General features: G+C 37.2%; 2 protein-coding genes and 1 non-coding gene across 3 annotated transcripts; all 3 read right to left on the bottom strand.

Moving 5' to 3' along the window:
* Positions 1 to 18,986: 18,986 nt before the first annotated feature.
* LOC140016170 (putative wall-associated receptor kinase-like 16) lies at positions 18,987 to 19,381 on the bottom strand. The gene is made up of 2 exons (XM_072069605.1): positions 19,262 to 19,381; positions 18,987 to 19,196 (listed from the first exon to the last, which is right to left on the bottom strand). The coding sequence occupies exons 1-2, from the start codon at positions 19,379 to 19,381 to the stop codon at positions 18,987 to 18,989; spliced, it is 330 nt and encodes a 109-aa protein (XP_071925706.1).
* An 11,902-nt stretch (positions 19,382 to 31,283) lies between these two features.
* On the bottom strand, positions 31,284 to 31,390 carry LOC140016350 (small nucleolar RNA R71). The gene has a single exon (XR_011822744.1). It is a non-coding gene; the product is annotated as a small nucleolar RNA R71 (small nucleolar RNA).
* Positions 31,391 to 56,135: 24,745 nt separating this feature from the next.
* LOC140016169 (protein FAR1-RELATED SEQUENCE 5-like) lies at positions 56,136 to 59,351 on the bottom strand. Its single transcript, XM_072069603.1, has 6 exons — positions 57,234 to 59,351; positions 57,030 to 57,110; positions 56,791 to 56,862; positions 56,518 to 56,625; positions 56,336 to 56,404; positions 56,136 to 56,207 (listed from the first exon to the last, which is right to left on the bottom strand). Exons 1-6 carry the CDS (start codon positions 59,349 to 59,351, stop codon positions 56,136 to 56,138), a joined length of 2,520 nt encoding a protein of 839 aa, XP_071925704.1.
* Positions 59,352 to 72,089: the final 12,738 nt, after the last annotated feature.

Here is a 72,089-nt window from a genome sequence, read left to right as displayed (position 1 = left end):
ACAGGTTTTGATTAATTTCAGGTACATATAAAACATCATAAATTATTTTTTTACCTGAACCATAATCAATAACCACATTACCTTTGCCTTTCACCCCAATACAATCTCCATTTCCAATTTTAACTTTGGAAATATATGATTTATCCAATTCCTTGAATATGGACTCATCATATGCCATGTGATGAGTACAGCCACTATCAATTAGCCAAGCTTCACTGGAGGTCTTGCTTGCAAAGCAAGTGGCCACAAATAATTGCCCCTCCTCTTGTTGGTCAGCTATTTGAGCATATTAGTCTCTTCTGTTATTTTTGCATACCTTTTCAACGTGTCCCTTTTGATTGCATGACCTACATTGGATGTCAGGTCTCCACCAGCAATATTGTTACAGATGTGAAGTCTTTTTGCAATGTGGACATTGAGGAAATTTTCCTCTTCTTCCTTCATCTCTGCTAGACTCACCTTCTTTCTTGCTCTTCTTGTTCCACTGCTGTTTCTTTTCTTTGCCACCTTGTTGATTTTGAATTTGTCTCTCACCTGAAAAGCACCTTCTACTACTTCCTCCTTTCGGATAGCTCTTCTCTGCTCTTGTGCTTGTAATGCATTGATTAGTTCTGGCAAAGTGATTTGAGACAAATCCCTTGAATCTTCAAGGGAGCAAATCTTGGCCTCAAACCTTTCAGGTAAGCTCACCAAGACTTTCTCTATAACTCTGCTATCTGGTAATTGTTCTCCAATCGATTTGATTTTATTCACAACATCTAAGAGTTTGTCAGAGTACTCTTTGATGTTTTCTGTGTCTTTCATCCTAAGGAGCTCAAACTCTCTCATAAGGTTCAAAACCTGCATTTGTCTTGTTCTGTCATTGCCTTGAAAAGCCACTTTGAGAGTATCCCAAGCTTTCTTTGCAGTTTCACAAGTCATAATTTTTGTGAATACTGCATCAGAAACTGCTAAATGAATGCACGTCATAGCTTTTGATCTCCCTTTGGTTGCATCTCTATGGGCTCTCATTTCTGCAATAGTTGGATCTTCCGATAATTCAGGAACAGGATCTGTCTCTACCACATCCCAAAGATCATTAGCATCCAAATAGGACTTCATTTTGACAGCCCAGATTTGGTAGTTTTCACCAGCAAAATTTGGAGGATTGGACAAGAAGTTATTTCCTGGCATTTTGATGTTGAAGGCTTAAGTGTATAATTTTATAGTGAAAAGGGTTTCTCACCAAGTTCACTCACTCTCAAAGAAACAGGCCCTTAAGATTTAGGCTCTTGATACCACTTTGTTGGTTATTTGAAGCATAAACAAAGATATCAAGACTATATTGAGGGCTGAAAAAGGAGCTTTATTTCTTCATTCATCAACACCCTATTTATAGTGCTTACAAAGAAACAAACTAAAATAATTTCAGCTAACAATTCTCTAGAAAATCTCAACAAAAACTACTTGATAACATGATCTTCTACCTAACAAATCTTAGCAAAAATATTTGATCCTAACAATAAGACTTATTCTTCTACCAATTGAATGATTCTGATATCAAACTTAATCTGATAAAATCTGTAGGAAAAGTTGGTATATCTCAACAAAAACAATAACACAATCAAAAACTCCCTTTTCAAGGCTTCTTGTGTCCCTATGGCCTCCCTTTTAAACATCCCAACTACATAGTATAGTTAATATAGTGCTATCCAAACACTCCCATAGTAAATATTCAGATATTCAAATTCTCTCTCTCTCTCTCTCTCTCTCTCTTCCCCTTGTTACTATCAACCGATTCTGCCTTCTGAACTAAGCGTTTGAAATTTGGAATTCATTCTTAAAGACCCAAATTTCAGGAACAAAATCCTATTTTTCATCCATTGAATTTTTAAAGAGAGAAAGGAGACGAAAGGGTGTTTTTGTGGTTTGGGGGGGGCGCATTTGGGTAGAAAGCCTTGTGAGAAGAAGAGAGGAAGAAAATTCATCACTCCTACCTTTCCTCTGATTTCTGGATCTACAAGAAAGATTTCGTGGGGGAGGAGGATGTTTTCATTGGTAGGAGTTGATGTGTTTTTCATGAGTCTACAAATGTGGGGTGTGGTGGTGTTGATCACTGTTGATAGTGGTGGCAGAGGAACTCAGGAGAGGAGGTGGAGATGAGGCCTGCTGGCGAACAGACTTGGAGTTATTAATATGGTGAAAGCAGTGAATGATTTAATGGGAGGTCGTGGCAAACTGTAAGTCTCTTGGTCTACACGTGGGACTATAGATCGAGTTTATCCAAGCTTTTACCATGTAGAAATGTCGGCCACATGAGAGTAAGAAGTTTTTTGGCATTACAGTTTTCGAAGAATTTTTCGAGAAAAAAATTACTTTAGCACTTTTTAAAATGTAATATAATATGAGGTAAACAAAAGTGATTAGAAAATATATAAAAAAAAATATTCACTGAAGATAGAAAACAATTTTCTCCAGAAAGTGCAATCCAAACTTTTTGAATCCTAAGGATACCAAGAGTTGCTTTTTCTCTATTTTTTATTTGATTATCAACCATGGCAAGATCTATAGGTGTATCCAAATTTGCGGAAACATAATTTAAGTTTGGGTTGGCTAACATAATATCTATATTTATTGTTCTTCATTCAAAAGATATTTTTTTTCATGGCAATTTCGTTTACAAAAGACGCTTAAGTACTAAAATTAGTAGTATCTTGGAAGTTTAGTGAAGCTCACTACTCACAAATCATGCTTTTATGTATAACAAGTGGATATCAGTACTAAAAGTTAAGTGATTGTGTCATGTAAATATAGTGATATGCATAATTGGCAGTTCAATTTTGTCCCCACTTGCCAGGGTGCGCAAGTGACCACTAAATTTCAATTAAATGTCTCATCTTGGTGTTTTTTTTTTTGTCTAGAATTAATTATCCAACTAGTTCTCCAAACTCCATCAAAATTCATCCATAGCTCCATCTGATTATCTATTTTAGGGGTTATTTTTTGACTATTTGCCTCGCCCAATATACCCATTTATGAAGATCAATGTACGCATGTGAGATGCCAAAGTACACTCTCTGCACATATGTTAACGTCTAAATGAAATGTTGCAGCAATTTGCAGCTGGGGATCAAGCCAATAGGGATATTTCGGGGCTTTGACCATTTTATTGATAAAATAAGATTCAGTAGTCAATTCAAATGAACAATTAGGACACGTGTTGCTATACAAGTTGAAATAGTATGGCCATTTAACACAGTCACCTGGCCGTTAAAACTCCTTTCCTCTGGGTTAAATCTTTTGCAATTTCCTCTGTCAACCAAAAGAAAAAAAAAACATGTGTTATCTTACCTCTGTTATTAATAACTGGACAAATTAGCAGAAATACATGTCATGAAGCAGATTGAAGGAATAGTTTTTAACTGAAGAAATTCAGATTTGGCATCTTAAATACGAGGTAAGCCATTCATTAGAAGCTGGGAGTTTAATTCTTGAAGAAACATGACAGAATGCATGGAGTGACATCGTCAAGAAAAAACCACGTTTTCTTATTCCAGCAAGATAATGTCTTGGTCTGGCGATCACGCCTTCTGTAATTTATTTCGGATGGCAGTCACTCACTAGCCCACTTCTTAGCAGTTAATTTTCTTCTGTAAGCTGAAGTTAGTTAGGACAGCCACTACCTAAACGTTAGGATCATTTTCTTCATTGCCAGAATTATAACCATGTTAGCACTTAGCTTGAAAAATGGAATTGCTCTCCTCAAGCATCTCTCTCTTCCTCTAGCTTTCTCTTGTAACTCCCTCTACAACAATTTCTTTGTCTTTGTTTAACTGTCACATGTATTGTGCTGTTGGATTTATCCCCAATAGAATCCTGAAAGTTATTAATCGGGACGGAACAGAGACGAAATTTGGGACACATGATTTCAAGCGGGAACTGGGACCAAGTCTAGATTTCAAATATCCCAACACATCTCATGTCCATCCCAATCTGTAATAATCTCTCCGATCCCATGGCCTCTACAAGAGGCACGAGCCATACGAAGGATCCAATGCACAATCGATCACCACATCCAATGAATCTGGTGCATGGTTCGAAGTCTCGGCCGAGACCGAGACGACTCGGCCGAGTCGTCACCGTCTCGGCCCCTACCAATACGATACCGTGACGAAACGATACCGAAATACTTGACTCGCCGAAAAATCTGCCGAGTCGTCACCGCGACGGATTGACTCGGCCGAGTTACACTGAGTCACTCCGATGCATCCTTGAGAAAGAAAAGGAAAGCTCTTAATCTAATTTGCTCTTCAATGACCCAAAAGGTTTCATGCTCGAGCAAACCACTTCGAATTCCTTGACGTGTTTGTAGGGTTTTTCACCAGAGAGACCATGGAACAAGGGTAGGAGGTGAATCAACCCCGACTTCAGCTCGAAAGTGGTATTCTCAGCCAAAGTGGGAAATGTGATGCACAAGGGCTGGTGAGTCAACTCCGGGATAGCCAACTCCCTTAATGTTTGGGTGTTAGCCATGCTAAATTTGTCTTCTATTGACTCGTTTGCAGTAGATACTTGCCCTTCTTTACGTCTCCTGGTCTCTTGCCTTCGCCTACGCGCTGCCTTCTCAATCTCAAAATCGTATATCAATTTACCTGTGCGAGAAGAACGGGGCATAAACTAGCAAAAATATCAAAAAAAACTAAACCCAAAATGAAATAAATATTTCAAACGCCAGTCCCCGGCAACGGCGGCAAAAATTGACAGGTGCCGAACCTGTGCGATAATAATAAATAAAACCTAACTACCACCTGAAACAGTCAATAATCAATTCTAGTATTGAAGCAGGGACTCTAAGTGTGCAATGGGTTACTTGATTCACCATGTTCCCGAAAAGTTTGCTTAATGCGATATACCTGAATTAATTATTTAACTGAATTCACTAACTAGTAGACAGTGGCAAGCAGGGTCGTCTCCTCAGCGACTGGGGAGAAATTTATTTCTTTTCAAGTCAAGATTGATGGGGGGCTTTAGAATTAAAAGTTAACTAAATAATTTAACTGCAAAAAGTAATTAACTAAAAGAAATAATTAGGAGAGTTCTAGTCAAGGGTACACTTCAGAAACGGTTCAGGCACTGATCATCGATGCAAAATAATTCAAACAATTATTTATAGATTGGTTATAGTTGCCATGCACGCGATAAACAACCAACCCTTCCTTAATTTCTCGATAGTTAAGGTACGACCGTTAACTATTTCTCTAACCCAAAAATAACTCTAAGTACGACTATAGAATTTAATCTCTAGATTGCATTAATAATTAGAAATGCCCAATCCTTACTAGCAAATACGCTACGAGGTTCGTTTAAATTAGATTATACGTCTCCCTGACATAAACCCAATTACGCCAGTTGCTACTCAGATAAGGATATTCGAACAATTACGGATTCAATTACCCCTAATTAGCATAATAGCCTATATGAACAATTAATTATTGCGCACTAATCAATCATACACAAAAGTTATAGCAATTAAAAGCAGGAAGCATATAAATACCGATAATTGAAAGAAATAATTAAAAGCGACTTAGATCTCACAGTAATTATCGAACCAATTTGTTAATTGCCCCCTTGACTAGAATTAGGAATTTAGTTCCCCATAATTAGAGAACAAGCCACGCGTGTGGAGTTTGGAAAAGTTTTCAGATCAATTTCCCTACTTCGGTCAACGCCAAAAGAGAAACGCAATGAATTTTTATTGCTCCCAATTGTTCTCCAAAGCATACAAATACGACGGTCTGGTGCTGTCTTCCAGTTTCGGTCAAAACCCAAATGAACGGCAAAGCCAACGAGTCCACAATGGCGGCTGCCTCCTAATTGCTCACAATGCTACGAGGAAAAGCTTTTTTCAATTGCTTCTTACTCAATTTGGTCAATACAATTGGAAAAGCTATTTGCAAAGTCAACAATTGGGGCTTGTGTCCCCTGATTCTTTTACGGAGCTACGGGCCACCCCATTCAAAAGCTACAAAGAACGAAAAGAAACCTAAGCCAGACGAAGAATTAATTCTCTAAGCAAAGCCGACCTCCTGAGTCTAATACTCCCCTCTTTTTGTCTTGGTCCCACCGAAATTCACGGAGAGGATTTTCCCTTATCAGAAATTGGTATTAAAAAATTAAAACAAGACTTCCTAAAGTAAAATAAAATAGTGTCTATTACAATTTAGTTTCTTCAACTTCTCAAGTGGATCCCACTGTTTGAAGTGCCCCCCGTACGACAAATCTTCTGAATTTCAATTTTAAGCATTTTTCAGCATCAAATCCTGCAATTGGCACCAAAATCGTATCTTAGAAAAATCCACCCAATTAATGAAATATTTAACCAAATAATTGTGCAATAATGCTCAAAATATTCCACTAAAATGCACCCTTTCAGTAAACTAGTAATGGAGCGCATGCTTTACGCATAAACATGATGCTTTGAAATTTCTTCTTTTATGGTTTCACAAACTTTTTAAAAAAATCAATTGTTTTGAAAGAATAAATGTAATTGAGATGAAAAAAATTAATATTTAATATTTAAAAATTAATTTTTCTAACCAACACCAATGCACAAGCAACAAAGCATTCCACTTTTGGTTGGATATGGGTTGCATGAGTGCCTTTTTAAATTTTCATTTGAGTTTATATTTTTAGCTTTTTGAATAATTTGTTGTTCGCCCTTACATCATTCTATGAATTTTTTTAATTAATGTTAGCAATTTTTTTCTTTATTTTTTCTTTCAATCGTGGATTACAAAATGATTCATAGTTCTATTGCAATTGTAACACTACGTAAATATATTATACTGAAATTTCTTTCCTCAAATTTGAATAGTTTAACTTTTAAGAGAAATGATTTCATTTGGTGAAACTTGTTTATATTTATCATTGACGACATGGTTTAGGATTATAAAGTTTATATGATTAGCAACTCTAAACTGATAGAATTATCTATTATACAATAGTCAAACTAATGAGGGGCTTAGATGTATTTTTGATTCACCATTGAAGTACTTTTTGAAGTTGGATATTGTATAAAAAAAAATATTTTTTGACTTAACTCGCCATAACCCAAAGGATGTTTCACCTTTCTAACTCTTATTAATTATGATTGAAATTGATATATATTATATTCATTGTTTGTAGTTTAATGCTATAAAAAAAATATTCCTTGTAAAGTTCATTAAATATAATCTTTTATAACTTTTGTGGCAATCGTTGCACTCCTATATAGTTGGACACTTTTCTCTTTTAACTTGTTTTTCTAAAAATTAATACTTGAACACCAGCCTTCATCATCGAACACATCGATAGACATATGTGCAACATGGACATTGAGACACTAATTCAAATGGTCAAATACTTGGTAGATCTAGCGTACGAGTCCACCCAATGAAAACCAGTTTTTCCGTTTGCGGTAGATTTTTCCGTTTCCTACTTGTCATCTTAACTTTCCCAAACCCTCTCTGCATTTTGACGACTTGATGGGATCTCTTGATGGTAAGATCGCGTTGACCGCTCCTACCGTAGGTAGGAATGCAAAGAACGACATGTGTTGTAGTGTAACGTTATGTTATGGCCAACGTCGCGTGGAGATGAAACAAAATGGAACGTGTCCGGATGCAACCAAATGCCAAGAAATACCGAGTGTGTTTGGATTGTAAGTTATTTGAAATATTTTTACTGTAGCACTTTTTGTGATGTGATGTATGTGAGATAAAAAGATAATTGGAAAGATAAAAAGGTGTATTGGAAATTGTAATGGTGATATCAGCAAATATATTTGGCCAAATAATTGGCTGTCCAAACACACTCACCATTCGCCCATTAATATGTCTGTTTTTAATTTTAATATAATTAACCAATTGCAATGATATTTCCCTAACTTTGTTTTATAGGAATTAAATACGTCAAACTAATTTTTTGTTAAGTCTAATACAAAGACTAAATCAATTGGGGAAGGTTTCGTTATTATTAAGTTGAAGCATTTAATTGTTCATTCTTATTTTGGTAAACTTAACCAATATCAAGCATGATGATATTTTATTTTTGTAAGTAATTGAAATTGAAATTATATTGCAAAATCATTGCCAATGGTTCCTACTTCTTGCTATGGTATGTTTGGAAGATTTTGACTTTACCAACTAAACTTAACTAATACAACCATATTTTTGGGTTCAATCCAAGCACAAAACTAATAATGACATTTTAAAAATTTCCAAAAATTTAAAAACTTCAGAAACAATAATGGAGACACAAAAGCTCAATGGCTGCTTAGGATGCAAATGTTGTCTTCAAACACACGCACAATACATTTATGTCTGTGTCTATATGCATGGATTTATATCACTCTTCTAAAGATGAAAGAGTGGAAAAAAATGCCAATACCTCGGCATTAACGTCACATATTTTAGTAATAGACATAAAAAACCAAACCAGTACTACTATTCAAGGACTGTTATCGATTTCATTACACAACAATACATACAATTTCATGGACAACAAATATAGAACACACAATTAATACAAATTTATATGAGGTAGGTCATCAGTAAAGTTGATCAAATTGAATATAAATGATGAACCATGGATTTGGGAAGCGCGTGAAAATGAGGGGATTTATTTTAAATAAAAAAAAATATAGACATAATAAAAGATAACAAATTTTAAATACGTCCACATGGCGAGAGGATACATATTTTACTTCACACAAGGTTGGTATCATTAAATCATTAAATGGTTCATGGGCATTTTTAGTGAAAACAACCAATTGCAAATATATTTCCTTAGTTTCGTATTACAGTTCTTAGATTGTCATGCTTGCTTTTGGTAAGATTCGTAAAACAATAAATGAATTGAGGGAGGTTTCCTTAACACCAGTTTATAAAATTTAATTGTTGATTTTAATTTCGGTAACGTTACTAACCAATACAATTTTTGATTGTTAATTATAGTCAAATAACATTTCTTTCCTATTTTTCAAATGCCACATTTGCAAGTGTATGCTTTTGCAGACTATACTTAATGAATAAAAGCATATATTTAGTTCCAATGCAAATAAAAAGACATTAATGATATTTTGATCGTTTCAAATCAATTAAAAAATTGAGAAAAAAGAATGAACAATTCAAAGCTCAATCGGATGCTTGGGCTGAATATTTGGGTACTAAATATATATATTATATATGTGTGTGTGAATCCTTTTCTATTTTAAGTTGACGCACAACTAGTACATTTACCTCCAATTTTTGTTCTTCCAATTTCTTCTCCCCGCACGTGTCAAATTTATAATTATTATCTATTTTAATTTCGATACTTTCTCTACACACAATAACATTTAAAGGGAGTTGTCGCATTTTTCCATTCCTTGCGGGAAAATTTGCAAATGCTATGCACTTCTGATTCAATCCTACAATTATCCCTTCCTCTACTATCCTAAGCAGTCGCCAGCATACGCTATTCCTTGATACTTGTTGCATTCGAACACGTTCTATTTTGTTTCATCTCCACGCGCATTGGCCACAACATAACGTATCTGTTACTAGCACATTACACTACAACACGTGTCGTTCTTTGCGTCCCTACCTACGATAGGTACGGTCCTACTATGAAGGGATCCTGACTTGATGCCTTAAAACAATAACACAATCAAGAAGCTCCCTTTTCAAGGCTTCTTGTGTCCCTGTGGCCTTCCTTTTGAACATCCCAACTACAGTGTAGTTAATATAGTAAATATTCAGAGATTCAAATTCTCTCTCTCTCTTTTTTTCCCCTTGTTACTATCAACCGATTCTGCCTTCTGAACGCGTTTGAAATTTGGAATTCATTCTTAAAGACCCAAATTTCAGGAACAAAATCATATTTTCATCCATTGAATTTTTAAAGAGAGAAAGGAGACGAAAGGGTGTTTTTGTGGTTGGGGGGGGGCGCATTTGGGTAGAAAGCCTTGTGAGAAGAAGAGAGCAAGAAAATTCATCACTCCTACCTTTCCTCTGATTTCTGGATCTACTAGAAAGACTTCGTGGGGGAGGAGGATGTTTTCATTGGTAGGAGTTGATGTGTTTAAGTTCATGAGTCTACAAATGTGGGGTGGGGTGGTGTTGATAACGGTGGCAGAGGAACTCAGGAGAGGAGGTGGAGATGAGACCTGTTGGCGGGTAGATTTGGAGTTCTTAATACGGTGAAAGCAGTGAACGATTTAATGGGAGGACGTGGCAAACTGTAAGCCTCTTGGTCTACACGTGGGACTATAGATCCAGTTTATCCAAGTTTTTACCATGCAGAAATGTCGGCCATATGAGAGTAAGAGGTTTTTTGGCATTACAGTTTTTGAAGAATTTTTCGAGCACTTTTTAAAATGGAATATAATATGAAGTAAACAAAAGTGATTAGAAAATGTATAAAAAAAATATTCATTAAGGATAAAAAAAATTTTCTCCAGAAAGTGCAATCCAAACTTTCTGAATCCTATGGCAATTTCATTTACAAAAGACGCTTAAGTACTAAAATTAGTAGTATCTTGGAAGTTTAGTGAAGCTCACTACTCACAAATCATGCTTTTAAGTCATTGTGTCATGTAAATATAGTGATATGTAGTCTTAGACTAAGTCTCTCGTTTTGGGAGGCCTTTCTCTCTCTAAGAGAGTTCTATCCCCCGTAGTGGGTGTTTTCCCCTTTTCACTCTTTTCAAAATAACTAATTTTCATCCTTCATACATTTCGATTCATTCAACCAGCTACTATTCATTCAAACAGATACATTCCTTCATCCTCCATACTTTACGTAGTTAGATACTTTTCATTCATTTCCTTTTATGGTTTGGCGCCAATTTCAAATCAAATCTGGGATTTCTATTTTGGGGAACATGGGTTGAATTCTGAGCTAGATCTAATATTTTGCAGGAATTAAGGCGTTCAGAGGGTCCAGTTTGTTCCGGTTTATTCCTCTTTTTTGAGGTGAATGTTTTGATCCTTTTAGTTTCCTTTGGTTGGTTGTGGTGTAGGTACTTGGCGTGGAAGTATAGGAAGGCTTGCTCATCCTGCTCAGCAGTGGTAAGATCGAGGCGTTTGGAGCAGCAGAGGACTATGGTTCTGCGAAGGATGGATAAATTGGAAGAGGTGATGCGGAGATTTAACCTCTCGAACACGGAGCAGGAAGGTGTGTGGCTGGAGGAAGAGGAGTTCAAAACAGGAGTAGAAGAGTGTAGCCTAAGCTTGGTGGGGAAAGTTTGGGGGGAGAAGAAAGCTAATACGAATGGAGTTAGGAGTTTTGCGGAGAACATATGGCTGCATCCAAAGAATCTGAAGGTAACGGAGATTCAGACTAATTTGTTTCAATTTTCGTTTTCTCAGAAGGTAGATTTGGAGAGAGTATTGAATGGGAGACCATGGATCTATGATGGTCAGCCATTAATACTGCTAAAATGGAAGGAGGGTATTGAGGATCATCTGGAAGCATTTGACAGAGGGAGAATATGGGTACAGGTGTGGAATCTGCCACTTCATTGGATTACCAGAGACGTTGGGAGGAAAATTGGGGGAGTTTTCAGTGAAGTAGTGGAGCTAATCATTCCTCCGGGGGGAGGTAAAGAGGGTAAACACTTGAAATTACTTGTGGAGTTTGACCTTACTAAATCTCTTCCTAGGGGAACCATGGTTAAATTTAATGGCTCAATGAGATGGGTAGAATTTAGGTATGAAAAATGTCCGGATTTTTGCTTCTGTTGTGGGATCATTGGTCATAATGAGAAGAATTGCGGTTTGAAAGGTTCTGATGTCAAAGGAGAACAACAGTATGGTAATTGGATGCGGGCTAGTTTTCCAAGGAGTCCTAACAGGAGGAATAATAGTGAGGACGAGCGCAAGTCAGGTAGTAGCAACCAGAAAGAGGCTAATTCTTACCATAGGGGACCTCCAAAATTGCTCCTGACTTATACTGAGGAAGCTCATGAAGAGGGAGGGGTTCAGATAGGAAAAGGAAAAGGGAGTGGGGGGGTTAAGGAGAGGTTTGAGGGTATAGAGATCCAGCAGGTAGAGGAGAGCGTAAAGGGGTTGAGGATGATGGCAAGGCAAGGTAGTGCAGAGGGAAGGAGTGGGGAGCAGGTCAAGAGGGAAACTACTGCAACAGGTGAGGTTCAAAGTAGAGAAGAGGGAAGGTCTGAAGAGGTAGGATTAGATCAGACTTCAGAGGGGGTGGTGCTTGAGCAGGGTTGGATGGACTGTGATGTTAACAAGGGATTGGATCAGCTCATAGCAGTGGAAGTGAAGGAGGTGAACACTGAGGTATCAGGTAAAGGGGAGCTGAGTAGGGGGAAGTTAAGTGCTAGTCAGTTAACTGCAGAGAAGGGGAAGGGAAAGAACTGTAAAGGATGGAAGAGGGTGGTGCAAGCTGTAGGGAGACGGGAACCTCTGAGAGATTTGTCTAATGGGAAGCTAAAGGTTGAGTCAGGAAAGAGGAAAGGTTCTGAGGAGGACTTAGGGAAGGATGGTGTACCTGAGTCGGGGTTCTCTTGGAAAAGGAATAAAAGAGCTGACCAGGAGGTGTGTTACATGGATGTTTCTGAGGTGGTGGAGCCCTCCCTTAATGGGGCTCCCAAGTCTCAATGAGAGCTCTGGTGTGGAACTGTCGAGGTGTTGGAAGCCCCTTGACAGTTCCCCAGCTCAAGGAGGCTGTGCTACTCCACTTCCCTTCTTTAGTTTTCCTTTCTGAAACAAAAAATAAAAAAAGTGTTCTGAACAGTGTTAAGCAAAAAATTAAATTTGATAATCTTTTTGTGGTGGATCCAGTGGGTTTAGCTGGTGGTTTGGCAGTGTTGTGGAAGGAAGAGGTGAAGGTTAAACAGGTCTTATTTACTACTTTCACAATAGAACTGCTGATTGTTGATAGTGATACAAGTTTGGAGTGGTGGTGTGTGTGTATCTATGCTAGTCCAGATGCTAGTATCAGGAAAGCTCAATGGGAGGTGATTAATAGAAGGAGGCAGATATGGGGGGAGGCTTGGGTCGTAATGGGGGATATGAATGACATAGTATCTCAGGGAGAGAAATGGGGTGGTAGGGATAGAGCAGATAATAGTTTTAATACTTTTAGAGCTTTCATAAATAATAATGAGCTGGTGGATATTGGCTATGAAGGGAAACCTTGGACATGGTGTAATAGATGGGATAATGAGGGGGAAATCAGGGAATGCTTGGATAGAGTGTTAGGATCTGGGAGTTGGTGCAACCATTACAGGAATGCAAGTTGCAGGCATCTGGAGACAGAGGCTTCTGACCATTGTATGTTGCTGGTGGATACTAAACCTGCAACAGGGAGGAGGTGGAAGAAAAGATTTGTGTTTAATAAAAATTGGATTCAACATAAGGAGGTGGGCAGTTTAGTGAAGTCAGTATGGAACACTAAGTGCATAGGCTCTCGTTGTTTTAGATTTCAGTTTAAAATTAAACAGTGCAGAGTGGAATTATTGAGATGGCATAAGCAGAAGGGGAGAAACTCTGGAAGAGTTATTTCACAAACCAAAAAAGAGATCAAGGAGTTAAAAGAAAGTAATGTTAGTGGGAAAGGGGTGAAGCTAGTAGCTCTGAAGAGAAGGTTGGCTGAAGCCTATAAAGAGGAAGAGGTCTATTGGAGTCAAAAGGCAAGACAGAAATGGCTAGTGGAGGGAGATAAGAATACCAACTATTTTCATGCCTGTGTGGCTGGAAGGAGGAAAAGGAACAAGATTGGCCTTATCAGGAGGAGAGATGGGGTGTGGTGTAAGGATGAGGAGGAGACTGGTGCAGAAATAATCCAGTACTTCAAGGAGATTTTTGCTGCTGAGTCACCTCAGGGAGTTGATGCAATTCTTAGTGAGGTACCACAGTCTATAACTAATCAGATGAACAAGCAGCTCATTCTTCCAGTGACTGAGCAGGAGGTTCACAGAGCGGTCTTTTCTATGCATCCAAACAAGTCACCTGGTCCTGACGGTATGACCCCTCTTTTTTTTCAAAAATTCTGGCCTGATATAAAGTTGGATCTGATTAATGCTGTCCAGAGTTTTTTTCATTCTGGCAATCTGCTTAGAGCTGTCAATGAAACACTAATCTGTCTAATTCCCAAAGTTGACTCCCCTGTTGATATGACTCAGTTTAGGCCTATTAGTCTGTGTAATGTCTTATACAAAGTTATCTCCAAAATTTTGGTTAGTAGGTTGAGAAATGTTATCCATTGCTGCATTAGTTCTACTCAATCTGCTTTTGTCCCTGGTAGACAAATTCTTGATAATATCCTTGTGGCACATGAATGTATTCATTTTCTGAATAACAAAAGAACTGGCAGGGAAGGGTTTATGGCTATTAAATTAGATATGTCCAAAGCATATGATAGGGTAGAATGGTTTTTTTTAGAAAAGTTAATGTTGAGAATGGGCTTCTGCCAGCAGTGGGTGGGGTGGATTATGGAGTGTGTCTCCAGTGTTTCTTACTCAGTTAATGTCAATGGGGAGAAGAAAGGATTCATCAAGCCATCTAGGGGGTTAAGGCAGGGGGACCCATTGTCTCCTTTCTTATTTTTGATCTGTGCAGAAGGTTTCTCAGTACTGCTTAACCAGGCAATCAGACAAGGAAAACTAACAGACCTTCAACTGTCTTCTGGGGGTCCTAGATTGTCTCACCTCTTTTTTGCAGATGACTCATTAATATTTTGTAAGGCAAAAGAAGAGGAGGCAAGGCAGCTGATGGAGGTTCTAAGGCTATACGGTGGTGCTTCAGGACAGCTAATCAATACTGAGAAATCCTCAGTGTTCTTTAGCAAGAATGTTCTAGTGGGGGTCACACTGAAGGTGCTGGAGAATTTGAGATGGATGAAGGAGGTTAAGCAGAGCAGGTACTTGGGGTTACCTCTGGTAATTGGTAGATCAAAAACACAAGTGTTTAACTTTGTAAAGGATAGGGTGATTAGTAGGATATCAGGTTGGAAAGAAAAGCTACTCAGTTTGGCAGGGAAGGAAGTGTTACTGAAATCAGTGGTTATGGCCCTTCCAGCTTATGTGATGTCATGTTGTAAGCTCACTAAGGAGTTATGCAGGGGTATGGAGAGGGAAATGGCTAAGTTTTGGTGGGGAGGTAAGGGAGAGGAGAGGAAGTTGCATTGGTTAGGTTGGGGAAAGTTATCTGATGTTAAGCAAAATGGGGGTTTGGGTTTTAGAAACTTAGAAAACTTCAATGTGGCTCTTCTGGCTAAGCAGTTATGGAGAGTTCTTACTAGGCCAAATCTGCTTGTGAGTAAAGTCCTTAAAGCTAAATATTTCAGAGGAACCTCTATCTGGAAGCTGAAAAGGAAAAATACTGACTCTTGGTGCTGGAGAAGCTTACTGAGTGCGAGGGATTTGCTGGAGGAAGAAATGAGGATCAGAGTGGGAGATGGGAAAACTATAGACATCTGGAAGGATAGATGGGTTCCTGGGTTGACAGGAGGGAAGGTGAGTTCAGAACAGGATACAACATTGGGTTTGTGCACAGTGAGTGAACTGATCAAGAATGGAAGATGGAATGAGGAGTTACTGGGAAGGGTATTTGATAAGGAGGATAGGGAGAATATTTTGCAGATTCCCTTGAGTCTCCAGGACTCTAAGGATCGGCTGTTCTGGGCACATTCGGCTTCTGGGGAGTATACTGTCAAGTCTGGATACAAGTCTGCTCAAGGAAGGATGGTTGGCAGGAGGAGGAGGTCTGTTCAGGAGGATTCAGGAAGTAGGAATGAGGCAAATGCAAAAGGATGGAAAGTCTTATGGCAGCTTAGTATGAAGCATAAGTTGAAGCATTTTGTCTGGAAATGTTTGAAGGGAATTCTGCCAGTCAATGCAAGCATCAAGGACAGATGTCAGCAAGGCATTCCAGTGTGTAAATGCTGTGGTATATACTCAGAGTCGATTGAACATATGTTGTTCTTTTGTAGCCATGCAGAGGGGATTTGGAAGGTGGCACCAATTCAATGGGATGGGTTGGAGAATCTAAAGGGAAAGTTCTAGTTGTGGTGGTCTGAGTTAGTGGAGGCTACATCTAGGGAGAAGGGTGAGGAGCATGTTATATTCACAGTCAACCTACTATGGCAAATTTGGAAAGATAGGAACGAGATAAATTTCAATGGGAAGGGTAGAGGTCCAGGGGTGGTGGTAAATAAAGCTGTAACGGAGTGGCTGGAGTATCAAGAGAGTGTAGGGGAGGGAAGTGAGGAAGAGAAGGAACCACAACAACTAAATAAGGAGAAAGGAAGATGGACTGCCCCTGACAAAGGGTGGATCAAGCTAAACACTGATGCTGCATTGAACCGGCAGAACAGAAAAGCTGGTTGGGGAATCGTGGCTAGGGACTGGGAAGGAAAACTGATTGCTACTTGGGCATGTCCTTCATTCACTTGCTCTGTACCTGTACTTGAAGAGGCATTGGCGATAAGAGCTGCAATGGTAAAAGCTACTATGGAAGGCTGGGAGAAAATTATTATAGAATCTGACTGTAAGGTGGTGATCGATAAGATTGAGAAGGGAATGGAAGATGTTGTTACGTCTACTGTCTTGCAGGACATTAAACTGCTACAATATAACTTTGAAGAATGTTGGTTTTCCTTTGTTAGAAGGGACTTCAACTTTGTTAGTCACTCTTTAGCTAAGTTTGCTCTTAAGCTAGATGCTACTGTTGATTGGAAAGCTAACTTTCCAGTTTGGTTGCTTGACTGCGCTCAAGCAGACGTAGAGGAGCAGTTGCTTCAGAATGTGTAACCTGTTTTTGGATGAATGAATTGTTGCCGTTTTAGACAAAAAAAAAAAAAAATATATATATAGTGATATGCATAATTGGCAGTTCAATTTTGTCCCCTAATGCATTGAGAATTTTCCTGTTCTTCTCTCCCAAGGTGTACTCTTTGCCCAACACCTCGAGATCTTTGATCAAGTCATTGAACCTGCAATACATTTTGTCAATATCCTCAAGAGTTTCAATTTTAAATGATTCATACTTTGTGACTAAGATAGCCTTTTTCTGTTCTCTCACGCTATCACCATCCTCATGGATTTCTCTTAGCTTATCCCACATTTCTTTGGCCGATTTACAGCCTTTTACTCTAATTGATTCATTTGAATCTAGGGCACTATAAAGAACATTCATGGCTTTGGCATTCAATGTGAGATTAGTCCTATCTTGAGCATTCATTTCAGCTTTCGTTTTTGGCCGAAGCAAACCTGTATCTGCATCAAGAAAGTTAGCTTCATGCGGTCCTTCACTCACAATAAACCATAGCTTAATATCAATAGATTGCAAAAAGATAATCATCCTTTCTTTCCAGCTAATATAATTGGAACCAGTAAACATGGGAGGCCTAGTGACCGATTGTCCCTCAACAAACATGGCATGATTGGTTGTCATCTTTACTCCAAGCCGCTTGAGCTTAATCTCTAGGAGACCAAGTTCTGATACCAATTGTAAGGCCCAAAAACAAGCTAAGAGGGGGGTGAATTAGGTTGATTAAAATCTTAATCAAATTTATGCACTTTTTCTTTAATAAAAATTTACCTTCTTTTCTAGTAATGATCAACCAAGTAGATCAGAAGAAGAGAGCAATGTTGATTAGAAAAACAAGTATAGATAAGCAATGAAAATTTTATTAAACAAAAAAAATAAGATAGAATATCAAACCGATTGTCTACCAAGCTTTCCTCAAACTTGAAGACCAATCACTAGATTGAGCAACTTCTCTTTGATGAAAGATGATCAACTAGATGTACAATGGAGGGAGCACTTCCTCCTTGCCCTAAGTCTCACTTAGTCAAGCTAAAAAGTTTTACAATCACTCAGATAACCCTCAACAAAGCTACACTAATGAAACTTTCAACCACAAGAGAAATGCTCACAAGAAATTCACACCACTTGGAGAACAAATCTAGTTTTGGAGACTATTTTCTAGCTAAAATATCTCTTGAGATCTTGTAAACAAAGTGTGCAAAAGTCACTCACTGGTTCAGAATCGTTTGTATTTAAAGGGAACCAAAAATGGGCTTCAATAATGCTTCCAACGGATAGTAGGCAGATGAAGAGTCAGCTAGCCGTTGGGGCCGTCGGACGTCCGACAGATGAATCACCGCCCGATCCCATCGTCCGAAAATCAGCCAAGTTGTCGTTCGGACGTCCGATGGGATATTATCGTCCGACAGCATCTGCTTCCGAACGTCGTCAGAGAGTCATCAAAACTTTGCAGAATTTCTCGGACGTCCGATGCGATCGATGTGCGTCCGAAGCGTGCGTCCGATCCTCCCGGACGTCCGATGCTTCCTTACGAGCGTCCGACAGAGTTTCCTTCTTGATGTTCTTCATTCTTTCGGACGTCCGACAGCTTCCTTTAGGACGTCCGACATGAGTGCCCTGTTTTTGCTTCTTCTTTTGGTTGATTTTCTTTCCTTGACAACTTTTGTACCTGATTCTCTTAAAAGCAAAACACTTATATTTGAAGAGAATTAGATAAACATTTCAAAGTGCTTTGTGATCATCAAAATCAAGAATAACACTCGTGTATACATAACTATTACATACACACGAATAAGAAAATACACCCAAATGAATCGTATAAAACACTACAAATATACCCGACAAATATAGACAAATATATTGAATACTATATTTCAATAGAAAAGAAACTACTAAATAAGTGGGGAATAAATAAAAGAGATAAGGAAAGAACGCATCCGAAAAATTGATAACGGAGTTCGGCAAATTTTGCCTAATCTCCGAGCACCACTCAAGCTACCCGCTTTTATAAATTTGGGAGAAGAAAGAATTACAAAAGAATTACAAAATCCTTTTTGGTGTAATTCTTTTGTTGGTGTTTGGTGTAATTGAATTGATTTGCTATAACTCTCAAGCCCTTACCCAAGCTCTCAACTCTACCGATGTGGAATAGAAATTGATGCCACAAATTCAACAATTGTGACTTGAAAAAGTCTACAATTTAGGTTTTGAATTCAACAGAACCCTCGAATGCCTCGTTGATAGACTCATTTCTTCTAATTCCAATGCTACTTCTTTCATGGTTGGCCTATCTTCCCCCTTGACATTTAAGCATCTTTTAGCTAGCATAGCAACTTCTTTCAGTTGCTCAGCATTTCTTTCAGTGTCGATATTATCATCCAGAACTTCAAACAAATGGTTATCCTTTATTGAAGAAAGAAATAACTTGCCAGACTTCTCTCTCTTGCAGATCTATCAAAGCACAGTACCTTCTCTCCTGTCAATAGCTCCACAAGAACAACCTCAAAGCTATAGACATCACTCTTCTCAGTTAATTGACTAGTCTGCAGGTACTCAGGGTCTAAGTAGCCAATTGTTCCTTGCACCATCATTGGTATCTCACATTAAATCATGGGTACCAATCTTGATGTTCCAAAGTCTGACACTTTCGCTGTGTATTTATCATCTAGGAGTATGTTGACCGACTTCATGTCTAGATCAACAATAGGAGGAGAAGCAACAGAATGCAAATATGAAAGTGCCCCTGCAGTTTCTATGGCTATCCTCAAACGAGTATCCCAGCATAGAACTGAGGCCTTGGCTTTGTTTTGCACATGATCAAAAAGTGTTCCATTGTTGATGAATTCATAAACTAGAAATTGGAAGAAGTAGTTTAGTAGTAATAGGAAACAAGAGCAGAAAGGCATTATCGTTTGCTTTATCTTTTCTTTTTTCTCGGAACGAGCCTAATAGTAGGTAGTTTTTCTTCTTTTCACAAGAAACAAACATGCATCTTTCCTTTTCTTTTTCATCGCATTTTTGGAGAATGGCTGTAGGAATAAACTCAAATATTTTGCGCGTGGTTTTTTTCCATGACGATGAACTAAACTTCCCTTTCTAGTCAAAAAACAATAGAAGATTTGGTTTATCTAAAATTGTGAGATCAAATTAATTATTTACTTGTATTCGTATGTTTTCTGATTTAATTTTTTATGATTTTTATATTATTTGAATATTTTGGTCCGATATTAAATTGATCTAATAACCTAAAATCAATTAAAGCAGTTAAATTCATAATTATTTGATTGCTTTAAATTAGTGGTAACTGGTATGATTGAATTTGTGTCAGGAGAATATATGGATTAATTTAAAATAACCCTCATAGCGCGTTATTTGGTTAGAACAGGATTTCTCTAATTCTTAAGGCAATTAGGAAATTGAATTCTAAGATCGTACTTAGGGTTATTTCTTCATTAGGATAGTGGTTAATGGCCGTACTTTAATCACCAATACAGTAAGAAGAAATTGACTGTTATCGCTTGTTTGACAGTTATAACTTATTTATTAGTTAAAAGACCAAATTATCATTGCATCGATGACCAATTAAGTGAACTATTTTTGAAGTTATTTTGATTCAATTTTAGCACATTGTTATTTTAGTTTTTTTTATTGTTATTATTTTCATTTTATAAAAATCCCCCATACCTTGAATTCTAGAAAAAACTAATTCTCTCCAATCTCTATGGATTCTACCCTGCTCACCACTATTTACAAAATTCATATTTTTTTTCAAATAGGCATTTTTAATTATACAATCTCGACATCTATCAATTAAAAGCATCTAAATATGAAACAAACTTGTAACTAAACAAGACAAATAAGAACAAGAACAAAGTTTAGGAAGAAGAATTCTTATTCAATGTTTTGAAAGTTGAATCATTGAATACCTTCATAAGTTAATCTCACAAATAAGTTTGGTACAAAAATGCTCTTACTTCCCTTGCAAAACTCTTAAACTAATTTTGAAACTCACAATATGAAACTAGAGTTAAAACTAATTTGTACTTCTACTTCTACTCTACTTCTTTATACTAATTCATCCTTAGAAGATGCCACAAGATACTTCAAATCAATGAGATATAAGAGGTATCTATAGATGTTTTTGAAAAAGAAAATGTACTCATAATGTTGTCATAGAATTGTTCTTCATTTTTTCAACTCAAGTTTGCTGGATCTAGCCGGATTTTATGAGAAAAAATGGTTCAAAAAGTAGTGTAAAATAAGTGCAAGTTGTAGAATCAACTTGTAGCACATAGTCAGGGATTTGCAAGGTGGATCTACGATACCTCGTAGATCTGCCTCGCGGCTCTTCCTCTTTTGCAGTTTTGCACTTTCTGTTCAAAATTCAATTTTATTTTATTTTTGGACTAATTTCAACGGCAATTTTCTTGATGATGTAAGCTGAATTAACTCTTACACCAAACATGAAAGTTGTAGTTCTTTGAATTAGTTTTCCGATGCATCAAAAATCAACTCATTTGGATATCTGTAAGATGAAAAATAATCAAAATACCCTGACTAGTCACTGCCTTATTTCAGCTTTTGACAAAAATTTTGCCCGACTGTATTTTGGCTTTTGATAGAGATTTCACTAATTGATATTCAAGTTTGGAGATGATTTAATCAACTAGTTTAAAATTTTTGACTTACTCAGCACAAGTATCTTAACGAATAGTCATACAAGTTGAATTAGTGAAGCCATTTTTGGGTGGTCAGGCTACAATCTTTGACTTTTGGAGGTTTCAACCAAGTATAGACGTAGAAATTTTCTCCAATAAATGGTTTATAAAGTCTATTTACAAATTATCTGCATGCTTCAAGAAGACACTTAAAGCCAAACTATCTTTGGCCTTATCATTCTCACTAGCGTCCTGAGCAAGTGTAGATTCAATATATTGATGTAATTTACATGTCTTGAGATGAACTATTATTTGTTTCTGTCAAAAATTGAACTTCACCTTTATTTTGAGTTTTTAGACAGAACAAACAATATTGCAATTAGAGTTTGCCATAATTTACTATATCTCTAATGCCACTCTGATGGATTCAAACAAATAAACACACTTAAACCCACAGAAAGAATCAAGAAAAATAATATAGAGGCAAAGGAAATTCTTCAGCCATTCATCTAATGAGGCTGCGGCCTTTTTGTTTCATATGAAAAGAAAACGACACAAAGCTGTGGCACTATAAGCCCTATTGGCTTTTTAACTAGTACACTACTAGACCTCTAACACCAGTAGTAAAGGAATAATCCCATACAACTCCAACTCCACTAACCAATTAATTAATGACACGTGGCTACACTAATATAATAATGTTTGGTTAAATTTTTTTCTACAGGCGTTGCTCAATTCCTTAGCAGTGTAAGCTTTGCATTTTCAATATCCTCAGCAGGTTACTGCTGTTTTAGCACTTTCAACATTTTTCTAAAAAGCTTCTCATTGCGCTTATTTTCGTGTATCTTCTTCACCATGTTGTACAAACAAAAAAGTTGTGATCAAAAGAATCAACATGCTAGCTCGTACAGTAGTATCTATGTAAATTCTCGATTAGGTTAATACTAAATATCACAATCAAGACACACATAACAGACACCTTATCATCATCTGCAACACCATCACTATAAAAGATAACATTAAACACTAATTCCATGGAAGACCATTTCTGACTACTTTTCGTGTACTATGAATGAAATTACAAAAGGGATGGATGACTTACCAGTAATAATTGCTGTCCTGTTCCCCTTGCACTTGATTTCGGCAATGGCTTTTGTTAAAGTGGCTTTGTCCCACATTGCCTTATAAGTGCACCAAATCAAGAGAGATTTAGTTGTTTGTTTGAGCCTTTGGATCATCAAACCTTTTGTTTAGTAAAATATTTTTGGGCTCTCTTGTATTTTAAGTATTAGATGTTTTGAGTCTAGGAACACTTTTCTAAAACATTTTTGTACTCTCTTCTTCATAATAAAATATTGCTCTTTCTCTACCCATAGATGTAGGTCAATTTAAGTGAACCACATAAATTCTTGTGTTCCTATTTTATTTATTTTTTTTTATTTTTCTTTTGAGGTTACCAAAAATCCTTTTCGTCAATTTTCTGGGGCCATATCCAACAAATTGGTATTAGAGATTCTTCGGAGGTTTTGAATTTTGTGACAACAATGACAATAACAAAGACTATTGTCGAAAAATTCGATAAAAATATCAACTTCAGGATGTGGCAGTTCAAGATGGAAGCCATTTTGGTTTAAGACGGAGTTGATTTAGCGACACAGGGAATTGAGAAAAAGTCAGAGAATTTGACAGATGCAAATTTTGCTGAGATGGATAAGAAGACTCGGTCTAGTATTATTTTAAATCTCTTTGATGAGATTTTGCAGGAGGTAGCCACTGAGAATTTAGCAAAAGCCATGTGGGATAAAGTTAAGGCCTTTTACATGAAGAAAACGATTGAGAATAGGTTTTATTTAAAGCAAAATCTGTATATGCTTCACATGACTAAAATTACATTTATACTTCACATCTTGATAAATTTGATTCTATTATTATGAACTTGGAGAACATAGATTCCATTTTTATGACGGAATTGTTAGAGTGGATGTTCCTTTTAGAAGGGCAGAATCAAAGTATAGTGTTGAACAAGGAGGTGTAACTGTTGAATTCTACGGCGGCGAACTCAATGGAGTCAGTTATAGCGATCATAACGTCATATTCAGCTGTGTATTTGCACCCAAGAACCTCCAAGGTACCCAAAGAGATGAGATTTTTTCAAATCAAGAACATGTCTAACATTAATGACCATTCTCACAATACCATCATGCATTTTAATTCAAATTGTACCTTATCAACAACATCACAAATGGTATTATTGCCCATCAAAATAATTCTACCATTATAAGATTCATAAGTGAAAAATAAATTTCTATTAGGACACATGTAATAAGAGCATTCCAAATCTAAAATCCATTTATTTTAAGATATTGTCCTGTCATTAGTCACAAAGAAAATATTTCCTTCATTCTCATCAACTGCAGCACCAGTTTTGGCAGTCTCAATATTTTTTTCACTAGGTTTTCTCTTTTGTTTCAATCTAATTTTTAATTTAAAATAATTTATCTTAATGTGCTCCATTTTTTGACAATAATTGTACTCCAAATTTCTATGCTTGAATTCAGATTTAGATTTAAATCTATTGTCAAATTCTTTTTTCTCGATTCTACTCTTAATAACTAGACTTTCTGCCTGATCTCCACAAAATTCTTCAATAATATCCCTGTCAATCTACTCCTTAAATTTTAATGCAGATTTAATTTTTCGATACGAAAGGTACTCTCATTGTAATGAAAGTTTGCAGGTTTGGAGTTTATATATTTTGCAGGAATCTACTATCACAGGTTCAGTCGCAGTTTCATCATCATCATCTTTATCTGATTCTGACATCACCAAATTGTGGCATGTGCGTTTGGGACATATGAGTGAGAAAAGTTTGGGCATACTGAACAAAAGGGAACTTTTTTGTGGTCAGAGTACTGGTGATTAGAATTTTGTGAATACTGTGTCTTTAAAAAGCATAAAAGAGTTAGCTTTACTTCACCAGTAATTCATAAGACGAAAGGTACTCTTAACTATATTCATTCATATTTATGGGATTCACCTAGTGTTCTGTCTAAAGGATGGTATCAGGTATATGTTGACTTTCATTGATGATTATTTAAGAAAAGTTTGGGTTTATTTCTTATACATAAGAATGATGTTTACCTCACTTTCAAAGAATGGATAGTGTTGATTGAAAAACAAATAGATAAATAGATCAAGAGACTTAGAATAGATAGTGATATGAAATTTTGTGCAAGAGAATTTGATGAATTTTGCAGGAATGAAGGGATTGTTTGGCATCGCACTGTCAGGATGACGCTTCAGCAAAATGGTGTGACTAAATGTATGAACAAAACGCTTTTGGAGAGAGTGAGGTACATGATCTTTAATGCAGGATTGACAAAAGACTCTTGGACAGAGGCGATTTCTATGACTTGTTATAACCGTACTCGTTCTACTGCTCTTGATTTTAAAATTCCTGAGAAAGTTTGGTCAAATACTTCTGCTGATTATTTTGATTTAAAATTTTTTGGATATCCAGCATATATGTGTATAAATGATGAAAAATTAGAATCCCGAACTAAAAAGTGTATCTTTCTTGGGTATGCTTTTGGGGTGAATGGATACAAATTATGGTATCCTGATCTCAAATTTTTAAAATTTAAAATCAGTAGAACTGTTAGTTTTGATGAATTCTCTATATTTTTTTCCAAGAAAGGGTCCTCCAGTTCTTATCAATCAAATGATAGTATGCAGAAGCATGTAGAGATTAAGATTGGTAGTTCTGGTCCTTCTACTCAACAAGTGCCAGTAAATGCATCTGATTGTACAGATGAAAATAATTCAGAAGAGGAAGAATGTTTCATTACCAAAGATAGACCAAGAAGGGATATTCGACCACCACAAAGATATGCAAATTTGATTGCATATGCTTTGTTTGTTGTAGAAGAAACTGATGTAGTTAGTGAGTCTACTACCTAGTCAGGGGCAATTTCTTGTGATAATTTTGCTAAGTGGTTGATTGCAATGAATGAAAAAATTAAATCTTTCCATTGAAATGGGACTTGGGTTCTTGTGAAACGGCCTTCAAATAAGAAAATTGTTGGATGCAAATAGGTCTTCAAGAATAAAGAAGGTATTCCAGGGGTCGAAGATGCAAGGTACAAAGCACGGTTGGTTGCAAAAAACTATAATTAGGTACAAGATGTTGATTTTAATGAAATATTTTCACCTGTTGCTAAGCATAACTCTATTCGTGTTTTGCTTGTGTTTTGCTTGTTTTAGTTGCCATATATGATTTGGAGTTGGAGCAACTTAATGTTAAAACAACTTTCTTACATTGTGAACTTGAAGAGAACATTTATATGAAACAAACTCGGGGATTTGAAGTTGAAGAAAAGGAAGACCATGTTTGTTTACTGAAGAGATCCTTATATAGATTGAAATAGTTTCCAAAACAGTGTATAAGAGGTTTGATACTTTTATGTTAGATCATGATTATTCAAGAAGTATGTATGATAGTTGTGTTTATTTCTGAAAATTAAATGATAGTTCTTTTCATTTAGTTGCTATTTTATGTTGACGACATGCTCATTGCTGTCAGGAATTTGTCAAATTTTCACACTTCGAAATTACAATTAAGTAGCGAATTTGAAATGAAACATTTGGGAGCAATTAAAAAAATTCTTGGCATGGAGATCAAGAGAGACCAAGGAGTTGAAAAGCTACTCTTGACCCAAGAAAATTACCTTGAAAATGTCTCAGAGAAGTTTGGCATAAAAGATGCTAAACCTGTGATCACTTCTCTTGTTAGTCATTTTCGACTATCTGCTACTCAATCACCATAGTCAGTTAAAGAAGAAGAGTATGAGGCACAGGTTCCTTATTTCAGTGTAGTCAACAGTATTATGTATGCAATGATTTGCACTTATATAGATATTACACAAGCAGTCTGTTTAGTTAGCAGATATATGTCTTGTCCTGGAAAAGTGCATTGGCAAGCTATGAAGTGAATTCTCAGATACTTGCGAGGAACTTCTAACTGTTGATTGGGGTTTGGGAGAAATAATAATACTTTGGTTAGTTTTGTAAACTCTGACTATGTCAGGGATCTTGACAGAAGAATATCACTTTTAGGTTACATATTTTGTATTGGTAGTTATACAGTTAGGTGGAAAACTACTTTACAATCTATTGTAACTTTATCTAGAAGTTTCATGATTGACATGACCGAGGCAGAATATATAGACATGACCGAGGCAATCAAAGAAGTTTCGTGATTGAAGGGTTGTTTGGTAAATTCAATCTACATCAAGGTGTTACTACTATTTACTCTGATAGTCAAAATGTCATTCATTTGACTAAAGACCAATTGTATCATGAGAGGATGAAGCACATTGATGTAAAATTTTATTTCATTCGAGATACTATTGCTAAGAGAAAAGTCCTTGTTCAAAAAATCAGTACCAAAGAAAATCCTGCTAACATGTTTGCGAAACCTCTTCCAGTTTACAAGTTCAAACAAGGGACTTGATTGGAGTTCGTTGTTGGTGATTTAGGTATATTGGGACTTATGTGGAAAAGTTAGAGCAGATTTGCTATTATCAATGTTGGAGACACACCAAGGTAGAGATTTGTTAAAGTGGCTTTGTCCCACATTGCTATTTGTATAAGGGAGCGTTTCCCTTAGTTGCTTATAAATATAATGGGCCTGTAATAGAATTAAGTGCACCAAACCAAGAGAGATTTAGTGGGGTATTTCGGCCTTTAAGTCATTAAACCTTTTGTTCAGTAAAATATTTTTGGGTTCTCTTGTATTTTGAATATTAGGTATGTTGGGTATAAAAACACTTTCTTAAGACATTTTTGTGCTCTCTTCTTCATAGTAAAATATTGCTTCTCCTCCGCCCATAAACATAGATCAATTTGACCGGATCACGTAAATTCCTGTGTTCCTATTTCATTTATTTTTGTTTTGTTATTTGTCTTTTGGGATTGTCAAAAATCGTTTTCGTCAATTTCTTGGGCTAGACCTAACAGCTTTGACAAAGAAACAAAGATTCAGAAGAAACAAGTTTTAGAGAATATTCAAAAAAGGACAATCTTTTAGGGAGAGGAATAATAATATATAATAAATCCATTCTCTTAAATACTCACCATGTTTACAGGCGCCATCTTGGCATGGATTGATTTGATAAAACCAAATATCATCTCCTAAGGTACTACATTCATACTGATAAGTGGTAATACTGCTGGATTCTAGCTGAAGGGAGATCTTTTTGGGACTGCACCCTGAGATGGTTTTAATTTCAGAATGATTCAGAGGCCAGGACCACACAACAGGAGCATTTATCAGACGTACTTTTGGAGGGTTGATACAACTCTTTAACTTCCAATTTTGGTCAACCAAGAAGGCATAAACACAGGTACTAGATGTAAAGTTCTGCGAGGTAGTTAACTGCAAACTATATTGGCTGAGGTAGTATGGAACGCTTGCCTGACAACAATTGATGCCATAGCAACCGGTAATTGTTGTGGTGCTGTTACACATTGAGGTGCAACCAGAAAAGATCTGTTGACTGCCATCTATCAATTTTAGGAGGGCATTACCACATCCAAGATGCATCAGTTTGTTGTGTTCTCTGGAAACAAAGAAAGGAACTTGAGAAAAGGAACTCTTCAATAAAGACTCATCAATCATTGGCCCATCCACTGAGCAGATTTGAGAAAGTGGGTAATTGATGACTATAGTTTGGGCTCTCAGGGAGACTTCCAGCACCTCTCCGAGTTTTTGAGAGCTTTGTCCAGGTTGAAGCCCCAGATATGAGCTTAAACCATTGATGGAATCACCAGAGGGATCTGCACAACGTATGCCGTATGCTTCCTTGAGAGCACAATCAGGACCAAACTACAAGAGGACAGGCTTTTTGCTATGCTTTTGCTGCGGCACAAGAGAAAGTGCAGCAAATTTCACAATGTTCATAATTTTTGCATAAAAATGACATAGCTTTAATAAAGCCCAAAAAAAAAAGAAAAAGAAACGAGGTTCTAAATATACCTAAATGCCAAACTAAAAGCAAAGTCTCAATTCCTAAATCAATTCCACTTCTCAATTCCTAAATCTGAAAGCAAACGACGTTCTCTCTTCCATCTCTCAATTCCCTTCGATTCCTAATGATGTAGAAATACCTTCGATTCCTAATTCCTGATCGATTAATCCTTCTTTTTCTTTCTAAAGCCTAATTCCACCTCCTTCATCTTTACTCTCTATTGTAGAAATAGTATAAGTCGATTCTCAAAGGAAAATGGTGAGGCATATACCTAGCAATCTCAATTTTGTGTTTGTTTCTTAATAGATTCTTAGGTTTGTTTCTTAAATTTATCTCTGCAGTAAATACTAAACTAAAATTTCTTTTAAGTTTTAGGTCATTTTGCGAAAGGTGAATAAACTGGATTTCCTCGGTTGGATTTGCTTCTCCATCAGTGAACTAATTGTAGCTTTGAGACAACTCAACTAGCAATTCTGCAAGCTATTTTGGTTCAAAGGCAAGGTAATTAAGCTCAATTTCTTTGCAATATTTTCACTTTACTGTGACGCCCCGACCAAAGGAGGGTTTCCTTTTATACAAGTTTTTGTTGGACGAGTGGAATAGCACCGTTTTTCAGCTTGGAAAAGAAAAAACAATTTTCGAAAAAAGGCAGGGGCCAAATCCGGCCGGAAATCCGGCCAGTTTCTGGCCGGATAGCTAGCCGGATTGCCTAGCCGTTTTGAAAAAAAATTGAGGAACTCACTGCCTTGTATCCGGCCAGGAATCCGGCCGGAAATCCGGCCAGATTCCGGCCGGATTGTGACGTGTCACAGCCGGTCAGCTTTGACCGGCTGCCTTTTTCTTCCCTATTATCTCATTGTTTTGCCAAAAATATCTCATTTTTCTTCCCCTGCTCAACCGAGCTTCATAGAGAGAAAACTCCCAAATTTCCTAATTTCAATCTTTGCCCAAAATCTTGAGTTTTAACCAATGGTTTTGGAAGCTACTCCACACAAGGGTGCACTATGGTGGTTTAAAGCTTTTGGTGGATTGGTTTTGAATTGGTATTTGGATATAATTTCAGAAATTGGAGCAGAAACCTCTTGAGAAGATTATTGTGAAACTTTACACAATTCTGGTGCAAACCAACGAGAAAGAATGGAATTGCATTTGGGAATTCAATTTGGCTAGACAACATATCAAAATTGGTGGGGACCGCAAATTAAAGTGGAGCAGAAACCTTCTTGAGAAGATTATTGTGAAACTCTATACAATTGGCCCATATGCATGGTGTAAACCAACGTCCATTTCTTTCTATGATGAAAAGGAATTGAATTGCATTTGACTGGCCAACATCTCAATTAGGTGGGGACCGTGAAGAATTGACCATTGTGTAAAAACACATTTTTGGTTTGCTCTCTTATTTGTGAACTTGTGCACTTGGTCAAAGGAAACCGACAAACCATAGTTGGCTTTGCTTTTGTTTTCGGTGGAGTTGATTAGGTAGGGAAGGAATGTTTTCTTTTGTGAGCGTGGAGTGAAGTTTCGAATTGGCTTGTTTTTATGCGTGGGAGAGCCGCACATTTCCGGAGTTAGTTTTTCTTCTTCTCTTCCGTCTGGGAAGAGGAGTTTTAGTTTTCTCTTCGAGGGATGTTCCGGAGGAGAGAATAGGGAGTTGTTTTGGCTTGTTGAATTCTAGTGTGCAATTTTCTTATTCTCTTCCGAAAGCTTTGTTATTCACTCTCTCAATTATCGAAGAAAGATGATGTCTTTAAATTCAATTGAATTGTGTGAAGATTTTCTTATGAGGCGTGGCTAATTTTCTCATCTAGTCAAGGATCAACGCGACGACGCAGTCCCATATATCTGTGAGATTTAATTAATTTTACGTGTTCCTTAATTTGTTAATATTTGCATGTTTTCTATTTTAATTTCCATGGGATTATTTTGTTAATTGGATATCAAGGGCCCGATGTGCAATTTGACTTATTAATCTCTTGTCAAATTAATCAATTAAATCCGTAATTGTTTAGTTGGTTAATATTAGTGACAATTAGTATTTTCACATACTAGGGGAACATGTGGATTCGACCCTGCTTACTACTATACACAGAAAATTTATTTTTCTTAAGCAGGTATTTATTATTGCACAGGCACGACACCTGTCAATTTTTGGCGCCGTTGCCGGGGACTGGCGTTAATTATTTGTTTCTTTTTAAGTTCATTTTTGTTCTAATTTTCTGGTATTTTTCTAGTTTATGCCTCGTTCTTCTCGTACAGGCGAATTAATTTTCGACCTTGAAGTAGAGAAGACCGCGCGTAAAACGAGGAAAGAAACCAGGTAGCTCAGAGAAGAGCAATACGGTATTGCACCTCAGGGACTTGATCCAGAGGTTGAGCCGACAAATTTGTCTGGTGACAATTCGAGTGATTCAGACCAAGAGAAAGTCACTATGGCAAATGCACGAACACTAAGGGAGTTGGCTGCTCCTGATTTAAATCAGCAGCCCTTGTGCATTACTTTTCCAAATTTAAATGATGACACTCCCTTTGAACTAAAATCTGGTCTAATTCATCTCTTGCCATCTTTCCATGGTCTACCAGGCGAGGAGCCCTACAAGCACTTGCAAGAGTTCGACGTCGTTTGCAACAGTATGAAACCCCCGGGAATTACAGAAGAGCAAATAAAGATGAGGGCCTTCCCCTTCTCTTTGAAAGACTCCGCAAAAGACTGGCTCTACTACCTACCGCCTGGTAGTATCACCACGTGGGACCAATTGAAGAAAAAATTTCTGGACAAGTACTTTCCGGCGTCTTGAGCTGCGAGCCTAAGGAAAGAGATATGTGGTATCAAACAACACCCTAGCGAGTCTCTCTATGAGTACTGGGAGAGATTTAAGAAACTGTGCACCAAATGCCCTCAGCATCAGATAAGTGAGCAACTGCTTATTCAATATTTCTATGAGGGGTTGCTTTTCAGGGACAGAAGCATAATCGATGCTGCAAGTGGAGGGGCGTTGGTGAACAAAACCCCTCGAGGAGCATGGGAGTTGATTGAAGGGATGGCTGAGAACTCACAGCAGTTTGGTTCAAGAGAAGACATCCCGACGCGTAGGGTGAATGAGGTGGAAACGTCCTCTATCCAACAGCAGATCTCCGAATTAACATCTTTCGTAAGACAATTAGCTGTGGGGAGTGCTTCACAAGCCAAAGTGTGTGGGGTGTGCACTGCCGTGGGTCATCCTACGGAAATGTGTCCACTGGTTCAAGAAGAAACGGCAGAACAGGTGAACATGGCTGGCCACGTGCCCGCGCTAAGAAAGCAGTACGACCCGTACTCAAACACCTACAATCCTGGTTGGAGGGATCACCCCAACCTTAGCTATGGAGGAAATAGGCAGTCTAACTTTGTGCCAAATAGATCACAAGGGCACCAACAGCAGTATCATCCTCGCCCACCACCACCACCATCCTCTTCAAACTCAAGTCCGTCCATGGAAGAGATGATGAAGCAATTACTTGCTAACCAACAAAAGACGGATTCAGACCTGCAAAGCATGAGAAATCAATTGGGACAGGTGCAATCATTGCAAAATCAAATGAATCAAATGGCTATAACAATCAACCGTTTGGAGTTCCAAATTCAAGGAAAGTTGCCATCTCAACCTGAGGCAAATCCAAAGAATGTAAGCGCAATGACCTTAAGGAGTGGCAAGGAAGTTCAAGGACCCAAACCGGTGATTCCTAAAGACAAGGACGAAAAACGGATTGAGAAAGAATTGGAAGAGGAGGGCACAGACAACAAAAATGCAAAGGTACCCTCGAACCCAATTCCTACAACTAAAACTAATCCACCTCCCTTTCCTAGCAGGTTAGAGAAACCAAAGAAGCAAGACAAGGAAAAAGAGGTCCTGGAGATCTTTCGCAAGGTGGAGATCAACATACCCCTACTGGATGCGATTGAACAAGTACCCAGGTACGCAAAATTTTTGAGGGACCTGTGTGCCAACCGCAAGCGGTTGAAGGGAAATGAACGAGTTATAGTTGGGGAGAATGTTTCAGCAATTCTACAAAGAAAGCTTCCACCGAAATGCGGAGATCCAGGTATGTTTACTATTTCTTGTAGGATAGGTAATATTTTGATTGGAAAGGCCATGTTAGACCTAGGAGCCTCGATTAATGTCATGCCAAAGTCCATTTCTGCTTCATTGAACTTAGGCCCTTTGAAAGAGACTGGGATAATAATCCAATTAGCTGACAGGACCAATGCATACCCTGACGGGTTGATTGAAGATGTTTTGGTAAAAATTAATGAATTGGTTTTTCCATCTGATTTTTATGTGCTCGACATGGAGGATGAACACTCCCGTGATCCGTCACCTTTGTTGTTAGGCAGACCCTTTTTTAGCACAGCCCGAACCAAAATTGATGTTAATAAGGGTACTTTGTCTATGAAATTTGATGGTGAGATTGTTCACTTTAACATCTTTGAGACCATGAAATATCCATCCGATTCAAATGTTGGCTCTGTTTTCTCGATAAATGTTATTGACGCTGCTATACAGGAGGTTTTTGAAATTGAAGGCAGGGATGAGCTAGAGGTCGTTCTGACCAGGCACTTCGAGTCCGAAACGACCTCTGGAGTAGAGTTGAGTGAAGAGCTTAAATGCGTGATTGGATCATTGCAAACGTTACCAACCACGAAGACAAGGTATGACCTCGCACCCATTTTTATACCTAAACCTCACAAAAGGTTACTTCCATCTGTGGTGCAGGCACCTGTCTTGGAACTAAAATCACTGCCGAAACACCTAAAGTATGTATACTTAGGTGAAGGGGAGACACTTCCAGTGATCATCTCCGCGGGTTTATCAAAGGTTCAAGAAGAGAAACTACTTCGAGTTCTTAGGGAACATAAGCAGGCGATAGGATGGACCATCGCCGATATCAAGGGAATTAGCCCCGTGGTGTGTATGCACCGAATTCGACTCGAGGAGAATGCTAAACCCGTACGGCAAGCTCAACGGAGATTAAATCCTCTCATGATGGAGGTCGTAAAGAAAGAGATTTTAAAACTGCTGGACGTTGGAATTATATTTGCAATATCAGATAACCCGTGGGTAAGTCCAGTACAGGTGGTCCCGAAGAAGGCGGTGACGGTAGAATCAAACCAAGAGGGTGAGCTCGTACCAATTCGAAAGCCCACCGAATGGCGACAGTGTATCGATTACCGAAAGCTAAATGCCGTCACGAAAAAGGACCATTTCCCCCTCCCTTTCATTGACCAAATGGTGGAGCGATTAGCATGTCGGGTTTACTATTGTTTCTTGGATGGATTTTCAGGTTATTTTCAAATTGCCATCGCACCCGAGGATCAAGAGAAGACTACTTTCACCTGCCCATTTGGAACATTTGCATACCGAAAGATGCCATTTGGATTGTGTAATGCACCTGCTACCTTCCAAAGATGCATGGTAAGTATCTTTTCAGAATATGTTGAGAAGATTATTGAGGTTTTCATGGACGATTTCAGTGTATATGATGAAAGTTTTGAAAACTGTCTAGATAACCTGAAATTGATCTTAGTAAGGTGTATAGAAACTAATCTCGTGCTTAATTGGGAAAAATGTCATTTTATGGTTGAACACGGGATAGTTTTGGGTCATGTTGTATCATCTACAGGTATTGATGTTGATAAGGCAAAAATAGATGTTATATCTACTTTACCTTACCCCGCGACTGTGCGGGAAGTTCGTTCCTTCTTGGGTCACGCAGGTTTCTATAGAAGGTTCATCAAGGATTTCTCGAAAATTGGAGCACCTTTGTTCCAACTTTTGCAAAAGGATGTATCCTTCGAATTTGATGAAACATGTAAGGGGGCATTCAATAAGTTAAAGGAGTTATTGACCACCTCACCTATTATCCAACCCTCTGACTGGAACCTCCCATTCGAGATCATGTGCGATGCCAGTGACTATGCAGTGGGTGCGGTATTGGGTCAAAGAGTAGGAAAGGCAGCTCATGCTATCTACTACGCATCTCGAGCCTTGAACGGATCTCAATTGAACTATTCAACCACCGAAAAGGAGCTTTTAGCAGTTGTTTTTGCCTTAGAAAAATTTCGGTCTTATTTACTTGGTGCTAAAGTTATTATTTTTTCTGATCATGCAGCTTTGCGGTATCTGTTGACCAAAAAAGAGGCAAAACCGCGATTGATACGGTGGATATTGTTGCTACAAGAGTTCAACCTGGAGATCCGAGATAAGAAAGGGGCGGAGAATCTGGTAGCAGATCACTTGAGTCGAGTACAAGTCGTCGAAGATGACATCCCACTGAGAGAAGCATTCCCCGAGGAGCATTTATTTTCTATTAATTCATCTTTGCCTTGGTATGCAGATATTGTTAATTTTCTAGTCACCGACAAATTTCCTACAGGATAGCCTAAGGCAAAGAGAGACAAGTTGAAAAGTGATGCAAAGTCTTACATTTGGGATGATTCTTACCTCTGGAAGCGGGGCGCCGATCAAATCATCCGTAGATGTGTAAGTGAAGCTGAATTTCAATCTATTTTAGCCTATTGTCACTCTTTTGCATGTGGATGTCACTTTGGACCAAAGAGAACGGCTCGTAAGGTGCTAGAGAGTGGATTCTATTGGCCAACTCTATTCAAGGATGCCTACTCATTTTGTAAGTCATGTGATAAGTGTCAAAGAGTGGGTAATATCTCTCGTAGGGATCAAATGATTCAAACCCCAATGATTTTTGTTGAAATTTTTGACGTTTGGGGCATTGATTTTATGGGTCCTTTTCCTTCGTCCTTTGGTTTTTTGTATATATTGCTTGCTGTAGATTATGTTTCGAAGTGGGTAGAAGCAAAGGCCACCCGCACTAATGATTCCAAAGTGGTTGCAGAATTCGTTAAGTCTAATATTTTTGTTCGCTTTGGGATGCCGCGAGCAATTGTAAGTGATCGGGGTACTCATTTCTGCAACAAAATGATAGCTGCAATTTTTAGGAGATATGGTGTATTGCACAAAGTCTCTACATCCTACCATCCTCAGACAAATGGTCAGGCGGAAGCATCGAACCGAGAGATCAAATCAATTCTAGAAAAGATGGTCCGACCCGATAGGAAGGATTGGAGTGTGAGACTAGAGGATGCACTATGGGCATATAGGACGGCATACAAGACACCTATTGGCATGTCCCCTTACCGATTGGTATTTGGAAAACCATGTCATCTCCCGGTAGAGTTTGAGCATAGAGCGTTTTGGGCGGTCAAGCAATGCAATATGGATATCGAGGAGGGCGGAATTCAAAGGAAGTTGCAATTACAAGAGTTGGAAGAAATCCGAAATGAAGCATACGAGAATGCAGTGATCTATAAAGAGAAGAATCGGATCTTTCATGATCAACAGATCTCTAGGAAGACATTCGTCTGCGGGCAAAAAGTTTTACTATACCACTCCAAATTGAAACTATTTCCAGGTAAATTACGTTCTCGTTGGATTGGCCCTTTTGTTGTGACTAATGTCTTTCATTAAGGTGCAGTAGAGATCCAAAGTTTGAAAACGGAGAAGAAATTTGTGGTGAATGGTCACCGTCTCAAGCCGTATTATGAAGGATTTCCAATTGAACGGGTGGAGATGATGCAACTGGAAGACCCGATTTGCTTAGTTTAAGCAAGTTCTGGACTCCGTCTAGCCAAAGACGTTAAAGAAAGGCGCTTTTGGGAGGCAACCCAATTTTTGATTTTGTTGGTTTTTGTTGTTCAATTCGTTAAATATGTCGTTTCTCATTTGGGTATTGCTTAAACTTGATATTTTCTCTACTATGATCAGGACAGGTGATCATGGCGTACCCGCACAGAGAGGGCACGCATTAATCTTACAAATTCCAACTTCAAGGTCAGAGGATGTTTCTAAAACATGACATGCCCACGCCATGTTAGTAAAATCTCAACATTCGGAAGTGGAATCTTGGCGTGCCCACGAGGAGAGGGCACGTATTAATGTTCAAAAACTGATTCTCAAGGACAGAGAATGTTTTCTAATCTTGGCATGCTCACGCCATGTTTGACGAACTAAAAAAAAAAAATCAAAATGCTGTTATTTTCCTTCTTAACATTTGTTTTAGTTTTTCCGCAATTCAATTCTGAATTTAAAAAAAAAAACTGTAAGATCAAAAACTATTTTTTTTCCTTTCTTTTTCTCTTTTCTTTCTTTTCTTTTTCTTTCTTTCTTTTTCTTTTCTTTCTTCTTCTTCCCGCTGTCCGTGTTTTCTTCTTCCTCGCGCTCTCCGCCAACCTCTATTCTCCACTTCGTGCGCCTCACCTCCATCGCCACCACTGTCCACCACCCATCCAGCTCCTCACCGCCTCCCTCTTCTCTCTCTCTTCACACCGCACGACAACCAGCTCGCGTCAACCTCCTGCAACCCAAGCTCCACATCAGCAGCCCACAGCCTTGAGCAACCCAGCTCACGGACAGCCATGAACAGCGCTGCTCTCCACAGCATCTCAGCTCTCTCTCTCTCTTAGCTCAGCTCAGTTCAGCTCACGCTGCTCGTTGCTCGCGCGTGTCGCACCACCAGCTCGCATACACACGACGCACAGCTTCCCTGCTAAGCCGCTGCCTGCTGCTTCTTCCATCACCACCACCCCAGAGCTGTGCGCATTTCCTCCTCCCTGTCCATAGCTGCAGCCGACTGCTGCCTGAAACCCACGGCAGTCCAGCTCTCTACCCACAACCAGCTCCACAGCCACGTGGAGATCTTCCTTCATTCTCCACCAACAACCCCAAGCAGGCTTCACCACTGAAGCTCCACTACCAACCCACACCACCAGCTCTTCTCCACTTCACTTTGAGCCCCCTAGCTGCCACTGCACCAGCTACGACTGCCCAAGCTCCGCTGCCTACCACCTGAAGCCCACGGACTTCAACCCCAGCACGCGCCGCCACCTCCACCAGCTCTCCTTGCGCTACCACCACCAGCCCACACCGTTAGCTCTCCCTCTACCTCACACTTCGATCTCACTGTCCAAACTCAACCAGATCGCTTGGGAGGTGATTTTGTTCTTGGGTTTCTTTATGAATGAAAATAGGAAGTGATTCGCTTGATTTTCCCTTTTCCGTTGAATTGCTTAGGAGTCTCTGTTGAGTTTTTGGTCCTTGGGTCTTGGGGCACATCTGTCAGTTCATTTGACTTGGGGATTTTCTGGAGTTAATTTCGGGTAGAATAAATTTTATTTGCTGCTCCATTTGCGGATATTTTCTGGTGTTAATTACATTGTTGAGCATTGATTGGGTTTTGACTACTTGAGGTTTTTCTTTCATCTGTGGGGATAAATTTAACGGCTCTTATGCCAGTTCATTTATTCGAGAATTGTTAGAGGTGATTTGGGAGTTACTTGTCACTTGGGTCCTATTTTAATTTCTACTATTTTGTGGTCTTGATTGGTAGTTTGGATTTATCAGCGCTTTGGTTGGTCATTTGAGTTGTTTCTTAATTGTGGGGAGTTCCTTCCTGCGTGTGTTTGTTGATTTGAATGGTTATTGGGATTGGTTGAGTGTGTATTTAACTATCCAATTGGAGACAATTGTTGAGATTTTGGGTCGAATTGTGTTTAAATTGCTGTAATTTGTGTCCAATTGTGGGTAATTTGCTGAGATTGTTTGTTAAATTAGGAGGTGCTTGTAATGCTTAAATTTGCTTATTGAAGTAGTTGAGTTTGGAACCACAAGTGCTTATTGATTGCATTTACTATAAGTGTTGGGGTATTTGTATAACTTGTGGGTGATTCATTGGAGTGATATTTGGAGAAAATGGTGAGACTCAGATCAACCCCAGGGGCTAATCCACCGATGTCTTGACGATTTCAGGGGAGTTTCGTTGCCCTTCTTCTTACTTTTTCTATATATTTGTTACATTGAGGGCAATGTATATTTTAAGTGTGGGGGGGATTTGGATTTGATTGGAGTTTCTTTAAATTGTTGCTTTTCTTATTGTTGTCTTGATGAATAAATGTGGCAACTCGCTCTTCTATTGCTAGTTGTGATTTATCCTATGAATTTTGTTTAGATGGCAAGTAAAAGCATATTATCTTGGTGAATATCATGAGTTTAAGGACTTGGTGCAAATTGTGGTTAAATTGTTTAGGCAATATAAATATTTTACTAGCAATTGTTGTGTGGATTGGGCGATTGTTGATCTTAGTTCTCCATATTAGGAGATGACGTGGGCCATGATCTTTAATTATCTGGTATTCTGGTGCTTTAATTGTGGTTAATAAATGGCTCTACTCCGCTAGTGTCATCACCCAGTAACCGGGAGTCTTCACCACAAGTGTCGACTTTCGCGTCAAAAAGTGGTGATATCTATGAGTAGGTAGTCCTGAAGCTGTGAAAAGTTGAGTAACTGGGCTCTTTCATCTAAAAATGTCAGAGTTCACGTCAAAAGACTTGAATAGCTTGGGACTGAGCATTTATTCAAAAAAAAAAAAGAAAAAAAAAGATATATATATATATATATATATATATATATAAAAGAATAATATGTAAGCTTATGATCATGTTGGCCTGCCGATCCTTGTTCTTCAATGTTGAGATTTTGGTTGTCAGTTGACCCAATTGCTAACTTTTGCTAGTTTAATATTTTGATTTCTTAAACGACTTAGCTATGAATTGGACGAGTCTATGATTTCAGGAGCTAACCGGGAGAAATATGTCTTGACACTTAACTACTAAAACTTGATTTTGGGATAAACGCAACTTGGCAGTAAATGAAATGAGAGTTAGCCATTATTGAATTTAGTTGTTCTCATGCTTGAGGACAAGCATGATTTAAGTGTGGGGGGAATTGATAGGATGTTAATTGTTAGTAATTTTATTGTTAATTTTCCTTTTTATTCTTGCCAAATATTGCTTTAATTTGCTTTAATTGTCAATATATATTTATATTTGGTATTTGGATATAATTTCAGAAATTGGAGCAGAAACCTCTTGAGAAGATTATTGTGAAGCTTTACACAATTCGGGTGCAAACCAACGAGAAAGAATGGAATTGCATTTGGGAATTCAATTTGACTAGACAACATATCAAAATTGGTGGGGACCGCAAATTAAAGTGGAGCAGAAACCTTCCTGAAAAGATTATTGTGAAACTCTATACAATTGGCCCACATGCATGGTGTAAACCAACGTCCATTTCTTTCTATGATGAAAAGGAATTGAATTGCATTTGACTGGCCAGCATCTCAATTAGGTGGGGACCGTGAAGACTTGACCATTGTGTAAAGACACATTTTTGGTTTGCTCTCTTATTTGTGAACTTGTGCACTTGGTCAAAGGAAACCGACAAACCATAGTTGGCTTTGCTTTTGTTTTCGGTGGAGTTGATTAGGTAGGGAAGGAATGTTTTCTTTTGTGAGCGTGGAGTGAAGTTTCGAATTGGCTTGTTTTTATGCGTGGGAGAGCCGCACATTTCCGGAGTTAGTTTTTCTTCTTCTCTTCCGTCTGGGAAGAGGAGTTTTAGTTTTCTCTCCGAGGGATGTTCCGGAGGAGAGAATAGGGAGTTGTTTTGGCTTGTTGAATTCTAGTGTGCAATTTTCTTATTCTCTTCCGAAAGCTTTGTTATTCACTCTCTCAATTATCGAAGAAAGATGATGTCTTTAAATTCAATTGAATTGTGTGAAGATTTTCTTATGAGGCGTGGCTAATTTTCTCATCTAGTCAAGGATCAACGCGACGACGCAGTCCCATATATCTGTGAGATCTAATTAATTTTACGTGTTCCTTAATTTGTTAATATTTGCATGTTTTCTATTTTAATTTCCATGGGATTATTTTGTTAATTGGATATCAAGGGCCCGATGTGCAATTTGACTTATTAATCTCTTGTCAAATTAATCAATTAAATCCGTAATTGTTTAGTTGGTTAATATTAGTGACAATTAGTATTTTCACATACTAGGGGAACATGCAATCTGATTTAAATAACCCTCGTAGCGTGTTATTAATTTGGGTTAGGCTTTTCTAGTTTTTAATGCAATTAGGAAATTAATTTCTACGGTCGTACCTAGGAGTATTTCCTGGTTAGGGGTAATCAATAGTCGTACCTTGGTTATCAATAAATTAAGGAAAAGCTGGTTGTTAGAGTTTATCGACGACTATAACTAACCTGTTAATAAAATTAAGTGAACCTTCTTTGCATCAATGATCGGATGAATGGACTGTGTCTACGTAGTTGTATCCTTGGCTAGAATTTATTTATTATTTATTTAATTGCCATTTACATTCGTATTAATTATTTATTTATTTTTGGTTAAATTGTTTAATTATTTTTTAGTTAAATTGTTTAATTATTTATTTTTAGTTTTATCTGATAAAAATCCCCCGTGTCTCGAATTTAAAAAGAATCGAATTTTTTCCAATCCCTGTGGATTCGACCCTGTTTACTACTATACACAGAAAATTTATTTTTCTTAAACAGGTATTTATTATTGCACAGGCACGACACCTGTCAAGAATGTATTAAGCTAAGCATTTATGCTCTAAACATCTGGATAGATGAAGAATGGGTGAATCCCAATCTTGATGCTAGGCATCAGTGATCTTGCGGGGCAGCTTGCCCGTTTGTTTGGACCTTTGTCCAAATACTGTAAAGGTTACGGTTATTTATATAAAAAGCTAACGTTTCGACGAAAAAAAAAAAAAAAAAAAGTAAAGGGAAGACTTAGTCAGTAAACGCGCAGAAGGCCTACGCATTTTACAATTGAAACTTCTTCTGTAGACCCCAAATAGGACGGTTGACTTCAAATGAATGCAGTCAAGACGTAAAGGACTATTTGTTGGGCAATAATTTTCAGCTTCATTTGTGTATGGAGTTTACTGGGGAAGCTGTCACAGTAGTCGCTGATGACATTGAGGTCCACGTCTTTACGGGGCTGCTCATGCTAAAGACATAATGACTCCGCAAGGGAAGACTTTCAAGTCCACCCTGGTCTTTCCATTTATTCACGTGAAAAACAATAAGGGAACCGATAAATTTTTTCCACTTGATATGAGAAAAAATTCATAAATGTGTTTTTGGATGTAATGTATGTCATGAAAGTAATTAAGATATATGCTTCAGCCTATGAGGTTTTAGTCTAGTGACTAAGAGTGTATTAGATAAAATTAAAATTTGAAAACTAAAATATGAAATTTAAACTTTGAAGGCAGAATTCGTTAAATTATTGAATTGTTAAGTACCATATTTGATATATTTGAGTATATATTATATTAAGTAATACGTGGTTAGTTTATCACTTATATTTTTTTAAAAAAAATTATCTAGAAAATTCGATGCCACTTAATTAAATCAGAAGTTCGATTTTTTTTTATCAAACACGTTTGAACATGTTAAGATATGAACTCACTTAGTTTAAATATTGAATTGGGTTATCAAATAGGGGTCTAGGATTGAGGTTCCAGGATTTAGAGGGCTTGGGTTCAAATCTCTCCTCCCTACACCCGCTTCTTAAATTTCATTCTCTTTTACTAGAAAAAATTTTTAAAAAATAAAAAATATATGCTTAGAATGGTAGGATTAAAGAGTAGTTACAATTGACTGAAAGTCTCGACTCAAGATAACAATCTTCTGTCATGCCAAAGGGGTAATGGATCTTTACTTTTCCAGAGGTATCAATGCAGCCATCCTTGGCTATAGGAGGGTATGTTGCTGCTGGTGTGATAGCTGGCTTTAAGGACACCGTCAACACGAAATGTATCATTTGAACAAGCTTCATCACTGGGGAAACTTTGGACTGTGATGGCTATTTAATTTTGGGATGATGAGTTTTTTCTGGTGTTCTTGGAGGAGGCCATATTTCAATATATAGATCCTTCCCTGAGCAAAGCCACCCCAACATTAGAAAGTCACTCATCCTCAAATTGACTTGGCAAGTTCACTTGAATTATTCTGATACCGTGTGGTATGGGATCCTGAACGTTACTAATTGCATTTCAGCACTATTTCCTTTTTAACACTACTCCATCTTCTGTATGTGGACTCTTTACTTTTTTTTTCGTCATTTGCGCTACAATTGCAATATCAATTCATATGAGCACGAAACTCCAGTCATCGTGGTCGAGGGAACGGAATTTTATCAACTTTTCTCTGTTGAAAATTGTGGAATCAAGAAGAGATCAGATGATTGACTTTTCCCTGTATCACCTCTCTAGATAATAGAAAAATCGCCAGTAGAAAACTTGGGTTTTTTGTCCCATTAGTTTCCCAGCATGTACCCTACTACCACCACTACCAAACAAATGAACGAAGAATTGCAATTATAGTAGATGAACAAAATAACCTTAAGATTTACCACGTCTTGGCTGTTGCAATCGTGAATGAACTTATGTTCTTTGCCACTCTACCTTGGCTGCTCGTGCATTGGCTGATCGGGCCGTGTGAAGCACTCTAGGAACATAGGATGACTTATTCTCTCGATCCCAAGTATTACCATAAGTCTAGTCAGTCTCTTTCTGGGACTTCTACCAACTTTTCTGTTTTGAAGATGAATAAATCCAAAGAGAAAAATTGATTGACTTTTTCATCTATCACCTCTCGAGACAATATGAAAATTTCCAATGGAAGAGTTGTTTTTACCCAGAGAAGAAATATAGTTTTGGTCCTAAATGTTTAGCACCTGTGTGATTTTGATATCTAAAATTTTCGATAAAAATAAATCTGGTTTTCAATATGTAGAATTTGGACAATTTTAGTCCGTAAGATTTCAATAAAACTAATAACGCACAGTCACATGTCCGTTAAATTGAATTCAAAAATGAAAAAGGAAAGTAACAAATAACTTTACATAAGAACATTATGAACTAATAACTCATCTACTAACACTGGAGTAACTAATTAATCACAACAAAGGGAAAAAAAAAAGAGAGAAGAAATTAGTTAAACTACACAGTTCAAACCAATCAAAGTACCTAACTCATATATCCAGAACTCATTTTCACTCTCTATTCCAACCCCACTCCCCCTTAAGCAAAAAAATCCCTACAGGTTTTTGTATATAATTTCACAAATTTCTTTATTTTATTTCTATTTTTGTGGTTAATTAATTACTCACGTGTCATCACATAAGTTAATATTCTTATTGTCTAAAGTCAGGTGCTTTTTTATTCTCTTTTTTTAATTCAATCTAGTGAACATGTGACTGCAAATAACATGATTTCGTTAGTAATTAGGGAAAATCCGTCAATTACACTAAATTTGCTTCAATTGGAAATATTGGGAACCATATTTATTTTTGCTGAAAGTTAGGAACTAAAATTACACTGGTGCCAAACATTGGAGAGGTCTAAATTCACACAAGTGCGAAACACTAGGAACTAAAACTTTTTTTTCCTTTTCCTATCAGTATGAAATAACCCTAAGTTGGTTCACCACATCTTAATTAGTCGATGCAATCGTGAATAAACTTGTGTTCTTGGACACTCTAGTCTCATAAAGACTGCTAACCTTGTGCATAAATGTAGCCTGCACATGCATTAGCTGAGGGCATGTGAAGCACTCTTAATACCTAGGATGGTTGACATACAATTGAACGCAGTCGTCAAGATTCCAATTGGATTGTAGATATCTCTATGGGAATTATTGAGAATAATTAGATAGATTGCTAATTGCAGAAAGAATGAAAGGAAGTGATAGAAGCAGAAGCAAGAAGCAAGAATAATAGGGAAGGAAGAAAGGAAGAAGAAGATGAAAGAAAGAAACAGATATGGAAGAACATTCAATGCAAAAGGATTGGGACATTCATTCACTCCGTAGCTGATTACAACTTCCTCATACAATGGATATTTATAGGCTAGTATACTCTCTTCCATTTATATGGAAGAACTAACTGCTGTAACAACAAACCTAACCAATTGATACAATTGAAATTTAACTATTGGCTAATATATGATTGCTACTGTATCCTCTGATGAAGCTTGATTCTTTTTGCTAACACAACAAATGAAAAACTGGTTGTTGGTCTATGATTTCGAGCATGATTTGCTTATGGTGTTTACTGTAGAAGTTGTCACAGTAGCCTCGGACGTCTTCGAGTGGTTCGTTGGGATTTGGGGCAGGGACGGTCATTACAAAGACTGTCCCTGAATGGTTCCCTCACAAAACTTAAGAAGTGGTTATTATGCATACACGTCGACAGGCAGAAAGAAGGCATCAAAACGACACCATCTAATTAGCAAGTTTCAAAAAAAAAAAATATCAATTTCGGAAACACCAATATAAATGGTGTTATATGGGAACAGGATTGTTAAAATATGAAATTTGAATTCAAAACTGATTTTGAAAACAATCCCGGGAAAACCTTGACAAAAAAAAGGCTTTCATTTTAGTTCTTCGAAGGTATAGTGGAAAGAGAAGAATGGTAAGAAATAACTATCTATCTCCAGAGAAGAGAGGGCAAAAATAGCAAATACAGATTTGTGTACCAAATTAGGGTTAGAAAGTCTTGCTGTGGTGGGTTTTAAATGTTGATAATTTGGACCTCCACCCATATCTGGGACGGCAAGGGTACAAGCAAATATAAACACCGAAGCAATCATAGTATTTGCATTGACATCGCTTCCAAGAAGTGATTTAAACTAGAAAAGGCTATTGCAGTTGTAGCATACAATAATGGCCAAGACAGTAGACATTATAACGGGGTGAGCAAATAGTTACAACAATGCGGCGGAGATTGATGAAGGTAATGATGTTGATTATCATATGAATTGGATAGAAATTGTAGTGGTAGCAATGTTAGCAGAAACTAATATTTTAATGAAAAAGAAGTTATGCTCTGTTTTTTCAGCATGTCTGTCTGATTGTAGACATTGTTACCCAGGAAGAACAGTGCGCTCATTTGTATGTACAAGTGGAAAAATCATTGCTATCATAATAGTTAATATATAAGTGTTGTTAATGGGATTAAATCCTAGATATGTAGCTGTAAGATAACAAATAGCAAATATATACATGTGGTGTCTATATGCAACGTTAGAAAATATTCACAATGTGTTTCATGAGTATTACATTGAGTTTTGGTATATGTACAAGTATGTCTTGTTAGAGCACTATTTAGTCATCATGTTGCTATATGATAATTTTAAGAGCAACACACGTGGTTAGAATTATTATAATAATGGTTACGTTGTACATACTAGGGTATTCTGTTGCATAATCGGATTGAGAGACACCATAATTTGTACATTATAGTTGCCTCTTCTCTTACTTGTGTTTTCTATGAAAAATTTTTATTTTATTATACAACAGTTCTTTTGTGATTCTATTATCTCGTTGTTCCTATATATATATGCCACATGTTTGGATATTCTTTGCTAGATAGTTTCTTTTGTAATGCATAACAATCATCTGTAGTTGCCTCTATGCAAGTTTGCTTGTCCTTTGGAAAGATTCTTCCAATTATATATATTTAATATTACGGGTACAAAATTAAACTCTAATTGTTAGAATTTTCCCCTGCATGATTTGGCATATTAATTAGGCATGAGAAGAGTAGATCTGAACAGAGAGCAGTAGTTTTTTTTCGCCTATTCTTCTTGATGGCTGAAAGAGGTAGCATACACTAGTAGCTCAAGAGTAAAGCAGTTTTTGAGGAATGAATTATAGTCCTCATTTCTTCTGCATCCTGTTTTGGTTTATTTGGGCTTATCTCTTTTGATTCTAGTCGGATTTAGATTCTTAGGATGTCCAATTTCTTAATTGATAGTTTTGATTCAGTTGTCATGAGTCCTTAACTGCAATGCACTATAACTTATTTTAGAGTTTTGATTCTACATGGTCTAAGATAGCATGTACAAGATATGCATGCAATTATACACTCTGTTATGGAATGTTTACATAATGTTGATGAATTTATACACTCTAAACAAATGAAATTCATGTAGTGGAATACTTGAAATGGACAAAAGACGAGCCTTGGCAAATTGGAATGGAGTTTCATATAGAAGACAAAGCGTATAATTTCTACAATAAATATAGATTTGCCACGAAATTTAGTGTTCGATAGGACTACTTAAACAAAGACAAGAATGTAGTTACCACATGTTGGAGCTAAAGTTGGAGCATAACTATGTGTTGCTAAGATGGCTCTCAATTGCCGGCACCATCTTGGGAGAAAGAGAACAAAACAAGTTGTATGGAGTTCGGGCGTTAAGTTCAAAATTTTAAAGGTAGTGCTCCAAGCATTTGTAATTCTTCGGACAAATGTACTATTTGATTCCAAAATTGAGACCATTTCCTGCATTCTTAGAATTTAGTTGATTTTAGCACTTTTATATCTGTATTCAAAAATTTCACAAACTGTTATAATATATAAAAAAAATTGGACAGTTCCCAATTGGTAGAGGTCAATTATTATTCAGCATGTTTGCTGTAACCATACAAATTATAGAGTAAACTATGTGAATGCTGGGCAATATTGCTATTATTCACTTTCCTGCCCACTGTTTACTTTTCAGATTGTTGATTAAATTAGCGAATCGTGTCATGGATAGTATAATGCTATTTCAATAAGTTGTTAGACACAGTGCATGACATGTACAACTAAACAATAACTATGTGAAGTTCTATCTAGTGTTGATATGGGTCACAGACATAGTAATTGCATCACTGTTATGAGAAATTACAAATAGTTACCTATGTCTTATAACTTATTGGTAAGCCATTACACCTTTGAGGAATGATTGTACTCAATGGCATACAACCTTTGCCAGTAATGATTTTCATAAGATATGTAAGGATAAGAAAGTGCCACGTGACTATGAGTCAATAATAATTGAGATGTACAAGTAATAATTGTATATAACATCTATGTCACTTAAACATACAAGCAGTTGAAATTGAGTTACTACCTGTTACAAAACTAGAACATCCTCTAAAGAGATCTGGAGTAGGGATAGTTGTCAAATCAACCGTCCTTGAACGGCATAACTCTCTTTGCACAAATTGTAACTCCTCCTTAACTACTTATACATCTTTATAACAGAGATGTGATACTTTGTTATTGTTCATATGGGTCTCATATGTAATAATTGTGTCTTTGTTGTTAAGTTTTACAAGTAGTTTACATAAAGTTATACCTTGTTCAAAAAATATTATATCGTTTAGAATGGTTGTTACTGACAACTGTTGGTGCCCAAGATCCCCATCAAAGATGGCTACCAGTCCTCATCTTCCAACAGAATTTGAGAAATGCTGAGTCTAACCATATTTACAGTAGTAGAAAATATGCATAATATATAACCATGAGTTAGCATGATGAACTAGAAATCGACTCATCGATAACAATCTGATGAGAATGGCGTTCGGCCACTATGTACATGTTGGCCAAAGTTGTTGTTTGAGGCATCGGTAAATCAACCATATAGAATTTAGAGAGAATTAAAAAATTGTTACAAATTATTAAATATTATTCATATTCATATTGATTGAATTTGCAAATTGTAGAAAGTGGACAAAGAATGAATGTAACATTGTCTGAACTGATTGTAAGATAATGTCAACTATTTGTATAAGTACATAATAGATACGTGATTATTATGCATGAAACCCACAGAAACTGCTAAATTTATCACACTTATATTGTGAATTTGTACAAGCAATTAATAAGGAGTTACAACTTGTTTAGGTAATGTTACAATGATCAGAAACAATTTATTTCATTTTAAATTAGGAATCCTAAATTGCTTGGCTCCAGATGCTCCCACATCTATGCCCTTATCATCGTTTTCATCAGAATCATCTTCTTCGGCATCTTTGTCATCATCCCCTTCTTTTTCATATTCATATTCAGAATTTTTGTCCCTTGATTCTAGATTTACAACCTTTGTTTCCTGTAGTGATTTTTTCCCTTTATTCGTTGATTTGGGCTTGTTGGATGATGCTTTGGCCTTGGTATGCAAAGTATCTTCAATCTTTAGAATCCTCTATGACATTTGGTAGCCAAATTAAACAACTCCTAAGCTAGCACTTCTCCAATCTCAATCTTCTTCACGTCATCCGTAACAATTTTGGACCAAAAATAAGATAATTTGTTTAATTGCTTAAGATTTTTACCCAGCATTCATAAAACACTATAAAATCATGATAAGTACATTTAACCTAATACATACATATTAAAACCTACATTAATCCAATCAATTTTAATCCCATAGATTGGTACTATAGAAATAGGTACTAGTTTACAAACATGGGATAACAAACTATCAATTTAATAGTGTGTGCACTTTTCTCTTTCTTTTATTTATTTCCCTTCCACTGTAAATCCCACCAACCTTGCTTTAACATGATTATGTTAATTGATTATTAAGTTACAATTGAATGAAAGTGTTTGTCTAGTGTCACTATTTATTCACTGATAATAATAGTTATCCAACATGATATACAGATCTTGTAACCATTTTCTACAACTAAGGCACAGTAAACACTATGGACATTCAGTCTAACACATAAATTAGAATCTATACTTATACCAATTGACTTTTAAACAATCCACTCCAACTACTAGACTGCTATTGTATGAACAGGTACCAACTTTCAAACACAAGATAACAACCACTATTAATGTTCAATATGTGCACTTTCCTCCCTGCCTTCCTTTTATTTTTTTCCCTTCATTGTGACCTTTCTTTAACATCATTATGTTAATTGATTACTAATTATTACATGAATATATTTTTCACTATCACTATGTATTCACAAAAAGTAATAGGTGTCCAACATAATGTAAGGACACACTGCTAATAAAACATCTTGTAACTCTTTTATTACACTAAGTGGGTCACATTCAACAAGATGTACATTTGACCTAACACATACAAATTGACATTTACATTCATACCAATCAAGTTTGAAGTAATTTACTTCAACTACTACACTGCTATAGTATGATTGACTAGTAATTTTCAAACATGAGGTACTACCCATCGAAGTCTAATAGTGTATGCACTTTCCTCCCTCTTCTAGCTTATATGCATAGTCGGTAGGCCATCTTGTAATTTATCATAACTTTTTCACTTTTCTTACCTTTACTCTTAATGTATATCTCATACTACTTCAATGTAATCTGTCATAAACACCCAGTAATGCTATGCACATCATAAGGCGTCCCTGCTTATCCACCCATACAGAACAAAAAAATTTTTGACTTCAAAATTTCCTTGTTATTTTATCAACTAAAATCTCCCGTACCCATTTAGTTCATATAATGATTACACTATTGCTATTAATGAGAGAGTTACGACCCCTGTTTATCCCGTCCTAACAACTCCTTCTACTAATTGGTTTGGAAGTTATCCTTTTCTTTTTTGCAAACACTTGGTGTGGAAAATTTTTCTCTACTTTACTCTCCCATATGGGCCATGACTAGATCTGATTTCTAACATACATAGGGTTTCCACAACCATGATATAAAATCATGGGATGCCATTCACCAAACAATGAAAATTATGTCATTGGCTTGCAATATTGTTACTTGAAGGGTTTACGTAGATGCAATTGGTTGTCATTGCTTCGGACTCCATCATCTTTAGCTTCATTGTTCGGTCCTGATCTTCCACAAGCCTTTATAGACATTAGGCCTCCAAGACTTTCTCCTTCAATAGGTAGTTCTTCCTTTTCCTAAGTATATTTTGACTGCTTTTCTTCCGTCCCTTGTCTACCACTTTCCTACTCACTGATTGTATTTTGCCTTAGTTCTAAAGTTGTGGATGAATATTGACAACTTTTTGGAGGGAGACTAAAAAGAGTTCTTCGTTTGAAGAATTGAAATGAATAGTCATAGCGAGTCAATTTGGGCGGGATTTTGTGGAATAGAGTTTCAATGGTTGGTAACGGAGGCGTTAGCTCACACATGCTTTTTAGTAATTTTTTCCCTGCTCACTAATCAAAGTGACACCGTTGTGAACCTTGTCAATGTGGATTGATAATGGCCACTTCTTCAGTTTTGTGAGGGGACCGTTAAGGGACGGTCTTTTTGATAACTGTCCCTACCCCAAATCTGTTGGTTGCTCATGCTACAAGTCTACGACATAACAAAGCTATCAAGGAAAGATTTCCAAGTCCACCCTAGTCTTCCTATTTATTCATGTTTTTTTTTAAAATTATTAACCATACTTTGTACATGATTTTCACTTGATATGCGTGAAAATTCACAAATCTGTTTTTGGATGCAATGTATGTCATGAAAGTAATTAAGATATATGTTTGTAATGCACATCTTCTAATATTTAGTCTGTGGAAACCAATATTTTAGTGATTGTGTGTCAGTGTATTTCTCTCTAAAATTCATTCTCTCTTTCTTCTCTTTAAGGCTCTCTAACAAAAATGGCCTTCAGATCTGATCTTTCTCCATAGGAGGGAACCTTTTTCTATACCTTTTATTTGCCTTTTTAAAATAAATTCCCTCTGGCCATAAAATCTGATTTTAAGTCATGTATTTTGTGTTCTTCGAGTTGCAGTTGTCAGTAATAACATTAGCCGAACATGTATATTTATGTATATTTTCCGTAACTCTATGCCAACTACTTGTAATACGGGCACTATGAAGAGTATGGACAATGAAGACCCATGGCACCAATGCCATTTAGATTGAGGTACGATGAAGAGTATGGACAATGAAAAAAAATTAGTTACATTTTCAAAGCATTAAGATGCATCCATGAAGTCCAAATTTGGTGCGAAGGACGCTGCCCTTCCAAATCTCCCTATTATATGAACCAAAGACACCATTTATTGTCATTAATAACCTCCCTTGTACAAGTATTTTTATAAAAACAAAACGTAACTATATGCTAAGAACTTGTAATACCGACCACAGGCATTAAAGTTTGGAGGTTTTATTATCTGTATCCATTTATTGTCAGTAACTACCACACTTGCTCAAACATAACACTTCTTTGAACAAGGTGTAAAGCCACGTCAAGTACTTGTGCATCAAATGTAACACTCATCAAACGTCTCGACACTATCTCCTGTATGCCTTGTACTCAAAGTAGGTGTGAAATCAAATGGACATGATTCCAAGAAAGGATGTTACTCTATAGATTTCAATCCCGCCACCTACTTCCTGGCATGCCTATTTCATAGGTGCAGTAATGAAAAATTTGCGGACATACACAGGAAAGGTTCCAAGTGCAATCGTTGCTGAAGGTGTGTGCATTTTGTATACTCCATAACTCTGTTTGCACATGGTGTAACTCCCGTTCGACAACGTGTAATTGTAGTACAAAATTAGGAGGGTTCCACACATATTGTTAAAAAATGTGGTATAAGATGATATCTAAACTGGACTAATTTTGTTTGGCCGAATATTAGCCATGAACAGCTCGCAAACGTGTCGTTTGATGTCTGAGATGTTTTTGTGTTAGATCCAGTCAACATGTTACTTATTTCATACTTACTAATTTCTGAGAAGCATCTTTGCTAGTTTATATCGTCGACAAAAATATATTTTTCACCCCTAATGTTTAAGGTGTTAACCAATTTCATCCCTAAAGTTTCATGCACAACACATTTGATCCTTGTAATTTTATAATTTTGATTAATTTCATCCTTCAAGTTCATAAATACACATTCCATCCTCATAATTTCCTAAATTTGGCAAATTAAGGACAATTGGTAGATTGTCAATCAGTTTGAATGGGATAGCGTCACTTAATTAAAGGGCGCAGTTGTACTTTTATATCCCACAACAACAAAAGTTTGTTCATCCCCCTTTCATTATCGTTTACACTTTTCATTGTATTCCACTTCACACTTCCCATTTCATACTACTGAAAGGTGGCAATGAACCCGAATACAAAATTTATTATTAGTAGTCTTCCACCCCTCTCAAAGTTGGTGTACAGGACCAGAACAAGAAGACAGCTGCAAAATTTATTTTATTGTCTGAATTGATTTGAAATAATTCAGTAGCAGCATGTGACCCATCATGATGCTTCCACATTTGGGACGACATTGCTGTCATGTAAACGATTAGAAACAGCACGTAACACGTATATTCACTGTCGGTACTACAAATCTAACGCTTTGTATGTAACGAAACTTATCTGACATGGTTCAAGCACTGCATGTGAGTCTACAGTCTCTTCTCCCGTGATATACTAGTTGGCTTCATATGCAAAAATGTCGATCTCACTATTTTAATGAGATATTCGAGAATGCCTCACTACCGAATGTTTTGGGGTTCGAAACGATCATTGTAACTATTCTCAATAGACACTTAATAAAGTGTCTAAGAAATTTAATGTGTCAGTGGGAGGAATTATCGTTTCTGCCAAGGGCAATAGCACAAATTCCAAGAAGAGGAAAGTTTCATCGAATATTAACTAGTTGTATTATCACTAGTTGTAACATCAGGGAATATCTAGTTGGAATATTATTCAGTTTTAAATAGAGCAGACGAAAAGTTGCAGATTGCAAATTCATTAGTTATAATTAATTGTAACATACACTCAACTGGTTGTAATGCAATCCGTACATAGTGAAATGTACAGGCCACTGATGTGTAACTCTTTATCCACGTGACCCTTAATATTGGTGTACAGGTCATTTCATGACAAAAGCTGCATAATTTGTTTTATTGTCTGAACAGATGTGACACAGTTCAATGGCATGCATTGAACTCTACAGCTTCCACTGCCAGGACGAAATTGTTTGCCCTGGAATGCATTGTCCAGTGATATTTTAGCACATTGTTCTTTGTTGGCGGACTATAAAAGGGCGCGGGTGCAGTAGTATATCCCTCAACAACAAAAATTTTTTCATCCACCTTTCATTACTGCACAAACATTTTTCATTTTAAATTACTTCACACTTCCCATATCATTCTACTGAAGGGTGGCAATGAACTCGTGCCTGAAATTTATTATTACTATTCTTCAACCCGCCTCTAACTTCAATTGCAGTGTCATCAATAGAGGGTTCACACAAAAATCAAGTTCTTGGCTGCCAAATAGCAGCCAGTAGGTTGTACGATGTTCGAGAAGATCTCGCTAATTTAATGAGATGTTCGAGAAGGCCCCGCTACATCAATTGTTTTGGGGTTCGAATCGATCATCTTTATGTTCTCATTAGACACTTACTAAAGTGTCTAATGAAATTTTATGTGTTGGGGGGAGGACTTGTTGTTTGTGCCAAGTGCAATTGCACAAACAAGAGAAGAGGAAAGGTTCATCAGATATTAACTAGTTGTAGTATCACTAGTTGTAATATCAGGAAATTTCTAGTTGTAATATCACTAGTTTTAAGTAGATAAGACGAAAAACTGCCGATTGCAAATTCATTAGTTGTAATGAATTGTAACATATATATAACTAGTTGTAACTCAAAATGGTACATGGCGTAATCAAAATTTGTTGCATTTTAAATATTAGTTACCATACTTTCGAATTACTTGTCCCAACGAAGTATCATGTTCTTCTGTGAAACTGTTACTTATTATGTGGTCACGTGGAACCAAGCTGAGCCGCCAATTGTAAGTTCATTTCTGTACTGAAGGAGTACTACCTATTGAAGTGCTTGTAGTACTATCTGTAATACTTATCATTAATACAATTATAAACAAATTGTCTAAGTTTTAACATACAAGCAAATGACAAGGTGCCTGTACAAGCACATCAATAAGCGGTAACAGCTTATTAATTTCTTGTAACGTACATATGCTGGTTGCAACTTCTTGTTACACTTGAAAGGTAAGGTGACTGACGTATAACTGGGTATTCACGACCCAATGGTTGTTGGAGTACAGGTCATGATCCAATCGAATTGAACCATTATTCCATCCACACACTATACATTTGACCAAACGTTGAGTCTATTCTCTCGTTAATAGGTGGTTGCCATGGCTTCATCAACTCACCCAGGAGTACTATCCTGTGGAGAACAGCATGAAATGACACAGCAAGCAGTTGGTCAAGTTGCCAGAAGAAACCATTTACTATGCATGGTCTGAAACAGGTGCTCCGTTAAAAATTTCTAACTCTTTTTTTCTCCCACCTTTTTCTTTATCAGTAGATCCTTTCTTTCATCCAACCAAAAAGCAGTAGCTATCAGCATAGTCATGCAATCCACAAACGAAGGATCTCATACAAGCTCACCATCAAATGTTCGGCAAAAAAGACGGAAAGTATCGTTGGGTCCAACAAATGCCATCAGCAAGTACGAAACACCAGACGGGAGGATTTTATATGGTACCAAACGCGAGTTCAAGAATGCTCCGCTTAACACCAACAACTCTCTGGGACTAGCTGGTCACATTTTTAAAAATACCGTCAATAATCATCTACCGTCTGGCTATTCCGTTATGAACCATGAACCCATATGGGAGCCTGTTCGTGAGCGAAGAATGGAATTAGAGGTACTTTGTCGCTGGCATGGCCTCCGCGTCCCGAGAACAAGGTCGGCGGATCTTATTATAGGACCACAAGCCAATGATGCAAGCGTATTACATAGACTACAGCGAGAAGTTATGCAGATGGAGCGTAGGCTTCACAGGTTTCACGAGATCCAAGCCGCAAAAAGACATGGTATTAGAAAACAATTTGATGTTCAGCACATTTTAGCAGATCCCATGCTTATATCCGATCCGGACCTATCTGACTTTACTGAATCAAGCGACGATGACTTTCAAAGGTACATACCCCATTGTCTAATGCATGACGGCGTTCCCAGGTGTTGTATGGGATACAACTGATAACAAGGGATGTAGTTCAATGTTTGTTAGGGTAGCGGTAAAACTATACTCATTATAATCTCTACTCAAACAAATTGCTTACCATATTTGGATATTAATCATGCCTGTTAAACAGTCGTAACTAGTTGTAACGTAACAGTAACATATCCCTAACTGGTTGTAATCCATTGTGTACTGTTCGTTCTTCCTTTTTTGTTGCATTGTAAAACTTCATTTTAACGTTACAAATTAGTTCTCCAAGAAATCATTTTCTTATGCGCACCTATTACCAACATGTGGTCGTGACCTGACTTGACCATAATTTAATTAACCTAAAAACTTGTAATACCAATTGATGTGCCTGTGATATATCATGTCAATGGTGCACTAAATTCGCCAAGCGATGCAAAACAAATGGCCTAAATGATAATGTTTTATAAAAATAGCCCAATAATAATTCGAATTTATCATCATAACAAAATCAAGACAATTTAGACTTTAGATTGTGTTATCCTATATATCGTACCTTTGGCGGTGCGATCTATGCCAATAAATATGTTATTAAGGTATGCAATTGAATGTAGTAGAATGGTATACATATCACGATAACCATTCAACTGTTATGGTCGATTTAGTGAAAAATATCCGATCACAAAAAATACGTTTAATTCTATTGTAAAATTGTTACTTCAATTTTCTACCAACTTTATAATTTTCTAACAATTTTATACAACCCAATACAAACTATTGATGACTACTAACATTAGATGCGATTACAATTGTAATCCATTTGTCTAAATTTGAAAAGAGTGAAACATCAATGGTGCCTGTATAATCTCGTCAACAAGTTGTAACAGCTTATTAACTGCTTGTAACGTACATATGCAGCATTCTCAAGTTGGGATAACCACTTAATGTCTCGTTCAAAATGTATAGTTACACATCATTCATCAACCTCATTTTGGGGGGAGGCGACGTCAACGCGTAGTTGCAATCCCTGTGTGTTATTTCTTCCCTGAAATGCGTAACGATGGCAAATCAGCAAATATTATTAATAAAACATACGATTAATGATATACGATATCCAAGTCTCCAATTAATAACATTACATAAATATGTGCTGTAACGATAAAAGTTTATCACCTGAGGTGATGGTGCAAATACATGATATGCATCAACATCACAGTGTGTTGAAATTATCCCACGCTCCTCCTACATTATATAGTATAAGTAATCGACTGTCAACAAATCATTACCAGTGCCTATATTGCTCACTTATAAAGTTAAATTGGACTAGACATTATAACAAAAATGATATATCAGACCATTAAGACATCTCTGATGGAGTTATGCTTGAAAAAAATAGAAAATCTGAGATGCATCCATTCTGTAGGGACACTTGCAGGAGGCCCCTGATTAGCCAAACGGTGGATCTTGAAATAATAAAAAATAATACGTTATTAAAGCGAACATACGTTAACTACATAATTTGCATGATTTGACAGCCTTCGGGAGCCCACCGTTACAATTAAAGAAAAAAAGGTAGCTCTACTACATGAACAAGAAGGTTTTATTTTAACTACTAAATGCATGCATACCGTTTGACTTTCATCGGTATCGGGAGCAACAACATTTGGAGGGCCATTCACTGTCTGACTCATTGAATGCGTCTACAAGTTTCGTATGGGCCAAATCATTGTATAAGACAAACAAAATACATATATCAGGAGGGATGACGGCCGTAACAACATTATCACACAATGTAACATCAATGCAACTATTTATGTTGTTAGAAACATCCAAATAAAAGTAAGAGTTATGTCCATTTTATATTAACCGAAACAGAGTCAGTAGATGAACGGCATCCCATAAACATGTATTCCTCAAATGAAACCGATGTCGGCTCCGATTCTGAGACCTACAGTATTGACACGACAATAATATTATTTCATAATGAATGTTACCTAAACTTTAGTTAATAGTATAACAATAACTTAGTTTTAGCATAAATGTTCCCCAAGTACCAAAATTTGATCCATACCGTAGTCTGTGTAGTTCTTGATAATCTAGATTTTCTTTTTACTCTGTCAAATTTATCGACCCAACTTCGCATCACTTTACTTTTCTTCCCACCGCCTCGTTTTTTAATGTCTCTTGCGACTACTGCCTCCCCCATTTCATTTACAATTTCAATTTTATCTCGTTCCTCCATATTCAGATTTTTTTGATTTTGCAAATGTTGCTCTTCACTTTCTGAGAGGAGGAGCTCAACTCTCTTTGACAAATCGGATATGACAGTGATTGCTACTTTGCTGGTGTCCTTCGACATTGCTGCTCGAGTTGCGACCTTAATCATGGCTGGAGCGAGCTCCCGATAACGAGTTGAAATCATGACTTTAGGATCAGCCACAACTTCCTGTCCTCGCCGATCAAAACAATCTCCAGCCCGAGCTCTTTTTGTCCATCGCCTCTTAATGTATTCAGGAGGAATTATTTTTATGCCCACGGTATCAAACACCTTCAACGCGTGCCCACATAAAATGCCTTCATTCTCGTATTTTTTGCAACTGCAACGTACACTTAGATCATTCCGATTGAATACTACTGTTCTTTCAGGTCCTCCATCATACCTCATGACCGTAAACTCCACAAACATCGCTGCATCTTGTTGTCTCAATATAACCATAGCTGTTGACTCGCCATATTCATTTTGGAATGCAACAAATACGGTTGGTGAATACGTCTCTGATGCATGCACAAGCATAGGTGTTTGCCTTAACCCTACCATGGGGAGCTTTTGCCTCATTTCATATTCTGCGATCAGTTCATTATGTCTCTTTTCATCAACCACCTGATTGAAATGTCTAAAGAACTGCACAAGGTCATGATCCAGTTTCAAATGATTTTTAATTGCTGCATTTAGGCTTTCGCTGAGTTGGGTGCTTCGCATTCCCGCAGTCCATCTTTCTTTCATCATGCACCTTGCCCATTTATCACGAATTTTGTACAACCCCGAGAGCCATTCATTATTTTCAAGATTGTGTTTCTTCACCATCGCCTCCCACACCCTATTGAATTGTTCCACTTCTTGAAACTCATACATGCAGGCACCAAACATGTATGGAAGATCACTATTTTCCTTGTAATGATTGCCAAGATGTTTCATAAAATTACGCCTTATGTGAAACGTACATAGATCATGAAATGTTTCAGGCATGACAATTGAAAGAGCGGCTGCCATGGCGTGATCTTGGTCGGTTAGTATGGTACTTGGATGTTTTCCGCACATTGCTTCTAAAAATGTACCAAACACCCATTTGAAAGAATCTATCGTCTCATCATACATAAGGGCAGCACCGAATATCACAATTTGCCTATGCTGGTTAAAACCCACAAATACTCCAAGTGGCCGGTATTCTTTATTTGTTTTGTAGGTTGTGTCGAATGTGACTACGTCTCCAAAAAAGTTGTAGTCAATTAACATTCCTGCATCAGCCCAAAAGATATTCGTTATTTGTTCTTCACAGTCCAGCTGTACGGCATGAAAAAAGGATGGATTCTCGAGTGTTTGCTCTTGAAAATAATTCAGCATGCTACCTGCTTCTCCATATTTCAAGCTCCTTTCCCGTCTTGTTCGAAGATATCGTTTAAGATCATCCCGAGTATATCCCACATTACCCATCCCACCTGCTTCCGTTCCCATAAGCTCATGGCTCTGTTTCAATGAAAACCCAGCATCCTCGCTTATTTCAGTTTGGAATCCTTGAGCCACACTCACTTTTCTTTGTGATGGCATCATGTGAGCACATTGAGCAATGTGCAACTCATGATTATGCTCTAAGACAAGGTCATGCACACGGTACTTCATTGTCCCTCTAAACAACACGATAACCATCTTAGCTCCACACCCTGTTTTCGTCGGCGCTCGTGTCCTCTTTGGCATCACATCACCTTCGTACTTGCGTTTCACACCTTCCTTGCAGCAACTATATCTCCTAGACGTGGTCATGCCGTCTTTGTCTTTATTCAGATAGTCTTTACGTACACTGAAACCCATTTTAAAGGCATACTTGTTGTAAAACTTGTACGCATCCTCTTCACTGTTGAACTCCATTCCTAATTCAGGGGTCCCATTTTCTGCCAATTTGCTGCAATCCATTACTTCTACTCCTGCCAATTATGTATCAAACACCCTAATTTGCAACATTTCATGAATAGTATGTACATAAACGCCAATATAAATGTATATTACCATTTATAATGTGTTATGAATCACACATTACTCGTATACCAAATCCTATTATTACGCTTATCAATATGATTAATGATTCACATCACCTTACTTTTACTCTAAGACAACGGTATTATCTATGTACAAATACAACTCCATGTACACTAACTTATACGGACTATAATGTATTGGTCACGCGTTGTAAGTCTATTTGAACTGTATGTACTTCCACGCTGGTGATTATATTTTGATTCTAGATTCTTTAACTTACTGGACCTTATGTCATTCGTTAATGACAACCGCATAAACCAACTCCACATTTTCTACTTTTTCTACATTTTGAGGGCCAAACAAGTACTTTCTACTCATTGTAATATATTTCTTACATCATGTAATTGACTTACAACACAAGGTTCACCCATTTATTATTCACATATGTGTTTTTTCCTCTGTTTCACCCCATTCAACTCTACGCCTCTATTTTATACACACTGTATGGTCAGGAGAGGGGCAAACTAATATTACTCCATGAGCATGGACCAATTACTAGATGCACAATAATTCATATCAATTGTAATACGGTGGCTATAACATGTAACTAATTTACAACAAGATGTATATTCATTCACTTGTTAAATGTGACTTTGTTTCTCTCATCTTTCCCTAATTCCAGTGGATGATTTACTTGAATACATAACCCTACTTTCTACTCATTGTAATATATTTCTTACATCATGTAATTGACTTACAACACAAGCTTCACCCATTTATTATTCACATATGTGTCTTTTCCTCTGCTTCATCTCATTCAACTCTACGCCTCCATTTTACACACACTATATGGTCAGGAGAGGGGCAAACTAATATTGCTCCATGAGCATGGACCAATTACTAAATGCACAATGATTCATATCAATTGTAATACGGTGGCTATAACATGTAACTAATTTACAACAAGATGTATATTCATTCACTTGTTAAATGTGACTTTGTTTCTCTCATCTTTCCCTAATTCCAGTCGACGGTTTACTTGAATACATAACCCTAGGTCTTCCAAAAACTACTATCCCATTATAGTCCATCACTGAAAAGCTGAATGCTCACACAAACACAGATACGGTACACACATACAAATACAGTACAACTTCACTATTCTTCTATCATCTTCATATTATGTCTTCAGTGACTCTAATTTCATCCTTCCTTTAACAGATGTGCATTTGGGTGACAAATTATTGGCCACAATTACTGACATGGTTCAGTCATGTTACCTTGGTCTGCTAATACGCTTCACGTTTCACCGAAATCGGAGACGTAGCTGCTTCTGCTATTAAGTTGAAGGACAAAATCTGGTTTCGTGAGATGCTGAATTTCCTCTATTTGCTTCTACCTTACCGCCGCTCTTGCACGCATTCAGAATACATACAACACTCTTATACCCAATTGGAGACCACAACTGCTTCTGCTATTCAATTTTACGGACAAACTTTGGCTTCATCTCTGTTTGCTTCTTCCATGCCGCCTGCCTCTCCACCCATTTTTCTGTCAATTGCTACTTTCATCAGAGTAGACTACACCCACTTCACCTAGAAACACCCAGTAGGTTGAATCCCACCTGAACTTCAGCTTTCTGCCTTCAGTGAGTGGTTGGTCAGAGTAGATTACCTTCACAATTTAATTATTTGGCTTCCCTCAGTTTTGTTTTCTGCAGCTAATTCAAAATTTCAACTTGAATTTCAAAAACCAATTCTCTTCCGTTTGCTCCGTCTGCTCCCGTTTGGAAGTCAACATTTTTTTATTTGGAACGGCATCGTTTTTGTGCCCTGCTTCAGCCTTGCTGACTTGGCTCATTTGTCTCCTCACGTTTTTTATTGTGAGGAGACCGTTCAGGAGCGGTCGTCTGAGGACCGCTCCTGCCCCGTATCCCGGAAAAATCTACCGCAAAATGTAGGGTCTGGGATCTGGTTTTCATTGGGTTTTGGATATTTAATTCATGTTGATGATGTGGCAGATTATTGTCTATTTGATCTATAAGTGAACTCGTAGACTAGATCTACCAAGTATTTGACCATTTGAATTAGTGTCTCAATGTCCATGTTGCACATATATCTATCGATGTGTTCGATGATGAAGGCTGGTGTTCAAGTATTAAATTTTTAGAAAAAATTAGAGTTATAAAGATTATATTTAATAAACTTTACAAGGAGTATTTTTTTTATAGCATTAAACTACAATCAATGAATATAATATATATCAATTTCAATCATAATAAGAGTTAGAAAGGTGAAACATCCTTTGGGTTATGGCGAGTTAAGTCAAATTTTTTTTTTTTTACAATATCCAACTTCAAAAAGTACTTCAATGGTCAATCAAAAATACATCTAAGCCCCTCATTAGTTTGACTATTGTATAATAGATAATTCTATCAGTTTAGAGTTGCTAATCATATAAGCTTTATAATCCTAAACCATGTCGTCAATGATAAATATAAACAAGTTTCACCAAATGAAATCATTTCTCTTAAAAGTTAAACTATTCAAATTTGAGGAAAGAAATTTCAGTATAATTTACATAGTGTTACAATTGCAATAGCACTATGAATCATTTTGCAATCCATGATTAATAGAAAAAAAATACAGAAAAAAATTGCTAACATTAATTAAAAAAATTCATAGAATGATGTAAGGGCGAACAACAAATTATTCAAATAGCTAAAAATATAAACTCAAATGAAAATTTAAAAAGGCACTCATGTAACCCATATCCAACAAAAAGTGGAATGCTTTGTTGCTTGTGTATTGGTGTTCGTTAGAAAAATTAATTTTTAAATATTAAATATTAATTTGTTCATCTCAATTACATTTATTCTTTCAAAACAATTGATTTTTTTTTAAAATTTTGTGAAACCATAAAAGAAGAAATTTCAAAGCATCATGTTTATGAGTAAAGCACGCGCTCCATTACTAATTTATTGATTTTCTAAAGGGATGCTGACTGATGATGAAGAATCATAGCAACCGAAAGGTCAATGAAAGTTGGTGAAAGCCACTACAATGATTATGATGTCGTCATTCTTTCCCAAGGCAACCACTATGATAAAATTTCAAAATTGTTATTTATGAATAAATCCCAGTTCAAATGGACTTTATAGTTTAGACTGGGTCATAATGAAAATGGTGGTCAGTTTCCTAATGAGGAATGAGTTTAGACGATTAATTGACACTTTCTACTCATCCCCAATGAAGAAATACATAGTTTCCGCTTTATGCTGTTCAACTTAAACTGATTCTTAGTACTAATCGTCTAAGCTCATATGACTCTTTCACCAAATTGGTCGAATGAAGGTTAGACGTCAATTCTTAGTACTAATCGTCTAAGCTCATATGACTCTTTAGTTAGGCTCTTTTCCTCCCGAACGCAAATCTACAGCTAGCGGCCACATCCTTTTTATCTTTTTCTTTCAATCGTTTAAACTCCATGTAAGCCTTCAACTGCTTCGTGATTATGCGGCAAGGCTAAACCTGTTTATCTAGTTGAGGAATAATCAAGACCCGATTACACGGACAATTGTGAGATCGTTTTAATCGTTTTGCTCTATTTTAAATTCCGCGTTCGTGGGTATTTAATTATTCTCTGTTTTAACAGCCTATTATTGTTTAGATTTATTGGATCAATGTGGCCAATTGTTCAATTGTCTGAATAGTATACTGCCAATTAGGACAAGGGTACGTATCACTTGATTGTTTTAAATTAGTGGCGAATGACACAATTTCATTGCCTCGCAAGTAGTCTAATCTGGGTTGTGGAAATAATTAATCTAGTTTAAATGTACACACATGTGTGTTTGTTAACTAGAATTGGGTCTCTCTAATTCCTAAAGCTGAGAATAGATTAAATCCTTCGAGCGTCTCTGGGGTTATCTAATTTACAATAGGGTAGTTTAAGAGTGTCTCTGGACTATCATATAATTAAGGAGAGATTGGTGGTTTAGCGGTTGTTGAGTTGCTTTAACCAATTTATTTGCGAACGTGTGAATTAATTTAGGTATCTATGATCAATTGCTTGAACCGGTGCCGAGATTATCTCCTTGACTAGGCTGTGTCAATTAATTGTTTATTACATTCATTAACTACTACACTTTTGCGATTTAGCAAATCAGTACCCCTGCATCTTTAATTTATTTCTTTTATCTTCCTTCCCAAAATCCCCCAAATTCTCCGTGTGTGATAAATCTATCAGTTCTCTGAGGAGATGACCATACTCACTACTATACTCATTCAATTTCGGGAGTAGGTCTCATTATAAATTTTATTTTTGGTGGTTTGACAGCCATTGCATCTTCATCTTTCAATCCGTTGGATTTGAAAGAAAACGCTGCCTTGAATTTTTCCAGTCTCTTCAGCACCTAAGAACCACAAAAATAAATGAAATCAAGAGTGTTAAACATCTGTAGAAAGGTTGAATATAGATAATAGCACATCCATATCTATACTTTTCATCTTGCTCCATCAAGTCATTGCAAAAATTTCTAGATCTAATACAGCTACAGCCCTCCTTTCAGAGAACACAACCACATCATTTGAAACAAAAAAGTTTTGTGCTCTGACCTCGGTCAATGAATTTAACAGAGGATTATACACCTTAGGAGAATATTATGTAAAAAGTGTTGGACCTCTGCTCTTATCGGAATACATGAGTATATCTAAAAAAAGAATTTCTATATTTTACCTTGAGTTTCCCCACGCTATGCATTAGGATCTGACATGCATATCCTTTTACATTTTTCTTTCTTATTTTGTTTCCCATTTCTAATGCTGGTATTATTTTGGTTCGGTTTACTAATGTTTTGTGTGCTTACTCTCTAAAATACAAACTGCTTCAGCCACTACTCTAAGAACAATAAGTTCTCTCACTACCCATCAATTATAAGTATAAGAACAGAAGCTTTTATACAAGGTATAAACATAAAATGATCAATATGACTGTCAAATGCATACTTCATCCTCGTGTCCTTGGCATCTGCGCTTCTTTTGCTGCTATAGCTGTCTTTCATGTTCAGCATTGTTCATCAACTGTAGGTCAGCATCTGCATTATCCATGAGTTTAGCTGAGGTTTGGACTACCCACTCTGAGCAAAAGTGTCAGCATTGCTTGGACTACCCACTCTGAGAAGAAGTTCTATTATAAAATATGTTCAAAACATCTCATCCTGCATGAGATGTCATTTGAATCATTTTTTTACATCTTATCCACCCTATGGATCTGGCTAATCGTTGAAGTGTCACAATCCGTCTAGGAGTCATAAAAATACCAAAAAAATTCTTGTTCTGTTAGACTTCTTTCACAGGGTATTAGGAAGGATTACTGCTTGAGCCAATCCATAATCATGTAAAACATGCTGAAGAATGTCATAAAAAAGCATACAAAAGCTTAGTTGCAGGTGTATAGTAATTTCATGGTGACATCAAAGCATTTCAGGAGAAAAATAATAAAGCACTTTCTATCAGGTCAAAAAAATATTATATAGTTGTAAATTGCCACTTTGTATAATTTGCAAATCCGATTAAGTCCAAAGTATCAAATACTAAGCATTATGACACTAAATTAGCTAGAACAGATACAAGTTGACTATGTTAATTGGCATGAATAAAAAAGATTTGTAAGTTATAGGTTCATTTTAACTCTCTGCAGAAAACAAACTTACTCTTATCTGTCTTTTGTTCAGTTGGAAGAACACTAAGCTCCTTTCTTTTCTGCAGTATCTGCTGACGCACGCATCCTTGCTGTTAGGACCGGGCCAGGAAATAGACAAACTCAAATTAGAATAAAGTAGGCGGTATAACCGACCATATAATAGATAGGCGGTAGATACCAGCCATATAATAATTAGGCGGTAAAACCGACCATATAAAGACGGATAACAAAGCAAATAAAAGACACAGAAGATTTACGTGGTTCGGTCAAATTGACATACGTCCACGGGCAAAGAAGGAGCAATATTTCTACTATGAAGAAGAAATACAAAAGCCGTAGGAAAGTGGTTCCTAGGCCAAAAGGCACTTATAAAAGGTTTAGAAAATATTCCTAAACACAATACAAGAGAACCTAAAATATTTAACTAAATGGGCTAGATGACTCAAGAAGCAAGACATATATCTGCTAACAACACTGACTGCTTGTGCAATATCTGGACGAGTACAAACCATTGCATACATAATACTGCCGACTGTACTGGAATAAGGAACCCATGCCATATAATCTTCCTCTTCATCTGATTTTGGTGATTGAGCAGCAGATAGCCGAAAATGGCTAGCAAGAGGAGTAGATACTGGTTTAGCATCTTTCATGCCAAAACGCTCCAAGACTTTCTCAAGGTAATTTTTCTGGGTCAAAAATAACTTCCCTACTCCTCGATCTCGATTGATATCCATGCCAAGAATTTTCTTAGCTGCTCCCAAATCTTTCATTTCAAATTCACTATTTAACTGCAGTTTCAAAGTGTGAATTTCTGACAAATTCTTGGCAGCAATGAGCATATCATCAACATATAACAATAAGTAAATGAAAGAACCATCATTTAACTTCCGGAAGTAAACACAACTATCATACATGCTCCTTAAATAACCATGACCCAACATAAAGGAATCAAACCTCTTATACCACTGTCTTGGAGACTGCTTCAATCCATATAAGGATTTCTTTAATAAGCAAACATGGTCTTCCTTACCTTCAATTTCAAAACCCTAGGGTTGTCTCATATAAATTTGTTCTTCAAGTTCGCCATGTAAGAAAGCTGTCTTAACGTCGAGCTGTTCTAACTCCAAATTATACATGGCAACTAAAGCAAGCAAAACACGAAGAGAGCTATGTTTAACAACAGGTGAGAATATATCATTAAAATCAACACCTTGTACCTGACTATAGCCTTTTGCAACCAATCGTGCTTTATATCTTGCATCTTCAACCCCTGGAATACCTTCCTTTTTCTTGAAGACCCACTTGCAACCAACAATTTTCTTAGCTGACGGCGGCTTTACAAGAACCCAAGTTTCATTCTGATGAAGAGATTCAATTTCTTCATTCATGGCAATCAACCACTTTGCAGAATCATCACAAGAAACTGCTTCTGAATAGGTGGAAGGCTCACCAGCTGCATCAGTTTCTTCTGCAACAGACAAAGCATATGCAACTAAATTTGCATATCTTTGTGGTGGTCGAATGTCTCTCCTTTGTCTATCTCTGGCTATGGAATATTCCTCTTCTTCTGAACTATCTTCAATAATAGATTCAAGTGCATCTACTGGCACTTGCTGAATAAAAGATTTGGATTGAGAAGGACCAGAACTGCCAATATCAAGCTCCACCTGCTTCTGTGTACTATCAGTAGTACAAGGACTAGAAGACTCCTTCTTGGAAGATAACATAGACAATTCATCAAAAGTAACATCTCTACTGATTACAAATTTTGAGGATTTGGGTTCAGGACACCATAATCTGTATCCTTTCACCCCAGAAGTATATCCAAGAAAAATGCACTTTTTAGCCCTAGGCTCCAATTTTCCATCATTCACGTGCATGTATGCTGGACACCCAAAAATTTTTAAATTGGAGTAATCAGCAGGAGTACCTGACCAAACTTCCTCAAGAGTTTTGAAATCAAGAGATGCAGAAGGAGAACGGTTGACAATATAACAGGCCATATTGATCGCCTCTGCCCAAAAGTCGTTTGTCAACCCTGCATTGGAGATCATACATCTTGCTCTCTCCAAAAGCGTTCTGTTCATACGTTCAGCCACACCATTTTGTTGAGGCGTCATCCTGACGGTGTGATGCCGAACAATTCCTTCATTTTTGCAAAATTCATTAAATTCACCTCCACAAAATTTCATACCATTATCTGTTCTCAACCGCTTAACATGTTTTCCTGCTTGTTTCTCAATCAAAACTTTTCATTGCTTGAAAGTTGGGAAAACATCATTTTTATGCTTAAGAAAATAGACCCAAACTTTCCTTGAATAGTCATCAATGAAAGTCAACATGTACCTGACACCACCTTTAGAAGGAGCACGAGAAGGACCCCATAGATCTGAATGAATGTAATCAAGAGTACCTTTTGTCTTGTGAATTGCTGGTGAACTGAAGCTGACTCTTTTCTGCTTCCCAAAAATACAATGTTTACAGAATTCCAATGGACCGGTACTTTGTCCACACAGAAGTCCTCTTTTGCTTAGTATGCCCAAGCCTTTTTCGCTCATATGCCCTAAACGCATTTGCCATAATTTGGTGATGTCTGTATCTGTCAAAAATGATGTTGAAACAGCAGCAGCAACTGTAACAGTAGATCCCTGCAAAATATATAAAGTACCAGATCTGTGTGCCTTCATAACAACAAGAGCTCCTCGAGTGATTTTGAAAACTCCATCTCCACCTGAATACCTGCACCCGATAGACTCAAGAGTGCCCAAAGAGATGAGATTTTTCTTCAAATCTGGAACATGTCTAACATTTGTGAGCGTCCTCACAATACCATCGTACATTTTAATTCGGATTGTGCCTTTGCCAACAACTTTACAAACAGCGTTGTTGCCCATTAAGACAACTCCACTTTCAGTTGATTCATATGTTGTAAACCAATCCCTATTGGGACACATATGATATGAACAACTCGAATCTAAAATTCACTCATTGTTAGACCTAAAATTATTTTCTGTTGCACAGAAAATAGTTCCATCATTCTTATCAACGGCAATACTAGCCTCGGTGGTTTCACTCCTTTTCTCCTTTTACTTTTCTTTATTTTTCAATTTAAAGCAATCAGCGATAATATGGCCCTTCTTTTTACAATAGTTGCTCACCACATTTTTATGTCTGGACTTGGATCTACTTCTATTTTCTGTGTTTCTCTTTTCAGTTCTACCCCGAACAAACAAGCCATCGGCTTGACTCCCACTAGTTTCCCCAATAATATTCCTATCTATCTGCTCTTTAGATTTTAATGCAGATTTAATTTTCCGATACGAAATTGTTTCCTTTCCATATATCATAGTATCACGAAAATGCTTAAAGGACTGGGGGAGGGAACATAAAAGTAATAGGGTTTGATCTTCATCATCAATTTTCGAATCTATATTCTCCAAATCCATAATAATGGAATTAAATTTATCAAGATGGGAGAGTATAGATGTACCTTCAGACATCCGAAGCATATACAAACTTTGCTTCAAATATAGTCGATTCTCGACTGTCTTGTTCATATACAAGGCTTTCAATTTATCCCACATAGCCTTGGCCGAAGTCTCCATTGTTACCTCACGCAATACCTTGTCGGAGAGATTTAAAATTATGTTGGATCTGGCCTTCTTATCCATATCGGCGAAATCCGCATCTTTTACATCTTCTGGCTTTTTCTCAATTCCTTGAATTGCCAAGTCAACTCCGTCTTGAATAAGAATGGCCTCCATCTTGAGCTGCCACATGCCGAAGTTGACATTTCTGTCGAATTTTTCGACAACCGTCTTTGTTATCATCATTGTTGCCACAAAATCTGTAACATGAAGTTTGTCTAAAAAAACTGGTCAAAATCTGCAAGTCTCGTGAGTGGGCCCCACAGGGTGAGCGGGCCCCACGAGATAAGCGGGCTCCACAAGGATGAACGGACCCCACAAGGTGAGTGGGCCCTACAGATAAACGGACCCCACAGGATGAGTGGACCCCACAGGATGGACGGGCCCCTCCAAATGAACGGCCCCACCAGATGAACCTGTCTTGCAAATTATAACAACCAACTCTGACACCAGTTTGTTAGGACCGGACCAGGAAATAGACAAACTCAAGTTAGCACAAATTAGGCGGTATAACCGACCATATAATAGAAAGGCGGTAGATACCAGCCATATAATAATTAGGCGGTAAAACCGACCATATAAAGACGGATAACAAAGCAAATAAAAGATACAGAAGATTTACGTGGTTCGGTCAAATTGACCTACGTCCACGGGCGAGAGAGGAGCAATATTTCTACTATGAAGAAAAAATACAAAAGCCGTAGGAAAGTGGTTCCTAGGCCAAAAAGCACTTATAAAAGGTTTAGAAAATATTCCTAAACACAATACAAGAGAACCTAAAATATTTGACTAAATGGGTTAGATGACTCAAGAAGCTAATAGCCCATATAACTCTCTTGAGTGGTGCGAGTTGATTCATTCATCAGGCTCCTTTATTTATAGGAAACCAAAGGAAGAATTCCTTTGGCTTCTACCGATGTGGAACGAAGCACCAAAAACATTTGGTCAACAAATGCGGCTTCAACAAATCTCCACCTTGATGAGTCCCAAACATCGAGAGATTATAAACTTGCTCCACCTTCTTCACATAAGCCCCAATGGGGTTAAATCACCAACAATGAACACCAACCAAATCCAAGCACTGTTTGAACTTGTAAACTGGAAGAGGTTTCGTAAACATATCGGCTGGATTGTCCTTAATATTGATTTTCTGAATAATGACTTTTCCCTCAGCAACGATATTCCGAATGAAGTGATACTTCACATCAATATGTTTCGTCCTCTCATGATACATCTGATCTTTAGTCAAGTGTATGGCACTTTGACTATCACAGTGAATATCAGTAACACCTTGATATAGACTTAACTCGCTAAATAAACTCTTCAACCACAAGGCTTCTTTCATTGCCTCGGTCACAGCCATATATTCTGCTTTTGTAGTAGACAAAGCTACGACAGATTGTAGAGTAGCTTTCCAACTAACAGCACAACTGCCAATGCAAAATGCATAGCCTGAAAGAGATCTTCTCCTGTCAAGATCCCCAGCGTAGTTTGAGTCTACAAAACCAATCAAAGTGTTATTATTTCTTCCAAACTCCAAACATGCATTTGAAGTACCTCGCAAGTATCTGAGAATCCACTTCACAGCCTGCCAATGTGTTTTACCAGGCCAAGACATATATCTGCTAACAACACTGACTGCTTGTGCAATATCTGGACGAGTACAAACCATTGCATACATAATACTGCCGACTGCACTGGAATAAGGAACCCGTGCCATATAATCTTCCTTTTTATCTGATTTTGGTGATTGAGCAGCAGATAGCCGAAAATGGCTAGCAAGAGGAGTAGATACTGGTTTAGCATCTTTCATGTCAAAATGCTCCAAGACTTTCTCAAGATAATTTTTCTGGGTCAAAAACAACTTCCCTACACCTCGATCTCGATTGATATCCATGCCAAAAATTTTCTTAGCTGCTCCCAAATCTTTCATTTCAAATTCACTATTTAACTGCAGTTTTAGAGTGTGAATTTCTGACAAATTCTTGGCAGCAATGAGCATGTCATCAACATATAACAATAAGTAAATGAAAGAACCATCATTTAACTTTCGGAAGTAAACACAACTATCATACATGCTCCTTGAATAACCATGACCCAACATAAAGAAATCAAATCTCTTATACCATTGTCTTGGAGACTGTTTCAATCCATATATGGATTTCTTCAATAAGCAAACATGGTCTTTCTTACCTTCAATTTCAAAACCCTAGGGTTGTCTCATATAAATTTGTTCTTCAAGTTCGCCATGTAAGAAAGCTGTCTTAACGTCGAGCTGTTCTAACTCCAAATTATACATGGCAACTAAAGCAAGCAAAACACGAAAAGAGCTATGTTTAACAACAGGTGAGAATATATCATTAAAATCAACACCTTGTACCTGACTATAGCCTTTTACAACCAATCGTGCTTTATATCTTGCATCTTCAACCCCTGGAATACCTTCCTTTTTCTTGAAGACCCACTTGCAACCAACAATTTTCTTAGCTGACGGCGGCTTTACAAGAACCCAAGTTTCATTCTGATGAAGAGATTCAATTTCTTCATTCATGGCAATCAACCACTTTGCAGAATCATCACAAGAAACTGCTTCTGAATAGGTGGAAGGCTCACCAGCTGCATCAGTTTCTTCTGCAACAGACAAAGCATATGCAACTAAATTTGCATATCTTTGTGGTGGTCGAATGTCTCTCCTTTGTCTATCTCTGGCTATGGAATTTTCCTCTTCTTCTGAACTATCTTCAATAATAGATTCAAGTGCATCTACTGGCACTTGTTGAATAAAAGATTTGGATTGAGAAGGACCAGAACTGCCAATATCAAGCTCCACCTGCTTCTGTGTACTATCAGTAGTACAAGGACTAGAAGACTCCTTCTTGGAAGATAACATAGACAATTCATCAAAAGTAACATCTCTACTGATTACAAATTTTGAGGATTTGGGTTCAGGACACCATAATCTGTATTCTTTCACCCCAAAAGTATATCCAAGAAAAATGCACTTTTTAGCCCTAGGCTCCAATTTTCCATCATTCACGTGCATGTATGCTGGACACCCAAAAACTTTTAAATTGGAGTAATCAGCAGGAGTACCTGACCAAACTTCCTCAGGAGTTTTGAAATCAAGAGATGCAGAAGGAGAACGGTTGACAATATAACAGGCCATATTGATCGCCTCTGCCCAAAAGTCGTTTGTCAACCCTGCATTGGAGATCATACATCTTGCTCTCTCCAAAAGCGTTCTGTTCATACGTTCAGCCACACCATTTTGTTGATGCGTCATCCTGACGGTGTGATGCCGAACAATTCCTTCATTTTTGCA

The sequence above is a fragment of the Coffea arabica genome, chromosome 10c (assembly GCF_036785885.1).
Source record: "Coffea arabica cultivar ET-39 chromosome 10c, Coffea Arabica ET-39 HiFi, whole genome shotgun sequence".
Taxonomy (NCBI): domain Eukaryota; kingdom Viridiplantae; phylum Streptophyta; class Magnoliopsida; order Gentianales; family Rubiaceae; genus Coffea; species Coffea arabica.
Note: the sequence above shows the minus strand (reverse complement) of the source record. Positions and strands in the feature narration are given on the sequence as shown.

Excerpts from the sequence above, each read along its gene's own strand:
- LOC140016170 (XM_072069605.1), bottom strand. The coding sequence starts at position 19,381 with ATGGTGCAAGGAACAATTGGCTACTTAGACCCTGAGTACCTGCAGACT. Across the intron at positions 19,197-19,261 it reads AGCTATTGACAGGAGAGAAG|GATAACCATTTGTTTGAAGT; the intron begins GTACTGTGCTTT and ends TCTTCAATAAAG.
- LOC140016169 (XM_072069603.1), bottom strand. The coding sequence starts at position 59,351 with ATGGATTGCAGCAAATTGGCAGAAAATGGGACCCCTGAATTAGGAATG. Across the intron at positions 56,626-56,790 it reads ATACCGATGAAAGTCAAACG|ATCCACCGTTTGGCTAATCA; the intron begins GTATGCATGCAT and ends TATTATTTCAAG. Across the intron at positions 56,208-56,335 it reads TATTTGCACCATCACCTCAG|GGAAGAAATAACACACAGGG; the intron begins GTGATAAACTTT and ends TACGCATTTCAG.